Source organism: Hypanus sabinus, chromosome 23 (assembly GCF_030144855.1).
Source record: "Hypanus sabinus isolate sHypSab1 chromosome 23, sHypSab1.hap1, whole genome shotgun sequence".
Lineage (NCBI taxonomy): Eukaryota > Metazoa > Chordata > Chondrichthyes > Myliobatiformes > Dasyatidae > Hypanus > Hypanus sabinus.
Genome location: NC_082728.1, coordinates 65465072 through 65537160, shown reverse-complemented (window position 1 = coordinate 65537160; position 72089 = coordinate 65465072). Strand labels below are relative to the sequence as shown.

The following is a 72089-nucleotide window of genomic DNA, read 5'->3' as shown; positions in this document are numbered from 1 at the left end:
CCAACCCTAACGCTAACCCTAACCCCAGCCCTAACCCTAGCCCTAACCCTAGCCCTGGCCCTAACCCTAACGCTAATCCTAATCCTAACCCCAGCCCTCAGCCGAGCCCTGGCCCCATCCCGAACGCTAACCCTAACCCTAAACCTGGCCCGAACCCAATCCCCGGGCGGGCAATCGGGTTGCCCGACCGGGCCCTGGCAAATCGGTAACCAACGTCGACGAGACAAATCGTTAACCAGCCCGGCCGGGACAAGTCGTTAACCAACCCTAATGCGGCGGGACTTGGAATAATTTCGACGTCTGCCGAGGACTGCGATGGGCGGTGCGACCTCCTGTAGTCCCGACGGAGGAGCCGCCCCTCGGCCGGCACGACCCTCGGAAGACGTCCCCTCGCAGCAAGCCAGCCGAGGTATGACGCGTGCGGACCTGCCAGGAGCACAACCCAAACCTTAAAACTAACCCTGGCCATAGCACGAGCCCTAGCCCTGACCCTAGCCCCAACCCTAACCCTAACCCCAGCCCTAACCCTAACCCCAACCCCAACCCTAACCCTAACCCTAACCCTAACCCTAATGCGGTTAACCCTCCAGATACCGATGCGGCCCCACTGCCTTTGCCGCAGAGACGGAGAAGGGACCGAGGGCGCCCTTCCCCACCCACGAGCCCCTCCGAGGGGACGCGATCCAACCTAGCGGCGCAGGAGCCCCAACCTGCCACCCCCACAACTTCCCTGACCCGGGACTCCGGAGAAGCGGCGCCCCATCCCACACCCGTTCGAAGGGGAGGAGAGACAAGGGAGACGAGGGGAGCCGGGGCACAAGGACCGAGCAGGTCTCCCACCCCAGCCCGAGAGTCGCAGGACAGGGGACAGGTACACCCCATTTGCAACAACCAGGGGGGTCAAATAACGAGGCATCCTAACTCTAAACAGAAAAATGTAACTTGGCAACTAAGGCCCGTTAAACCTGTACTAATCATAGGGGACTCTAACATTTCCAGGGTTAAAAGACGCCCTAACAAGGATATTCAATTAGACAGCTTTCCGGGGGCCAAATTCGTCCATGCCACTGCTATCCTGGAAAAGTTAGAGCCACAGCCAGAGACTAAGAAGGTCATCCTTTCCTTTGGAATAAACAATAGGTCCCACAAACCAACAACAGCTACTAAACAGCTTCAACAACTACTGAGAATGGCCAGCATTAAATTTCCCCACGCCAGTATCTGGGTGCCCGAATTAAACTTTAGTTGCAATTTGACAGAGGCAGAACGGGCGACCCTGGACCAACTGAACGAGGTTATTAGAACTAAGAATCATATCCCTGCAATCCCGGCGAGGCAGTTTAAGGTAGACACAGACCATATCCATTGGACTGAGGGCACAGCCCAGACAATAGTCAAGAGATGGATGCAGTCTTTAAACTAGGGTGGGGGCAAAGCCAAGAGAGGCAGGGTCCACGACTGGGAGAGACCATCGTGAACCTCTCCCGCACGTTCACCCCTACAGAAACCCAGCAAAAGGTTCTGAACAGGGGCCTGACTTTTGTACCGACTGCAAAACTCCATAAGGAGCAGATTGAGAGGGACATGAATAGGTTCTATAGGGGACTGGTACTCGCCGACTACTTCGGTGACTCAGTAAGTACAAAGACCCCTTTCACCCCTCCCTCAGAGTGGATGCCCAAGAGAAGGTATAGGTCGGAAGCTATTCTAGAATTTAAGAGCACACTGGGGGAGATTATAGAGAGGGAGAGGGAAGTACAGGATAAGCCCAATCTAACCAGGAAGGAGAGAGAAGCCCTAAATGAACTGAGGCAAAACATGGACATTGTTATCAAACCAGCGGATAAGGGGAGCAGCATAGTGATCATGGACAAACAACAATACCTATTTGAGGCACACAGACAATTAAACAACACGGAGCACTACACGAAACTAAAGGAACCCATATACTGGGAAACACACACGGAAATTAGTAACATTTTGCGAGAACTGAAAAGGGCTCGGTACCTCAAAGGGAAGCAAGTGGAGTACCTGACAGGGACACAGCCACGAGCAAGACAGTTTTATATCCTTCCCAAAATACACAAGAACCCAGACTCATGGACTGTTCCGGGAGAAATCCCTCCCGGCAGACCCATCGTGTCAGACTGCAGCAGTGAGTCATACAGGATAGCGGAGTTTATTGATGCCAGCCTTAATCCACTCTCGCAGAAACACCCCAGCTACATCAAGGACACATATCACTTTGTCCAGACAGTCAATTCCATGTCAGTGCCCCCTGAGGCCATACTCTTCACCATGGACGTTGAAAGCCTGTACACCAATATTGAAACGGACAGGGGCATGGAGGCAGTGAGGGATGTCCTACGGAAGAACCCCCAGCCAGGGAGAGCAGACGAGGCCTTGCTAGAACTCCTCCACCTCAGCCTGACTAAAAATGACTTTGAATTCGATGGTAAATTCTACCTACAGGTCAAGGGCACAGCGATGGGAAAGAGGTTTGCTCCAGCCTATGCCAATATATACATGGCTGGGTGGGAGGAAACAGTCTATCCAAAGTGTCCTAAAAAACCCATGTGTCTCTACCGATACCTGGATGACATCTGGGGAGTGTGGACACACTCAGAGGGGGAGCTAGAGGAATTTATTCAAATCCTAAACACTCACCATCCATCCATTAAGGTTAAAGCCACAACCAATAGAGAGGGAATTGACTTCCTGGACACTACAGTATTTAAATTAGCACCGGAAAATGGCAATCAGAAACTAGCTACCAAGGTATTCTTTAAAACCACAGACACACACACCCTCCTACACACAGGGAGCCACCATCCTAAACACACCTTCAGAGGCATTGTCAAGGGACAGCTGACCCGGTTTCACCGCATTTGCACGAGGGAGGGGGACTTCCAGCAGGCCACAACCATCCTCTTCTCTGCACTTAGACACAGGGGCTACAGCAGAAGGAGACTTAGGCACATTAAATCTGACTTTCTGAAAAGTATCACAAATCCCCGACCGCAGAACATCACGACACGGAAGCTACCCTTAATAACGGGATACAGTGGTATGGCAGTGAATATTCACAGGACGGTCAAAACACGCTTTGAGGAACTGAAAGCGGAAGCGGGGACACTGGGACAATACACCATTGTCTCAGCCTACAAGAGGGGTAGGAACCTGAAAGACATACTAGTCAGTACCAAAGTACGAGCAGCGCCAAACTGTGAGGTGGGAAATTGCAGGGCATGCATATACCTGAGAATTTCAAAAAGCATACACAACAGAGCCACAGGAAAGTGGGCCGAAATAGAGCAGAGGATAACCTGCGAACAAAAGAATGTAGTCTATGCAATCCAGTGCACACTATGCCATATTATATACGTAGGGGAGACGGGCAACAGCCTGAGAACCAGACTCACGGGACACCTCAGTAACATCAGAAGGGGTATCCAAAGCAGACCGGTTAGCAGACACTTCCAGGAGCATGGGGGGTACTTCTTAAAAATATTAGGCCTGGAAACTAACATAAACTGGACAAACGCCCAAAGAAAAAGAGCAGAGAGGAGATGGATTGAAACACTGCACACTTATTCTCCGCACGGCCTGAACGAGGCCTAAAGAACTAGGCTGCCCTGGAATTAAACCCTTAGAAGTAGCATGACCCGCACAGTTCCATGCCTTTCATTGTCTGTCCAGGGGTAATACACACGCCAAGCTTGATCGCCTTGGCGGAGCCGTCCCGGGTAGGGTGTCTAATGTAAAGGCTCGAAACACCTGACGATCCGAGAGTGCATTACTGATGATGTGTCCTGGGACATGATAATAAAGGTTTTGACCAGATTAACCTGATTTCCCGATACAAGCCTAGCTGGCTTAGCAGCTCAGACTTTAAACTCTGCAGACTAACCTCTGCCAGCTAAACATATAGATCCACCAGCCCTACACTCATACCTAACCCTAAAGTCCAAAAGGGGCACACACCCCCACAAACCTTAGGCAAATTCCAAGAGGGGCACACACCCCCACAAACCCTAGGCATTCCCCGATCTCATACTTCAAATTCTGCAGGCTGACCTTTGCCAGCCAAACATATACATCCACCAGCCCTACACTCAAACCTAACCTTAAAGTCCAAAAGGGGCACACACCCCCACAAACCCTAGGCAAATTCCAAAAGGGGCGGACACCCCCACAAACCCTAGGCAACTTCCAAAAGGGGCACACACCCCCACAAACCCTAGGCACTCCCCGATTAACCCTTGCTAAACCCCCACAAACCGGATATCCTATGTCGAGAGGGGTAAGATTCAACAAGGGCAAGCGTGGGACCTGGTTAATGAAGGCGTGGGCCAGATCAAAGTGGCAGGGTGATGTGAAACAGAATCTCAAGTGAGGAGATCAGAAATCACAAGAGGGCTGTTTAGCCCACTGCCCGCATAATCTCAACCTAACCTAACGCGGACCCTAACCCTAAACCTAACCCTAACGCAGACCCTAACCCTAACCCTAACCCTAACGCGGTCCCTAACCCTAACCCTAACCCTAACGCGGACCCTAACCCTAACCCTAACCCTAACGCGGACCCTAACCCTAACCCTAACGCGGACCCTAACCCTAACCCTAATGCGGCCCTGCGGGGGGGAGGAGGGTGAGGGACGTTTTAACTGGACAGCAGCACAGTCGGGGTTTAGAGACTCCACAGAAGACCCGAGTGTCGGAGGAGAGTCGAGTTGGATCTCCCGGTCGGGAATCACGCTTTCTTGAAGGCAATCCGCTGGAGTCGAAATCGCAGACGCAAGACAAGCAGTAGGAACATTATTCTCTTACTTACTGTCTTACTTACATGATTGTCTTAACGATGTGGAAAGGCACTACTGAGAATGGCCAGCATTAAATTTCCCCACGCCAGTATCTGGGTGCCCGAATTAAACTTTAGCCGCAATTTGACAGAGGCAGAACGGGCGACCCTGGACCAACTGAACGAGGTTATTAGAACTAAGAATCATATCCCTGCAATCCCGGCGAGGCAGTTTAAGGTAGACACAGACCATATCCATTGGACTGAGGGCACAGCCCAGACAATAGTCAAGAGATGGATGCAGTCTTTAAACTAGGGTGGGGGCAAAGCCAAGAGAGGCAGGGTCCACGACTGGGAGAGACCATCGTGAACCTCTCCCGTACGTTCACCCCTACAGAAACCCAGCAAAAGGTTCTGAACAGGGGCCTGACTTTTGTACCGACTGCAAAACTCCATAAGGAGCAGATTGAGAGGGACATGAATAGGTTCTATAGGGGACTGGTACTCGCCGACTACTTCGGTGACTCAGTAAGTACAAAGACCCCTTTCACCCCTCCCTCAGAGTGGATGCCCAAGAGAAGGTATAGGTCGGAAGCTATTCTAGAATTTAAGAGCACACTGGGTGAGATTATAGAGAGGGAGAGGGAAGTACAGGATAAGCCCAATCTAACCAGGAAGGAGAGAGAAGCCCTAAATGAACTGAGGCAAAACATGGACATTGTTATCAAACCAGCGGATAAGGGGAGCAGCATAGTGATCCCTGGACAAACAACAATACCTATTTGAGGCACACAGACAATTAAACAACACGGAGCACTACACGAAACTAAAGGAACCCATATACTGGGAAACACACACGGAAATTAGTAACATTTTGCGAGAACTGAAAAGGGCTCGGTACCTCAAAGGGAAGCAAGTGGAGTACCTGACAGGGACACAGCCACGAGCAAGACAGTTTTATATCCTTCCCAAAATACACAAGAACCCAGACTCATGGACTGTTCCGGGAGAAATCCCTCCCGGCAGACCCATCGTGTCAGACTGCAGCAGTGAGTCATACAGGATAGCGGAGTTTATTGATGCCAGCCTTAATCCACTCTCGCAGAAACACCCCAGCTACATCAAGGACACATATCACTTTGTCCAGACAGTCAATTCCATGTCAGTGCCCCCTGAGGCCATACTCTTCACCATGGACGTTGAAAGCCTGTACACCAATATTGAAACGGACAGGGGCATGGAGGCAGTGAGGGATGTCCTACAGAAGAACCCCCAGCCAGGGAGAGCAGACGAGGCCTTGCTAGAACTCCTCCACCTCAGCCTGACTAAAAATGACTTTGAATTCGATGGTAAATTCTACCTACAGGTCAAGGGCACAGCGATGGGAAAGAGGTTTGCTCCAGCCTATGCCAATATATACATGGCTGGGTGGGAGGAAACAGTCTATCCAAAGTGTCCTAAAAAACCCATGTGTCTCTACCGATACCTGGATGACATCTGGGGAGTGTGGACACACTCAGAGGGGGAGCTAGAGGAATTTATTCAAATCCTAAACACTCACCATCCATCCATTAAGGTTAAAGCCACAACCAATAGAGAGGGGATTGACTTCCTGGACACTACAGTATTTAAATTAGCACCAGAAAATGGCAATCAGAAACTAGCTACCAAGGTATTCTTTAAAACCACGGACACACACACCCTCCTACACACAGGGAGCCACCATCCTAAACACACCTTCAGAGGCATTGTCAAGGGACAGCTGACCCGGTTTCACCGCATTTGCACGAGGGAGGGGGACTTCCAGCAGGCCACAACCATCCTCTTCTCTGCACTTAGACACAGAGGCTACAGCAGAAGGAGACTTAGGCACATTAAATCTGACTTTCTGAAAAGTATCACAAATCCCCGACCGCAGAACATCACGACATGGAAGCTACCCTTAATAACGGGATACAGTGGTATGGCAGTGAATATTCACAGGACGGTCAAAACACGCTTTGAGGAACTGAAAGCGGAAGCGGGGACACTGGGACAATACACCATTGTCTCAGCCTACAAGAGGGGTAGGAACCTGAAAGACATACTAGTCAGTACCAAAGTACGAGCAGCGCCAAACTGTGAGGTGGGAAATTGCAGGGCATGCATATACCTGAGAATTTCAAAAAGCATACACAACAGAGCCACAGGAAAGTGGGCCGAGATAGAGCAGAGGATAACCTGCGAACAAAAGAATGTAGTCTATGCAATCCAGTGCACACTATGCCATATTATATACGTAGGGGAGACGGGCAACAGCCTGAGAACCAGACTCACGGGACACCTCAGTAACATCAGAAGGGGTATCCAAAACAGACCGGTTAGCAGACACTTCCAGGAGCATGGGGGGTACTTCTTAAAAATATTAGGCCTGGAAACTAACATAAACTGGACAAACGCCCAAAGAAAAAGAGCAGAGAGGAGATGGATTGAAACACTGCACACTTATTCTCCGCACGGCCTGAACGAGGCCTAAAGAACTAGGCTGCCCTGGAATTAAACCCTTAGAAGTAGCATGACCCGCACAGTTCCATGCCTTTCATTATCTGGTCTAGGGGTAATACACACGCCAAGCTTGATCGCCTTGGCGGAGCCGTCCCGGGGAGGGTGTCTAATGTAAAGGCTCGAAACACCTGACGATCCGAGAGTGCATTACTGATGATGTGTCCTGGGACATGATAATAAAGGTTTTGACCAGATTAACCTGATTTCCCCATACAAGCCTAGCTGGCTTAGCAGCTCAGACTTTAAACTCTGCAGACTAACCTCTGCCAGCTAAACATATAGATCCACCAGCCCTACACTCAAACCTAATCCTAAAGTCCAAAAGGGGCACACACCCCCACAAACCCTAGGCAACTTCCAAAAGGGGCACACACCCCCACAAACCCTAGGCACTCCCCGATTAACCCTTGCTAAACCCCCACAAACCGGATATCCTATGTCGAGAGGGGCAAGATTCAACAAGGGCAAGTGTGGGACCTGGTTAATGAAGGCGTGGGCCAGATCAAAGTGGCAGGGTGATGTGAAACGGAATCTCAAGTGAGGAGATCAAAAATCACAAGAGGGCTTTTTAGCCCACTGCCCGCATAATCTCAACCTAACCTATCAGTGACACGCTCTTCATTCTCCCGGCCCAAGAAAGGCCAATAAGAAAACCCAGATATTTTAACTTAAAAATTGACATAGAAGTTGGAGATTAAGACCAACCCCTGACATAATTAATTAAGTAATTGATAAATCACCAGCAGAGGTGACGAATTTATCTAGGTTATATAACCCCATCATGCCCATAGAACAATGAAGTAATGGGTTGAACCCTACAGTCATAATAAACCAATATAATCTAAAAAGAGGAATAATTTGAGATGTCACCTACTAGGGGTTATGAAATTAGAAATGAAAAATTCAGAGTTAAAAGAATGGAGGGGTCCACCAACCCTGAGGGACAATTAGCAGCTAATGTACCTTTAAGGGCTGAGCAAACAAGGTGAGCCGGTTTCCTAGCAACAGCCAGGTTTGCAGCAGGTGGACAATTAGGTTTTAGTATAACATTAGTTAAAAGAGGCCCTGCGGGGGGAGGAAGGTGAGGGACGTTTTAACTGGACAGCAGTACTGTCTGGGTTTAGAGACTCCACAGAAGACCCGAGTGACGGACGAGAGTCGAGTTGGACCTCCCGGTCGGGAATCACGCTTTTTTGAAGGCAATCCGTTGGAGTCGAAATCGCAGACGCAAGACAAGCAGTAGGAACATTATGCTTTTATTTATTGTCTTACTTACATTATTGTCTTAATGATGTGGAAAGGCAAAGATAGGAGAGGTTGTGTGGATCGATACCTGCCAGGTGGGCGAGTGGATAACTCCGGTTACTACCGGGACCCCAGTGCCCCTGGGGATTCCTTCTTAACCACGGTCAGGTTAAAAATAGTCCAGAACCTTCATCATATGAAAATTCTGGAAAAATAGTCCCAACTACCAAAGGGAATCATGAAGCAGGCCCACAGATTCTCCGCATGGCCTGAATGAGGCCCAAGGAGCTAGGCCGCCCTGGAATTAAATCCTTAGAATAAGTATGACCTGCACAATTTTATGCCTTTCGTTGTCTGGTCCAGGGGTAATACACATGCCAAGCTTGATCGCCTTGGCTGAGCCGTCTCGGGGAGGGTGTCGCCTTTCATTGTCTGGTCCAGGGGTAATACACACGCCAAGCTTGATCGACTTGACGGAGCCGTCTCGAGGAGGGTGTCTAATGTAAAGGCTCGAAACACCCGACGATCCGAGAGTGCATTACTGATGATGTGTCCTGGGACATGATAATGAAAGGTTTCGATTTTCCCATACAAGCCTAGCTGGCTTAGCAGCTCAGACTTCAAACTCTGCAGACTAACCTCTGCCAGCTAAACATATAGATCCACCAGCCCTACACTTAAACCTAATCCTAAAGTCCAAAAGGGGCACACACCCCCACAAACCTTAGGCAAATTCCAAGAGGGGTAGACACCCCCACAAACTCTAGGCAACTTCCAAGGGGGGCACACACCCCCACAAACCCTAGGCACTCCCCAATTAACCCTTGCTAAATCCCCATAAACCCGATATCCTATGTCGAGAGGGGCAAGATTCAACAAAGGCAAGTGTGGGACCTGGTTAATGAAGGCGTGGGCCAGATCAAAGTTGCAGGGTCACGTGAAACAGAATCTCAAGTGGCAAGATCAAAAATCACAAGGGGGCTAATTAGCCCACTGCCCGCATAATCGCTACCTAACCCTAATGCACACCCCGATTAACCCCTACTAGACTCCCACAAACCGGATCAAACATATACATCCACCAGCCCTACAATCAAACCTAATCCTAAGGTCCAAAAGGGGCACACACCACCACAAACCTTAGGCACCTCCCGATCTACCCTGACTTCAGCCCCATAAACCGTAAGCACACTCCGATTAACCCTTTCTAAACCCCACAAACCGGACATATATACATCCACCAGCCCAACACACAAACCTAACCTAAAGTCCAAAAGGGGCACACACCCCCACAAACCCTTGGCACTCCCTGATTAACCCTGGCTTTTGCCCCACAAACATTAAACACACCCCTATTAAACCTTGCTAAACCCCCACAAACTGGATATCCTATGTCAAGGGGAACAAGATTCAACAAAGGCAAGTATTGGACCTGGTTAATGAAAGCGTGGGCCAGATCAAAGTGGCAGGGTCACGTGAAACTGAATCTCAAGTGCCGAGATCAAAAATCACAAGTGGGCTCATTAGCCCACTGCCCGCATAATCCCAGCTAACACTAATCCCAGGCATACAGATGTATACAGGTAATGATGTTTAAAAATAGCATTACCCTTAGAATTACATGCCTTTCATTGTCTGGTCCATGGGAAATACACAAGACAAGTCTGATCAACTTTGGCTGGGCCATCTCGGGGAGGGTGTCTAGTGATAAAAGGCCCGAAACACCTGATGATCCAAGGATGCATTACTGACGATGTGCCCCAGGGCGCACCCGGTTTGCTGAACCAAGTGGGGTCGGACCACGATAATGAAAGGCATGGACCAGATTAACCTGACTTCCCTATACAAGCCTAGCCGCCATAACAGCTCATACTCTAAACTCTGCAGCCTAACCTCTCCCAACCAAACATATACATCCACCAGCCCTACACTCAAACCTAATCCTAAAGTCCAAAAGGGGCACACACCCCCACAAACCCTAGGCAACTTCCAAAAGGGGCACACACCCCCACAAACCCTAGGCACACCCCGATTAACCCTTGCTAAACCCCCACAAACCCGATATCCTATGTCGAGATGGGCAAGATTCAACAAAGGCAAGTGTTGGACCTGGTTAATGAAGGCGTGGGCCAGATCAAAGTTGCAGGGTCACGTGAAACGGAATCTCAAGTGAGGAGATCAAAAATAACAAGAGGGCTTTTTAGCCCACTCCCCGCATAATCTCAACCTAATCTTACAGTGATATGCTCTTCATTCTCCTGGTCCAGGAAAGGCCAATAAGAAAGCCCAGGTACACACAAGGCAAGAGAGAACCAGTAAATTAAACCCAAGATGGGATGACAGACAGGTCAGTGCTAAACTCAGGTGCAGTTCTGCTGAATGCCCAGTAAACACTGTCAATTTAACCCATGCAATCCCAGGCATACAGATGTATACAGGTAATGATGTTTAAAAATAGCATTACCCTTAGAATTACATGTCTTTCATTGTCTGGTCCATGGGAATTACACAAGACAAGTCTGATCAACTTTGGCTAGGCCATCTCAGGGAGGGTGTATAGTGATTAAAGGCCCGAAACACCTGATGATCCAAGGATGCATTACTGACGATGTGCCCCAGTGCGCACCCGGTTCGTTGAACCAAGTGGTGTCGGATCACGATAATGAAAGGTATGGGCCAGATTAACCTGGCTTCACCATACTAGCCCATCCGCCATCGCAGGGCATACATCATCACTCAAAACTCTGCAGCCTAACATCTCCCAGCCAAACATATACATCCACCAGCCCTACACGCAAACATAATCCTAAAGTCCAAAAGGGGCACACACCCCCACAAACCCTAGGCAACTTCCAAAAGGGGCACACACCCCCACAAACCCTAGGCACACCCCGATTAGCCCTGGCTTCAGCCCCACAAACACTAAGCACACCCCGAGTAACCCTTGCTAAACCCCCACAAACCCGAAATATACATCCACCAGCCCAACATTCAAACCTAATCTTCAAGTCCAAAAGGGAAACACAGCCCCACAAACCGTAGGCACGTCCTGATTAACCCTGGCTTCGGCCCCACAAACCCTAAGCGCACCCCGATTAACCCTTGCTAAACTCCCACAAACCAGATATCTTATGTCAAGGGGGGCAAGATTCAACAAAGGCAAGTGTTGGACCTGGTTAATGAAAGCGTGGGCCAGATCAAAGTGACAGGGTCGCGTGAAACTGAATCTCAAGTGACGAGATCAAAAAGCACAAGAGGGCTGATTTGCTCACTGCCCACATAATCTCAAACTAACCTTACAGTGACACGCTCTTCATTCTCCTGGCCCACGAAAGGCCAAAAAGAAAGCCCAGATAAACACAAGGCGAGAGAGAACCAGTAAATTAAACTGAAGATGGAGCTCAGAAAACAGGTGCAGTTCTGCTGAATGCCCAGTAAACACTGTCAATTTAACCCATGCAATCCCAGGCATACAGATGCCAGGTAATGATGTTTTAAAAATATCATTACCCTCAGAATTACATGCCTCTCATGACCCTAACCCTAACCCTAACCCGATGTCCTCTGTCAAGAGGGGCAAGATTCAACAAAGGCAGTGTCTGTGTCGGACACTGTTGGGCCACCTCGGGGAGGTTAATTGGTGTTTAAAGGCCCAAAACACCTGGTGATCCGAGGATACATTACTGACCATGTGTCCCAGTGCAAACCTGGTTCCTTGAACCAAGTGCTGTCAGACCACGATAATGAATGGCATGGGCCAGATTAACCTGGCTTCACCATATAAGCCTATCCGCCATAGCAGTTCATACATCACCACTCAAAGCTCTGCAGCCCAGCCTCTCCCAGCCAAACATATACATCCACCAGCCCAACATTCAAACCTAATCCTAAAGTTCAAATGGGACACACACCCCCACAAACCCTAGGCATTTCCGGATTAACCCTGGCTTCAGCTGCACAAACCCTAAGCACACCCCGATTAACCCTTGCTAAGCCCCCACAAACCTGATGTCCTATGTTAAGAGGGGCAAGATTCAACAAAGGCAAGTGTTGGACCTGGTTAATGAAGGCGTGGGCCAGATCAAAGTGGCAGGGTCGCGTGAAACTGAATCTCAAGTGACGAGATCAAATAGCACAAGAGGGCTGATTCGCCCACTGCCTGCATAATTTCAACCTAATCTTACAGTGACACGCTCTTCAATCTCCTGGCCCACGAAATGCCAATAAGAAAGCCCAGATATTCAAACCCAAGCTGGGGCTCATAAAACAATTCAGTACTAAACTCAGGTACAGCTCTGCTGAATGCCCAGTAAAGACTGCCAATTTAACCCATGCAATCCCAGGCACAGAGATGCCAGGTAATGATGTTTAAAAATATCATTACCCTCAGAATTACATGCTTCTCATTATCTTGGTCCCTGGGAAAAACACAAGCAGTGTCTGAGCCGGACACTGTTGGGCCACCTCGGGAATGGTGTATAGTGATTAAAAAGGCCCAAAACACCTGGTGATACGAGGATGCATTACTGACGATGTGCTCCAGTGCACACCCGGTTCGCTGAACCAAGTGGTGTCGGACCACGATAATGAAAGGCATGGGTCAGATTAACTTGGTTTTACCACACAAGCCTTTCTGCCATTGCACCTCATACTTTATCGCTCTAAACTCCGCAGCCTTACCTCTCCCAGCCACACATATACACCCACTAGCCCAACATTCAATCGGACTCGTAAGGCCCTAGGGGGCAGACACCCACAAACCTTTGGCATATCCCAATTAACCCTGGCCAAACCCCCACACACCCAATCACCTGTGTCAGGAGGGGCAAGATCCAAGAAAGGAAAGTATTGGATCTGGCTAATGAAGGCGTGGGCCAGATCCAAGTGGAAGGGTTGCGTGACACTGAACCTCAAGGGATGAGATCAAAAAGCACAAGTGGGCTGATTTGCCTACTGCCCAAATACTCTCAATCTAACCCTAACCCTAATGTGAGGAGTGCCTGAGGGAGGCTGTCTAATCATTAAAGACTTGAAGTACTTGATGATCCAAGGATGCACTACTGACAATGTGTCCCAGTGCACACCCGGTTCGTTGAAACAAGTGGTGTCAGACCACAATGATGAAAGGCATGGGCCAGATTAACCTAACTTCACCATATGAGCCTATCCGCCATAGCACTGCATACCCGAGCAAGTCAAGTCAAGTTTATTGTCATTTCTACCATAAACTGCTAATATAGTTCACAGTAAAAATGAAATAATGTTCCTCCAGGAATTTGGTGCTGTATGAAACAACACAATACTGCACTAGACTATGTGAGACAGCACAAGGCTACACTAGACTACATAAAGCAGTAGTAAAACTGCACTAGACTACTGACCTGCACAGGACTACATTAATAGCAGAAAACTGTGCAGGGCAGTACAATAATTAATAAACAAGACAATAGGCACAGTAGAGGACAAACTACAAATTTATAATAATAAATGATGTAGATGTCAGTCCAGACTGATTATTGAGGTGTCTGTTGGCTTGGGGGAAGAAACTGCTGCACAGTCTAGTTGTGAGAGCCCAAATGTTTCAGTACCTTTTGCCAGATGGCAGGAGGGTGAAGAATTTGTGTGAGGGGTGCATGGGGTCCTTCACAATACTGTTAACTTTGTGGGTGCAGCGTGTGGTATAAATGTCAGTAATAGCAGGAAGAGAGACCACGAAGATCTTCTCAGCTGACATCACTATCCGATGCATGGTCTTGCAATCTGAGATGGTGCAATTCCCAAACCAGGCAGTGATGCAGCTGCTCAGGATGCTCTCGATACATCTTCTGTAGAATGTGATGAGGATGGGGGGTGGGAGATGGACTTTTCTCAGCCTTCACAGAAAGTAAAGACACTGCTGGACTTTCTTGGCTATGGAGCTGGTGTTGAAGGACCAGGTGAGATTCTCCGCCTGGTGAACACCAAGAAATTTGGGTGCTCTTAATAATCTCAATAAAGGAAGTGTCAGTGTTAACTGTAGAGTGGTCACTCTGTGCTCTCCTGAAGTCAACAATTATCTCTTTTGTTTGGTTCACTTTCGAAGACAGGTTGTTGGCTTCTGCACCAGTCTGTTAGACGCTGCACCTCCTCTCTATATGCTGACTCGTTGTTCTTACTGATGAAACACACTACAGTTTTGCCATTGGCGAACTTGATGATGTGATTCGAGCTGTGTGTTGCAGCACAGTCATGGGTCAGCAGAGTGAACAGCAGTGGACCGAGCACACAGCCCTAGGGGGCTCCCATGCTCAGTGTGATGGTGTTGGAGATGCTGCTTCTGATCCGGACTTACTGAGGTCTCCCAGTCAGGAAGTCTAGGATCCAGTTGCAGAGGGAAGTGTTCAGGCCCAGTAGGCTCAGCTTTTCAATCAGTTTCTGAGGGATGATGGTGTTGAATGCTGAACCGAAGTCTATGAACAGCATTCGAACATATGTGTCTTTTTTGTCCAGGTGGGTTAGGGCCAGGTGGAGGGTGGAGGCAATGGCGTCGTCTGTTGAGTGGTTGGGACGATACATGAACTGCAGACTGTCCAGTGAGGGGCGGCAAAAGGGTGTTTATGTGCTTCATGATGAGCTTCTCGAAACACTTCATGATGATGGCTGTGAGAGCAATGGGATGGTAGTCGTTGAGGCAGGACACTGAAGACTTCTTCAGACAGGGACGATGGTAGTGGGGCCTTGAAACACCTTGGAATGACAGCGCTGCTCAGGGAGATGTTGAACATGTCAGTGAGAACATCTGCCAGCTGGTCTGCACACCCCTGAGCACTCTACCAGGAATATTGTCTGGTTCAGCAGCTTTCTATGGGTTGACCCTGCATAGAGTTTTCCTCACATCATTCATGCTAAGACACAGCACCTGGTCATTGGGAGGAGGAGTGGTCTACCTTGCCATCATGTCAATTTCCATCTCGAAACCAGCGTAGAAGTTGTTCAATGCATCTGGGAGGGAGACATCACCAGCACAGACAGGTGACATTGTCCTGTAGTTGATCATGTCCTGACCGCTCTTCCACTCAAAACTCCGCAGCATTACCTCCCCCAGCCACACATATACATCCACCAGCCCAACACTCAAACCTATTTCAAGGGTCCAAGGGGGCACCCCCCCCAGAAACCCTAGTCACTTTCCAATTAATGCTGGGCACACCCCCACAAATCCTAGTGTAGTGTTCTCACACAGGTGTAAAAACTCTGAACTATACACCAAGTATAAACCATAGTCAATGAAGCACTATCCCAGTAATATTAACCATTTACTGTTCACTCTTCCACATTAACGTATGGTGAAAACTGTTGATAAAACAATACAAAATATATACAGTATTTGTTTCCTTCTTGGCATCACATTTACATCATAAATACTTGTAAAAGTAAAAGTACAAGAAACGATATTACATTGAAGTACAGCATCCACCTATGCATCCCCATAAACCCGACCCCTCTCCCCACCAGGGAGCCAAATTCACCCCACATCACCAGGTTAACACTGCCACGCATGTCACAAACACCCCCAACCCTACCCTTCACCCTAATCCTAACTTCCAATGGACCGTGCACCCTAAATCAACTTGACAGCACCCCAAATAACCCAAGCCACACCCCACAAAGGGGCTTACATAATACCAGCCCCAACTATCCCCTCTTGCATCACCAGTCTTTTGCCCTACCTTAAAATTTAATATCTCCAACCCTCCTACACACTCCTAGAAATGCAAGCCCTCACCCCACCAAGGGGCCAAGTTCACCCAAGATCACCAGCAGTTCAGTTCCTCTTTCAGCCCTTCCCCCGCAATGCCAGTTGCCAGCCACCTCCCTTCGCCGTGAAACCTTCACCTTATTACCTAACTCTACCCCCCGGTCCTGGCCCTCTTCACAACACCCCTCAAGTAGTTACAGCACCCATCACAGCACCCATTCGCAGTAACAAACCCGTCTGAAACAATAACCCTGACAATAACTCTGCCATTGTAACTTAAACTCCAGAACAGAAGTTAACAAGGAGGAAGATCCCAATAAAGGCAAGTTGGGGACTTAGATGATGACAATGTGGGCCAAAAACAAAGCGGCAGGGTGAGGTGATACTGCATCTCCAGTATAAGATCTACAAACACTAGAGAGATATTTTGTTCACTGCCCGTGTAATCACATCCTAACCCTAATGCTAAGTCAAGGGGTGTCGGACCACAATAATGAGAGGCAAGGGCCAGATTAATGTGGCTCCACAACACTACCCTATATGCCGTAGCACGTCATACCTCACTATACAACCTTATCTCTCGCAGGCCCACATATACATCCACCTGTCCTACCATCAAACCTAATTAATCCTAAGGTCCAACGGGGCACACAACCTCACAAAACCGAGACACAGCCCGATTAACCATGGCCACACTCCCATAAGCCCAATGACTTGTGCAAGGAGGGGCAGGATCCAACAAAGGCAAGTGTTGGACCTGGTAAATGAAGGTGTGGTCTAGTGGCAGGGTTGCATGACACTGAATGTCAAGTAATGAGATCAAGAAGCAAAAGGTACAAGAAGTACAAGAGGGCTGCCCGCGTAATCTCAACTGAATCTTAGAGTGATGCGTTTTTCATCCTCCTGGTCCACGAAGTGCCAACAAGACAGCTGAGATGCCCACAAGGTGAGGGAGAACCAGTAAGTTAAACCCAAACCGGGTCCGCAGAAAACGGGTCACCACTAAACTCAGTCACAGTGTGGAATGATACTGGATCTTCAGTAAACACTGTCCGTTTAACCCTGGCAATCCCAGGCATACAAGTGCCAGGTAATGAGGCTTAAAAATATCATTACGCTCAGAATTACATGCCTCTCATTAACTTGGTCCAAGGGATAAACTCAAGCCAGGCCTGACCAACCCTGGCTGGGTCGCCTTGGAGAGTTGTTTTATGATTAAAGACCCGAAACTCCCAGTGACCCCAGTTGCAATACTGATGCTGTGTCCCAGTGCACACCCGGTTCATTAAAGCAAGGGTGTCAGACCACGATAATGAAAGACATGGGCCAGATTAAACTGGAACCATGACACTACCCTATCCACCACAGAACCTCATACCTCACAGCATGAACTCCACAACCTTATAGTGGCAGGGTTGCGTGACACTGGATATCAAGTAACGAGATCAAGAAGCAAAAGAGGGCTGATTCACCCACTGCCCGGATACTCTCAACCTACCCTAATCCTCAGCCCTACCCCTAAACCTTAACAACCTCACGCATTCTACACACGCCCACAAACAAAGCCATCTCTCCACCAGGGGGCCAAGTTCACCCCACTGCACCATCAGATCGGGTCCTTTATCAACCCCATCCTACACTGCTAGATCCCACAGCCCCATCTCCCAGCCATACCCCTAAACCTAACATCTCCAACCCTCCTACATTCCCAGATAAACCCAAGCCCTCTCCCCACCAGGGAGTCAATTCACCCCATATCACCAGTTTAAAACTACCCGCACCACCCCACAAACATCCCCAACCCTACCCTTCACCCTAAATCTGAACTCCAATGGACTGCGCGCCCCAACGAAACTGGACAGCACCACAAATAACCCAAGCCACAGCCCAAAAATGAGTTACGTAACACCACCCCCACCATCTCTCGCATCCCCAGTCCTCAGTCCTACCCCTAAGCCTAATATCTCCAACACTCCTGTGCACCCCCATAAACCCAAGTCCTCTCCCCACCAGGGGGCCAGATTCATCTAACATCACAAGTAGTTTGTTTGTTCTTTCAGTCCTCCCCCCACTCCTGCAAGGTCCCACATTACCCCTCTCCCTGCACTGCCAGTTCTCACCCCACCTCTCTTCAATGTGAAACCTCCATCCCTATTACCTAATTCTACCCCCTGTCTTGGCCTCCTACTGCCACCCTGTGGACATCCCTCAACCCTGCCCCTCACCCTAAGCCTAACATACAAAGGACTACACACCCCAACGAAACCAGACAGCACTTCATATAGCTCTGGCCACACCCTCACAAAGGGGCCTACTGAATGTCAGGCCCCGTGCTCATCTCCCTCCCCACTGGGAGGCCTGCATCCACATTCCTCAGCCCTACCCCCAAACCTAACAAGTTCACCTGTCCTACACATCCTCATAAACCAAAGCCCTCCAGGAGGCCAAGTTCACCCCACTTCACCATCAGTTTGGGTCCTCTTTCAATCCCTTCCCTCTCCCAACTGCAAGGTCCCACAGCCCCACCTCCCAGCTCTACCCCAAACCTAACATCTCCAACCCTCCTACACTCCCCATAAACCCAAGCCCTCTCCACAACAGGGAGCCAAGTTCACCCTACATCACCAGTTGAACACTACCCCTGCCACCCCAGAGACACCCCCAACCCTACCCTTCAATCTAATCCTAAATTCCAATGGACTGCATACCCCAACTAAACTGGGTAACCCCCTAAATACCCTCCCCACTGCACTGCCAGTTCCTATCCTACCTCCCTTTGGCGTGAAACCTCCACCCCCATTACCTAACTCTACCCCGGTCTTCGCCCTTTCACGATACACCTCAAATAGCTACTGCACAAGCCCAGATCACAGCACCCATGCCCTGTAACCCCCCCCCCCGCCCCCACAACACTATCCATAGGCGACAACTCCACCATCGTAACTTAAACTCCAAATCGGAGGTTAACGAGGAGGAAAATCCCACTGAAGGCAAGCCAGGGTCCTAGATGATGACAACGTGTGCCAAAAACAAAGTGGCAGGGTGAAGGATGCCTTCATCTCCAGCAGGAGATCTACAAGCACTGCAGGGATATTTTGCCCACTGACCAAGTAATCGCATCCTTGAGAGTGGGCCAGATCAAAGTGGCAGGGTTGCGTGACACTGAATCTCAAGTGACGAGATCAAAAAGCACAAGAGGGTTGATTCACCCACTGCTCGAAAAATCTCAACCTAACCTCACAGTGACACTCTTTTCATTCTCCCAGTCCACGAAATGCCAATAAAAAAGCCTAGATACCCAATAGGTGAGAGAGAACCAGTAAATTAAACCCAAGCTGGGCCCACATGAAAACAAGTCACCACTAAACTCAGTCACAGGGTGGAGTGATACTGAATCTCCAGTAAACACTGTCAATTTACCCCATGCAATCCCAGGCATACGGATGCCAGGTAATGAGGTTTAAAATATCATTACCCTCAGGATTACATGCCTCTCATTATCTTAGTTCATGGAACAATAACAAGCCAGGCCTCATCAACCCTGGCTTGGTCGCCTTGGAGAGGATGTCTAATGATTAAAGACCCGAAACGCCCAATGACCCCAGATTATATTACTGATAATGTGTCCCAGTGCACACCCAGTTCATTAAGCTAAATGGTTTCAGACCACGATAATGAAAGGCATGGGCCAAATTAAAGTGGCTCCACCATGCTACCCTATTCACAATTGCACCTCATACCTCACCACACAACCTCATCTCTCCCAGGCCCATATATACATCCGCCAGTCTTGCCCTCAACCTTAATCTGAATGTCCAAGGGGGCAGACATCCCCACTAATCTGAGGCACACAGTGATTACCCCTGGCGCCACCCTCACAAACCTGATGACATGTAAGGAAAGGCAAGGTCCAGGAAAAGCAAGTGTTGGACTTGGTTAATGAAGGCGTGGGCCAGATCAAAGTGGCAGGGTTGCATGACACTGAATGTTAAGTGACGAGATCAAAAAGCACAAGAGGGCTGATTTGCCCACTGCCCGCATACTCTCAACAATACCCTAATACCTAAACTCTATAACATTATCTCTCCCAACCCCACATGTACATCCACAGTTCTACCCTCAAACCTGATGCTAAGGTCCAAGGGGGCATACCCCCCCCCACTAACTCTTGGCCAACCCTGATTAACCCTGGCAACACCCCACAAACCTGATGACTTTTGGAGCCAAATCCAATAAAGGCAAGTGTTGGACCTGGTTATTGAAGGCATGGGCCAGATCAAAGTGGCAGGATTGTGTGACACTGAATGTTGAGTGACGAGATCAAGAACCACAAGAAGGATGATTCTCCCACTGCCTGCAATCTCCACCAAACCTCGATGCCAGAGACCCAGATTCAATCCTGATCTCAGTGTGGAGTTTGTAATTGCTTTGATTCTTTGGGGTGTTCTCATTTCCTTCCACATCTCAAAAGATGCTGTTCAACCACATTAATGAAAGGCATGGGCCAGATTAAAGTGACCCTATCCGCCACAGCCCCACAGACCTCCAGCACGAGATCACTAAACTCAGTGTCAGGATGGAGTAACACTGAATCTCCAGTATACCCAGTTAGTTTAACCCATACAATCACAGGCATACAGATGCAAAATAAATACCAGTGTAAATTTAAAGTAGGGATGTTGATCCTCCCCTTGAGATAAAGCCTCATAACTCAACCTCAAAACATTCTACTTCCAAAATGGTCAAATTAAAGCCAAGTAACAAGGTCTAAAATACGAAAGCCCTCAGAATTACATGCCTCTCATTATCCTGGTCCATGGGAAAAACAGAAGCCAGGTCTGATCAACCCTGATTGGGTCACCTCAGCGAGGATGAATAATAATTAAAGACCCGAAACACCCAGTAACCCTAGGTTGCATTACTGATGATGCGTCTCAGTGCACACCCGGTTCATTAAACCAAGTGGTGTCGGACCAGTTTAATCAAAGTCATGGGCCAGATTAAAGTGGCTCCACTACCCTATCTGCCACAGCCCCACATACCTCACCACACTAAACTCCACCATCCTTTCTCTTCCAGCCACACATATACATCCCCCAACTCTACTCTCAAACCTAATCCTAGTGTCCAAGGGAGCACCAACCCCCACTAACCCTAGGCGCATTGTGATTAATCCTGGTCATACATCCACAAAACAGATGACTTGTATAAGGGAAAGAAGAACCCAATACAGGCAAGTGTTGGACCTGGTTAATGAAGGTGTGCGCCAAATCAAAGTGGCAGGGTTGGGTGGCACTGATTCTCAAGTGACAAAATCAAGAAGCACAAGAAGGATGATTTTCCCACGGCCCACATAATCTCAACCTAACACATGTCCTATATTAAAACTTCTCTAATACTGTCCATAAACAATAACCCTACCACTGTAACTTAAACTTCAAAATGGAAGTTACCAAGGAGGAAGATCCCAATAAAGGCAAATCAGGGACCTGGACGATGACAACGTGGGCAAAAACAAAGTGGCAGACTGAAGTGATACTGCATCTCTAGTACAAGATCTACAGATACTAGAGGGATATTTTGCCCACACCCCACGTAATTGCATCATCATCCAAACCCTCTCTCTTCCCCACTCCCCTCCCCAGCACTCTGCTCACCAGCCCTTCTCTCTCTCTCCAGCCATCCCCCCCACTCTCCAGGCACCCCCTCTCCAGCCCTCCAAACCCTCCAGCCTACCCCACCCCTCTCCAGCAACCCCACCTACAGCACCCTCCAGCCCTATCATTCTCTCTCCAGACCCCTCTCTCTCCAGCCTCTCTCTCTCCCCTACTTGCACCTATTTCCTTCTTTCTCCTCAATTCTCTTCCCACCTGCCCCTCTCTCTCCCACTTTCTCCCCCCTTTCTCTCCATCTCTCCCCCTCTCTCCCCATCACCACACTCCCCCCTTTCTCTCTCTCACCCTATTCACCTCTGCCCCCCTCTCTCCTCCCGTACTATCTCCCCCCTCACCACTCTCTCCCTTCTCACCCTCACTCTCCACTTCTCTCCCCTCTCTCTAAACCCTGTCTACCCCACCCAACCACTCCCACCCCACTCCATCCCTCCCTCTCCCCTTCCCAGATCTTAGCTCCTCTCACACCTCTTTCTACCCATCTCTTTTCCCCACTTTCTCTCCCCCACCCCCTCTCCCCATCCCCTCTCTCCATTATTTCAACCCCTGTCTCCCCTCTCTTCACCCCACCCTCCCCACTTCTTTTCCCCCTCTCCCCTCTCTCTATTCTCTTCCTCTCTCCCAATCCCTCTCCTCTCTCTATAGGCTCACCCCTACCTCTCCCCTTTCTCTCTACCCCTCCCCTCACTCACCAGCACCTCTCTCCCTCTAAACCCCCTCTCTCCAGCAAACCCCTTTTCAGTCTCTCTTCAGCCCACCCCCCTCCAGCTCCTCATCTCACTCCAGCCTCTTTTTCTCTAGCCCCGTCTCTCTCCAACCTCTCCCTCTCTCACTCCTATCTCTCTCAATGCCCTCCAGCCCCTATTTCTCTCTCTAGTCCCCCTCTCCCTCCAGCTCCCCTCTCTCACTCGCTGCAGCCACCCCTCTATCTCTCTCCAGTCACTCTCTCTCCAGCCCCTTGCACTCCCTCCAGCTCCCCTCTCTCTCTCCAGCCCCTCTCTTTCTCTCTCCAACCCCCACTCTCTCAATACAGCCCTCTCTCTCTCCAGCACCCCTCTCACCAGCCCCACCCCTCTCTCTCTCCAGCCCCCAACTCTCTCTTCCAGCCTCTCTCCCTCTCTAGCCCCCTCTCTCAAGGTCCTTCCCCCTGTAGTCTGTTTTCAGGCCCTCCTGCATTTTTCCTGCCTATGTCATTGTTACCAATATGTACCACAACTTCTGGCTGTTCACCTTCCCACTTCAGGATGTCGTGGACGCGATCAGAAACACCTTAAACCTTGGCACTTGGGAGGCAAACTATCATAGAAGCATAGAAAATAGGTGCAGGAGTAGGCCATTCGGCCCTTTGAGCCTGCACCGCCATTCAGTATGATCATGGCTGATCATCCAACTCAGAACCCTGTACCTGCTTTCTCTCCATACCCCCTGATCCCTTTAGCCACAAGGGCCATATCTAACTTCCTCTTAAATATAGCCAATGAACTAACCCTAACCACTGACCTGTGGTAGAGAATTCCATGGATTCACCACTCTCTGTGTGAAGTTTTTCCTCATCTCGGACCTAAAAGGCTTCCCCTTTATCCTTAAACTGTGACCCCTCGTTCTGGACTTCCTCAACATCGGAAACAATCTTCCTGCATCTAGCCTGTCCAATCCCTTTAGAATTTTATACGTTTCAATAAGTTCCCCCCTCAATCTTCTAAATTCTAGTGAGTATAAGCCTAGTCGATCCAGTCTTTCTTCATATGAAAGTCCTGGCATCCCAGGAATTGGTCTGGTGAACCTTCTCTGTACTCCCTCTATGGCAAGAATGTCTTTCCTCAGATTAGGGGACCAAAACTGCACACAATATTCTAGGTGCGGTCTCACCAAGGCCTTGTACAACTGCAGTAGAACCTCCCTGCTCCTGTACTCAAATCCTTTTGCTATGAATGCCAATGTACCATTTGCCTTTTCCACTGCCTGCTGTACCTGCATGCCCACCTTCAATGACTGGTGTACAATGACACCCAGGTCTCGTTGCATCTCCCCTTTTCCTAATCAGCCACCGTTCAGATAATAATCTGTATTCCTATTCTTGCAACCAAAGTAGATAACCTCGCATTTATCCACACTAAATTGCATCTGCCATGAATTTGCCCACTCACCTAACCTATCCAAGTCACCCTGCATCCTCTTAGCATCCTCCTCACAGCTAACACTGCCGCCCAGCTTCGTATCATCCGCAAACTTGGAGATGCTGCATTTAATTCCCTCACCTAAATCATTAATATATATTGTAAACAACTGGGGTCCCAGCACTGAGCCTTGCGGTACCCCGCTAGTCACAGTGGGGTACCGTATAATCACAGTATCATCAGCATTTCTTTCCTGGGTCCACAGAATCGCCTGTCTGACCCCCTAACTATAGAGTCCCCTACCACTGCTGCCATTGTCTTCCTTCCCCGACCCTTCTGAGCCACAGGGCCAGACTCTGTGCCAGAGGCACGGCCGCTGTTGCTTCCCCTGGGTAAGTCGTCCCCACTAACAGTACTCAAACAGGAGTATTTATTGTCAAGGGGGCAGCCACAGGGGTATTCTCTAGTATCTGACTCTTGCCCTTCCCTCTCCTGACTGTTACCTACTTATCTGTCTCTCGAGGCCCTGGTGTGACTACTTGCCTATAGCTCCTCTCCATCACCTCCTCACTTTCCCTGACCAGGCGAAGGTCATCAAGCTGCAGCTCCAGTTCCCTAACCCGGTTCCTAAGGACCTGCAGCTCAACGCACCTGGAGCAGACGTGGCCGTCCAGGAAGCTGGGAGTCTCCCGGAATCCCACATCTGACACCCAGTACAGAACACCAGCCTCACAGACATATTTCCTATTCCAATCCTTCACAAGTAACTTACCTCGCCTTGACCCATTATCACCAAAGCCCTGAAGCCCTGTTGAGCCAATGCCCTTCTACTATGCCTCCCTCTACACCATCGCCTGCTCCTCTGATGCCTACTCTATAAAGCTGTCTTCTTTTTAAACTCTTCCCACCGGTCCAACTCGCTGACGTCCATGCACCTGCGCAGTTGTTCCTTGATCAAAACCCTCCATCAAATCAGGATGGTAGAATACATAAAATAAAAATGTTTACAACAACTTACTACATAGCATTTCTCTGGAAAGGAGCAATGTATGACCCTTGCTCTGTTAATGCTTGTATCGCTTCTGTGCAATTTTCCATACAGCTGAATGTAACTTCCATAGTTTTGGCAGCACATATAATAATGCTTGCAAATCACTATACATCATAGACTAGGTAAAATAAAAATGTTTACAAGATACCCCTTAGTAATTTTGAAAAAAATTACATGTATGCTTTTTGGTCTGGAAGCACTACTTTTTATCATGTGTATTTTTTGATATATAAGTGCATATAACTTTTAAGTCTGAAGTGCCACTGTGTTCCAAGTGCTTGTATAGTGATCAGGATGATAGAATAAATCAAATAAAATTGTTTACATCTACTTATCATGTAACATTTCTCTGGGAAGTGGCAATGTATGCCTTTTGCTGTGTTAACGCTTGTAATCTTTCAGTTCAATTTGTCCATTAGACCATAAGACAAAGGAGCAGAATTGGACCTAGTGGCCCATCAAGTCTGCTCCACCATTCAATCATAGCTGATCCTTTTCTCCTCTCCTCAGCCCCACTACCCAGTTTTCTTCTCATAACAATAGACAATAGACAATAGGTGCAGAAGTAGACCATTTGGCCCTTCGAACCTGCACCGCCATTTTGAGATCATGGCTGATCATCTACTATCAATTCCCGGTTCCTGCCTTGTCCCCATATCCCTTGATTCCCCTATCCATAAGATACCTATCTAGCTCTTTCTTGAAAGCATCCAGAGAATTGGCCTCCACTACCTTCCGAGGCAGCGCATTCCAGACCCCCACAACTCTCTGGGAGAAGAAGTTTTTCCTTAACTCTGTCCTAAATGACCTACCCCTTATTCTGAAACCATGCCCTCTGGTACTGGACTCTCCCAGCATCTGGAACATATTTCCTGCCTCTATCTTGTCCAATCCCTTAATAATCTTATATGTTGCAATCAGATCCCCTCTCAATCTCCTTAATTCCAGCATGTACAAGCCCAGTCTCTCTAACCTCTCTGCATAAGACAGTCCTGACATCCCAGGAATTAACCTTGTGAATCTACGCTGCACTTCCTCTACAGCCAGGATGTCCTTCCTTAACCCTGGAGACCAAAACTGTACACAATACTCCAGGTGTGGTCTCACCAGGGCTCTGTACAAATGCAAGAGGATTTCCTTGCTCTGGTACTCAATTCCCTTTGTAATAAAGGCCAACATTCCATTAGCCTTCTTCACTGCCTGCTGCACTTGCTCATTCACCTTCAGTGACTGATGAACAATGACTCCTAGATCTCTTTGTATTTCTCCCTTACCTAACTTTACACCGTTCAGATAATAATCTGCCTTCCTGTTCTTACTCCCAAAGTGGATAACCTCACACTTATTCACATTAAACGCCATCTGCCAAGTATCTGCCCACTCACCCAGCCTTTCCAAGTCACCCTGAATTCTCCTAACATCCTCATCACACGTCACACTGCCACCCAGCTTAGTATCATCAGCAAACTTGCTGATGTTATTCTCAATGCCTTCATCTAAATCGTTGACGTAAATCGTAAACAGCTGTGGTCCCAATACCGAGTCCTGTGGCACCCCACTAGTCACCACCTGCCATTCCGAGAAACACCCATTCACCGCTACCCTTTGCTTTCTATCTGCCAACCAGTTTTCTATCCATGTCAATGTCTTCCCCCCGATGCCATGAGCTTTGATCTTACCCACCAATCTGCTATGTGGGACCTTATCAAATGCCTTCTGAAAATTGAGGTACACTACTTCCTTTGATGACCTGCTCAATCAAGAACTGATCAAGCTCTGCCTTAAATATACCCAATAATATGGTCTCCACAGATGCCTGTGGTAATAAATTCCACAAGTGCACCACCATCTAGCTAAAGAAATTTCTCTGCATATCTGTTTTAAATGGATGCCCTTCTATTCTGAGGATCTTCCCTCTTGTCCTAGACTCTCCCACCATGGGAAACATCCTTTCCCCACTTACTCAGTCTAGACCTTTCAACATTCAAAAGGTTTCAATGACATCCCTGTTCATCCTTCTAAATTCCAGCGAATACATACCCAGAACTATCAAACATTCCTTGTAAGATAACCCTTTCATTTCTAGAATCATCCTTGTGAGCCTGGTCTGAATCGTCTCCAATGCCAGCATATCTTTTTGTAGATAAGGAGACCAAATCTGTGCACAACACTCAAGGTGAGACCTCACTAGTGCCTTATAAAGCCTCAGCATCACATCCCTGCTCTTGTATCCTAAGCATCTTGAAATGAATGCTAACATTGCATTTTCCTTCCTCACCGTTGATTCAACCTGCAAGTTAACCTTTAGGGTTTTCTGCACAAGGAGCCCAAGTCCCTTTGCATCTCATATTTTTGGATTTTCTCCCCTTTTAGAAAATAGTCTAAATGTTTATTTCTACTACCAAAGTGCAAGATCATGCATTTGTCCAAAAACTGTATTTCACTTGCCACTCTCTTGCCCACTCTCCTAATCTATCTAACTCCTTTTGCACCCTACCTGTTTTCTCAACACTACCTGCCATCCACCAACCTTTGTATCATCTGCAAATTTGGCAACATCTAAATCATTGATATACAGCATAAAAAGAAGTGGTCCCAACACCAACCCCTGCAGAACACCACTGGTCACTGGCAGCCAATTAGAAAAAGGATCCTTTTATTCCCACTCGGTCTCCTACCAATCAGTCAATGCTCTACCCATGCAGTAACTTTCATGTAATGCCATGGGTTCTTAATTTAGTAAGCAGCTTCATGAATGGCACCTTGTCAAAGGCCTTCTGAAAGTCCAAATATGCAACATCCACTACATCCCCTTTATCTACCATACATTTAATTTCAAAGAATTCCAACAGGTTCATAAGGCAAGATTTTCCCTTAAGGAAACCATGCTGACTTTACCCTGTCTTCTCCTGTGTCACCAAGTACTCCATAACTTCATCCTTAACTATTGACTCCAACATCTTTCCAAAAAATGAGGTCCAGCTAACTTGTCTAAAATTTCCTTTCTGCTGCCTCTTTTCTTAAAGGGTAGAATGACATATGCAATTTTCCATCCTCTGGCACTATGCCAGACTCCAATGATTTTTAAAAGATCATTACTAACGCCTCCACGATCTTTACCACAATCTCTTTCAGAACCTTAGGGTGCAGTTCATCTGGCCCGGGTTACTTATGTACCCTTCGGTCTTCCAGCTTTTTGAGCACCGTTTCCCTTGTAATAGTAACTTCACTCACATTCCTTCCCTCACGCGCCTCAACATCTGCACACTGCTAGTCCTCCACAGTGACAACTGATGCACAATACTCATTTCATTTATCTGCCATCTGCTTGCCTCCTCTGGCTTCATTTTCTAGTGGTCCTATATCCATTCTAGTTCTCTTTTATTTTTACATGATTGATAAAGCTTTTACTATACACTTTGATATTGCTTGCCAGCTTGCTTTCATATTTCATCTTTTCCCTCCTAATGATTCTTTTAGTTGCTCTCTGTAGGGTTTTAAAAGCTGCCCAATCCTTTGTCTTCCTGCTAATTTTTTCTTTGTTGTATGCCCCCTCTTTTACTTCTACATTGTTACGTAACCCCATAACTGGGTCACTTACCAGCAAAGATAGAGAGGTCCATTGAAGTCTGATGGTACTATTTTTTAAAAGTATTTATTGAAAAAGGGGCACAAAAGTAAGATTAATGCAAACATACAGATAATATACGTTGTCAATACTAAATCTAAAAGTGCGGGTATAATAATAACCAATAAGAAATAGCTCTATCGTTGTCTAGGGGATAATGTATTGTCCAATGGAAATATAAAAGTCACTGTTAGTTCGTTCAAGCTGCAGTGTTTTGGGTTTAAGAGAGAGACGGGTTAAACTTGCTCAGGTCTTTTATGATGCCAATCCTTTGAGTCGTGGGAGTTGGTTTCCCCGTTGTTAGCTAAAAGCCAGTCTCCCGTGAGAAGAGCCACCGGCTCTGTGACGAATGGAACCAAACGCACGTGGCTTCCTCCCTACTGGCTCCTGCTATTATGGATCGCTAGTGTTTCTTCTGGTGCGTCTGAGGGGCTGTTCCCACAGACCCTCTTTTATCCTGACTCGCAGGGTCACAGATGTCAATCAGGTTGGGATGATGCAATCCCTCCCTCAACCAGCCCACTTTGCCTGAGGGCTTCCACGTAGCACAGTATTTCCAATCCACAAGTTTGTCTCCAAGAGACAATGACCATGTCCCGTAGCTTTATATCGCCGGGGGAACGAGGCATTCCGCACGTTTCTCTCTCATTTCCTGGGTCTCCTGACCCAACCCAACAGTGATCTTGCGATTCTCACAAAGGAGAAAGGAAAAAGGAGGGGGCTGCAGGCGTAACACCCCCTTTCTTCAACGCGTTTTCACCAGCGGTTAAAACGAAGTAGTACAGAGTCTTACAGGATTTTAGAATCTAACACAAGACAAATCTTTTCCTTTTCACTACAGAGTAATACAGTTATACATTCAATTCAGCATCCAAACAGTTAACGATTACAGTGTCACTTCCTTTAACATCTTAACATCTTGTACCTTACTAAAGTCTTGTAGCATCGGACTTCAATTTAATAACCACCTATTTTTATTTCTTCCCTGCAGCAACAAAACTAAGGAGTTGTGATCTTAGCTGACGTGCATCTACAAAAGTTTATGCAAATACTAATCTTTCGGTTGTTTTCAAACTTAATAGGCAGGCTTTCATGAGGTTGCCTTTATTATTCACATGCTTTGTCGAAATCCCGTACAACCAGCTTTTGCTATTTAAAAATGGCGTCCCCATTAACCATCGCCTCTTTTCCGGTTAGTTCCCATGAGGGCAGCTTGGGTACCTTGGTGAGGTAAACTCTCGCCCGCCTCTTTCATAGGGGTTATTTTATCAACACCGTGTCCCAAACTTAGACCACCTTCTGAATTTCCACCCAATTCTTCAATTTTACACAGGTGGCTAGCCCTCTCTTCAGGACCTTTCAGGCTGTGAGTTTTCAGTTCGAACTCTTTGTTCAGGCAGCATTGCAAAATCTGCCTTTTCACACCACACTCTGGAATAACAATAGCACGGGGGCCCCTGTCATCTCCCAGCTTAATCTGTAAGCGATACGCAGGGTTTAAAATTTCTTCATTTGATTTGGGAACTACATATTTCCCATTTCATTCAATAATAATATTTATCTCCCCATTTTTGAACTCCGCATTAAATTTGAACACACCTTCGAGCACAAACACTTGGGAACTCTCACTTCCCACTATTACCAAGGTTAACCCTTTCTTCACTGAACCAAGTCTATCTGACCCACAAGGATGGCCATCTCGTTCAACTGAATCAAATACCTCAGACTTTTTCTGAGCTCCGTTACTAGGTTCAGTACCACGTGCATCCCCATCTTGGACACACTCAAACGGGACATTGGCCTCTTCCAAGCTTTCAATACCCATACCCTTTTCAAATTCTAAGTTCCCCCGATCCTCCCAGGTACTCTCTGGGCAACTCCCTTCTGAAGTAAACTCAACCCCGCAGGCTGAAACAACCTCATCTGCCAACCCAGCAGACTTCTTCAAGGCAAGGGCACCCTTTTCATCTAGGACTGCCCTCATTTCATTATCAGGAACACCTTTAGAATTTTCAACTTCTTTAAACAGTTCTGCCAAACCAGACAGATCATCCCTGTCCAACTCTGGACATCTTAACCGCTCTATCAGTTCCTCATCTTTATTTTCTGCCTCTAGGACCTTTCTCCTCGCTAAGGGCAGATCTACCTCCTCTCCCTTACCCTCTTTTACTTTACTACTCTTCGTTTTACCACCCTCTAAACCCTCGTGGTACAGGGTCGGTAGAAACGTCTCAGCCAAATCGAAACTGGCCGGATTTAAACTGCTCTCATTCTCAGCCGCCTCTCTCGACATGCTGCGAGTGACCGTGCATGTGGGATAGATCTTGGACTCTAGGGACTCTTGTCAGCATCGTTGCTGCCCAAACCTCACCACCGGCTAAATCGTTACCGAGAAGGACGTCCGCGTCAGTTTTTGGGAAGTCTGATCGCACCCCTATTTCAACTGGTCCAGACACCAGCTCACAATCCATAATGACCTCATGTAAAGGCACCATTTCTGTCCCTTTACTTATTCCCTTCACAGCTCCCATTCTTGTCTTGTGACCAAACTTTAGTACCTTACTGGTGATCAACGACAGCTCAGCCCCCGTGTCTCTCCAGATCCGTACGGGAACTGGTTTGTCTCCCTCCCTCACAGACACGGTTCCGTGTGACAGACAAGTCTCAGACCCTTCTCGTACTCTGTCTACCCGGGGCTCTCTTGTCGATTTACTGACTGCCACGGCACATCCGATATGGACTGCTGCTTTCCCTTTTCCTGTCTCTTTCCTCGGAGCCAAGCACCGAGATGCAATATGCCCCCCCTTTCTACAATTAAAACAGGTCAAGCCCGGAAATCTCTGGCCATCTGGCCTTTCCCCCTCAACCTTACCACTAGCTCCCGGCGGGACCTCTGCCTCGGCCGGCGGACTTTCTTGATGGTTCCCACGGTCTCTCTGGGAACTTTTATTCGAGGAGAACTTTGTCTTGTGGGTTAGGGCATATTCATCTGCGATTCTAGCAAATTCTGAGATGGACTTATTTGGCTTCTCATTCAAATACATCTGGATATCCTCCGAAACACAACCTTTAAATTCCTCAATCAGAATTAACTCCCTGATATGCCAATAATCCTCTTCCACTGTCTCTGCTGTGCACCAACGGTCCAAGAGCACACCCTTCTCATAGGCAAACTCGGTGTATGTCTGATTCCATCCTTTCTTTAAATTTCTAAACTTTTGTCTATACGCCTCAGGTACTAGCTCACAACTCCGGAGAATGGCCGCCTTTACGTTGTCATAACTCTCCTCCTCTTCCTCCTCCATGGCCAATGCCGTATACGCCCGCTGTGCCTTCCCTTTTAACACACTTTGTAACAGCGCCACCCACTGACCTCTGGGCCACTTCTGATTCACTGCCACCTTTTCAAAAAGCAAGAAATAACTATCAATATCGGTCTCCTCGAACGGAGGTACTAACCTCAACTCTCGACTAACATTGAACTGCTCCTCTCGGTCTGACCCTTGAACTCATGGCTCTTGCCGTAACTTCTCCATCTCCAAGTCATGTTTCCTCTGTTTCTCTTTCTCAGCTGCTTCCAGCTGTTTTAACCGCATTTCCTGCTCTCGTTTCACCTCTAACTCCTTTAGCTGGAGCACGTACTCCCTCTCTTTCTCTCTCTCGGGCCTTTCCCTCTCTTTCTCTCTTTTGGCTCGTTCATTCTCCTTCTCAGCTGCCTCCAGCTGCTTTAACTGAATTGCATGTTCCAACTTTAATTTCTCCAACTCTAACTGAGCCGTCCCACTAGCTGGTACCTGTTCAGGGATATTTTCCAATACCTCAGCTGTAAACACATTCTTCCCAATATAATACTGAGTTATGGCCCTTCGCACCTCCCGCTTTTTCATTGACAACCTCACCTCTACGAGGTTTAACCCCTTCGCCAAACTTATCAAGTCTGATTTGGTGGCCACCTCTAGCACCTCTAGGGTCGGGTTTTCTATAAATTCACCCACGTCCATCTTTGCTGATTTCCCGTCTGGCTACCCGCGTAACCAGATCCAAGTTTTGGACTTACAAGCCCGATTCACTGGCCTCCCAATTTGGTGTCAAATCCCGAGACAAGAACTCCACTTGTTACGTAACCCCGTAACTGGGTCACTTACCAGCAAAGATAGAGAGGTCCGTTGAAGTCTGATGGTACTATTTTTTAAAAGTATTTATTGAAAAAGGGGCACAAAAGTAAGATTAATGCAAACATACAGATAATATACGTTGTCAATACTAAATCTAAAAGCGTGGGTATAATAATAACCAATAAGAAATAGCTCTATCGTTGTCTAGGGGATAATGTATTGTCCAATGGAAATATAAAAGTCACTGTTAGTTCGTTCAAGCTGCAGCGTTTTGGGTTTAAGAGAGAGGGGTTAAACTTGCTCAGGTCTTTTACGATGCCAATCCTTTGAGTCGTGGGAGTTGGTTTCCCCGTTGTTAGCTAAAAGCCAGTCTCCCGTGAGAAGAGCCACCGGCTCTGTGACGAATGGAACCAAACGCATGTGGCTTCCTCTCTACTGGCTCCCGCTATTATGGATCGCTAGCGTTTCTTCTGGTGCGTCTGAGGGGCTGTTCCCACAGACCCTCTTTTATCCTGACTCACAGGGTCGCAGATGTCAATCAGGTTGGGATGATGCAATCCCTCCCTCAACCAGCCCACTTTGCCTGAGGGCTTCCACGTAGCACAGTATTTCCAATCCACAAGTTCGTCTCCAAGAGACAATGGCCATGTCCCGTAGCTTTATATCGCCGGGGGAACGAGGCATTCCGCACGTTTCTCTCTCATTTCCTGGGTCTCCTGACCCAACCCAACAGTGATCTTGTGATTCTCACAAAGGTGGGGGCTGCAGGTGTAACAACATTAACTTTGACTTTCCTTGTCACCCACGGTTGTACTACTTTGCCATTTGAGTATTTATTTGTTTTTGGAATACATCTATCTTGCACCTTCCTCATTCTTCCCAGAAATTCACTCCATTGCTGCTCTACTGTCATTTCTGTCAGCAGCTCCTTCCATTTTACTTTGGCCAGCTCCTCTCTCATACCACTGTAATTTCCCGTACTCCACTGAAATACTGCTATGTCAGACTTTACTTTCTCCCTATCAAATTTCAAGTTGAACTCAGTCATATTGTGATCACTGCCTCCTAAGGGTTCCCTTAAGCACCCTAATCACCTCTGGTTTATTTCATAACACCCAATCCAGTATAACTGATCCCCTAGCAAGTTCAATGACAAACTGCAGGTTTCCTCGTGTTTGCTCTAAGAGGTTACCACTTTGTAGGCATTCAACAAACTCACTCTCCTGAGATAATTTCCAACCTGATTTTCCCAATCAATGTGCACATTGAAATCTTTCATGACTACCATAACATTGCCTTTTTAACAAGCCTTTTCTATTTCCTGTTGTAATCTATGGTTCACATCCCAGCTACAGTTGGGAGGCTTGCATATAACTGCCAGCAGGATTATTTTACCCTTGCAGTTTCTTCACTCAACCCACAAGGATTCAATGTCTTCCAATGCTATGTCACACCTTTCTAACTATTTGATGCCATTCTTTAACAGCAGAGCCACACCACCCCTTCTGTCAATCTTCGCATCCCTCCAATACAACGTATTACCTTGGACATTCAGCTCCCAACTACAACCATCCTTCAGCTACAATTCAGTGATGGCCACAAGATCATACCAATTATCTGTAAAAGTGCGAGATGAGCCCCACCTTATTTCTTCTACTCCATGCATTGAGATATAACACTTTGCTACCCTTTTTGATTCTGCATCTGTAATGCACTGATACTCACCACGCTGGCTGCAATTATGTCCTAACTTCTTCTTGTCCTTACTGACAGTCTGATTGCACGCTATCTTTGCTTTTTTTAATCATCTGACCTATCCTGAATCCCTACACTCCAGTTCCCACACTGCTACCAAATTAGTTTAAACCCTTCCCAACAGCTCTAGCAACCTGCCTGTGAAAATATTGGTTCTCCTCCCCCACCCCAGGTGCAGGTGCAACCCATCACATTTGAACAGGATATACCTCCTCCTGGAAGAGATCCAAAGGATCCAAGCACCTGAAGCTCTGCCCCTGCACCAGCTTCTTAGCCACACATTTATTTGCTAAATCAGCCAGTTTCTACCCTTACTGGCACATGGCACAGGCAGCAATCAAGAAATTACTACCTGGGAGGTCCTGTTTCTTGCTACTTAGCTCTCTAAATTCTCTTTTCAGGACCTCTTTGTATTTCCTTCCTGTGTCATTGGTACCAATATGTACCAAGAAATCTGGCTGATCACCCCTCTCCAAAATGTGGATGTGATCTGAGACGTCCCATACCCTGGCACCTGTGAGGCAACGTACTATTTGGGTGTCTGTAGAATCTCCTGTCTGTTCCACTGACTATTGAGTCCCTTATCGCTACCACTATTCTCTTCTTTCTCTTTCCCTTTTGCATCATGGGCCCATGCTCAGTGTCAATAACCTGGTCTCTGCGGCATCCCCCTGGGATGCCCTACAAGAGTATCCAAAGCATATACTTATTTTTTAGGGGAATGGCCACAGGGGGAGCTCTGTTCTATCTGCCTATTCACATTTCCACTTCTCCTGACAGTCACCCAGGTACTCGCTTCCTGAAACTTCAGGATGAATCCTTCCCTGTAACTCTGATCAATTATCTCTTCATTCTCTTGTATAAGCGGAAGGTCATCCAGCTGCTGCTCCCGATCCCTAACACAGTCTTGAAGGAACTGCAGTTGGATGCACATCACACAGCTGTAGTGCCCTAGGAGACTCTGAATCTCCCAGGACTTCAACATCTGGCATGAAGAACACACAACAACCATTTACTACACTAGGCAGAGTAAGAGAGAAAAAAGGAACCTTAACAGAACTTTTACCCAGAGCCAATGCCTCGTTTGAGCCGAAGAATCCACCAAAGTCTGACTGTGTTGCCTTTATGGCAGGTATTTAGTTTATAATATTTTCGCTTAATAATTTGTTTGTTAGCGTTCTAGTTAAAGTTAGGATTGTATAAAGTAAATTCATTGTGAGATATCGTGGCATGTGATGACGTCACATCCAGTTTTGCCGCGTCCTGTGGGAAAATACCGGTTTGGAGAAACGGGAAGGTGGGGGTCGAGACATGTGCGAGCGCGAGCAGCAGCAAAGTTTTCTCTCTACGCACCAGGAACATTGTGAACGCAACGCTGTGAGTTATGAGATAATCGTTATGTTGAATTAAAATGTTAACGCCGATCCTGTTAAAAGTAACGACGGTCGATAATGTTTATGTTTTCGTTAGTTAAAGAGTTGCGGATAGTTTGCGTTGAAGTGTATTTAAAGCAGTCAATGGCGTAGGTAGATTCTGACTGTATGCTGCACTTTAATGTAATGTAGTAGTTGTAGTTTTACTTTTGCAAGTATTTACGATGTAAATGTAATATCAAGAAGGAAACAAATGCTGTACAAATCTTGTATTGTTTTATCAACAGTTTTCACCATACATTAATGTGGAAGAGTGAACAGTAAATGGTTAATCTTACTGGGATCCTGTCATCATTGACAAAGGTTTAACTCGGTGTTTAGCTCAGCGTTATCTTACACGCCGAGCGAGAACACTACACTGACACTCCGACTCTCAACAATGGCCATCCCCCGCACCTCCCCCCCATCCCTGTTGAGCAAGTGTCACCAACCTGTGAGAAACCTTGTCACTGTGCCCTCCTCCTGCCACACCTTGGACCGTCGTATAACCCAAATGCCCATGAAGTCCTCCATTTGAACAGGTGTTTCAGACCTGTGAGAAACCTTGTCACTGTGCCCTCCTCCTGCCGCAGATTGGACGGTCGGATGCTGATTGTCATTCAACTTAATGAAACTTCTATAGTTTAGGCAGCATGGTTCCAAATCATTCTATATCATTAGACACATAAAGTAAAAATGCCTAAAACAAGTTACCCAAAAGTACTTTTGAGCAAAATAGAATGTATGGTTTTTGGTCTAGAAGCATTACTTTCTAGTCTGTGTATTTTTTGTTATGCAAGTGCATATGACCTTTCAGCCTAAAGTGGCTTCTGTACATTTTGTCATATAGCTAGACACATAAAATAAAAATGTTTTCAACAAGTTGCCATCAGTATTTTTGGGAAAAAAAGAAATGTACGTGTTTTGGCCTAGAAGCATTACTATATGTTCTGTATATTTTTTTGTTATGCATGTGCATATAACCTTTCATCCTAGAGTGCCTTTGTAATCCAAATCCTTGTACAGTTATCAGGACAATAGACTACATTAAATAAAATTGTTTACAACAACTTAACACAGACTATTTCTATGGAAAGTGGCAATATATGCCTTTTTCTCTGTTAACACTTGTATTGCTTCTGTGCAATTTGTCATACAACTGGATGTAACTTCTATAGTTTAGGCAGTACTCACATAATACTGGTTCCAAGCCACTCTCCGTCATAGGATATGTAAAATAAAAGTGTTTAAAATAAGATACCCTTTTGCATTTTTTGAGCAAAATAGAAATATATGGTTTTGGTCTGGAAGCATTATTTTCTATTTTGCATATATTTTTATTATACACTTGCATATAAGCTTTCAGCCTAAAGTGCTGCTGTGATCCAAATGATTGCATAGTGAACAGGACAATAGAATACTTAAAATAAAATTGTTTGCATTTCTCTGGAAAGTGTCAATATATGGTTTTTGCTTTGTTGACGCTTGCATTGTTTCCGTGCAGTTTGTCATACAACTTAATTTAGCTTCTATAGTTTAGGCAGCACATACATCAGACTAGTTCCAAACTGATCTCAATCACAGGACATGTAAAATAAAAATATTTGCAACAACATACCCATTCATATTTCTGAGCAAAATGAAATATATGATTTTTGGTCTGGAAGTATTACTTTACATTTTGTGTCTTTTGTTATGCAAGTGCATATAACCTTTCAGTGTTCAGTGCCACTGTTATCAAAATGCTTGTATAGTGATCAGGGCGATAGAAAGCACAAAATAAAATTGTTTACAACAACTTACCACATAATATTCCTCTGGGAAGTGTCAATATATGCCTTTTGTTCTTTTTACATTTGTATTGTCTCTGTGCAATTTGTCATATAACTGAATGTAACTTCTACAGTTTAGGCAGAACACACATAATACTGATTCCAAACCACTATCCATCATAGGATACGTAAAATAGAAAGGTTTACAACATGTTACCCTTCAGTATTTTTGAGCAAACTAGAAATCTATGATTTTTGGTAAGAAAGCATTACTTTCTATTCTCTGCATTTTTTGTTATGCAAGTACATATAACCTTTCAGCCTCAAGTGTCACTGTGAATCAAATCTTTGTATGGTGATCAGGATGATGGAATACATAATATAAACTTGTTTACAGCAACTTACCACATAATATCTCTTTGGAAAGTAGCAATGTATGCCTTTTGCACTATTAAAACTTGTAGTACCTCTGTGCAATTTGTCATACAACTAGTTTAGGCAGAGCACATATAATACTGGTACCAAACTGCTCTAGAACATCTGATACATAAGATTAAAATATCTGGAATAAGTTACTGCTGAGTATCTTTGAGCAAAACAGAAACATATGCTTTTTGGCCCGAAAGCATTACTTTTTATTCTGTGCAATTTTTGTTATGTAATTGCACATAACCTTTCAGTCTTAAGTGCCACTGTGATCCAAAATGCTTGCATGGTGATCAGGAAGACAGAATACATAAAATAAAATTATTTCAATTATTAAAATCACAACCACTTACTACACAACATTTTTCAGGAATGCTTCAATGTAGGCCTTTTGCTCTGTTAACACTTGTAATGCTTTTGTGAAATTTGTAATAAAACTGAAAGTAACGTCTATGGCAGAAGGTGTACATGAAAATAACTGGTTCCAAAGCATTCTACCCCATAGGATAAAATATTTAGTAGAAAAAATGTTCGACAATAAAAATATTTAGAAGGAATTACCACATTGTATTTTGGAGTAAATTAGAAATGTATGCATTTTGCTCTGGAAGAATTACTTTGTATTGTGTGCACTTTCTATGAAGCAAGTGGATATAACTTTTCAGACTTAACTGTACAGTCACCAGGACCATAAAATACTCTTCCACATTGACTCCTCTCCATTTCCAGGAGCAATATGAAATCCATCCATGAACCTGGTGGCTTAAACAAGTTGTGCCTAGCAATGCCCCTGCATTACTCATCCTCCAAACCAACCTTGCCTCTGCCTGTCTCCTCACTGTCTGCGGCAATAGTTCACCACAATACTGTCAAAGAATATCGTGCAATATAGATCAGTTGCAGATATGGGCAGAGAAATGACAGATGGAGCTTAACCCAGATAAACGTAAGGTTTTGCACCTTGGCAGGGCAAATGTGACGATACAGTACACTGTTAAAGGCAAGAAACTTAACAGATCAGAGATATCTTAGCATCCAAGTTCATAGCTCCTTGAAAGTAGCTACACAGGTCAATAGGGTGGTTAAGAAAACTATATGGAGTGCTTGCTTTAATTAGTCAAGGCATTCAGTTCAAAAACCAAGAGGTCATGTTGCAACTTTATAAAACTCTGGTTAGGCCACATCTGAGAGTATTGCATACCATCTGGTCATCCCACTGTAGGAAGGAGGTTGAGACTTTGGAGAAGGTGGAGAAGAGGTTTACCACGATACTGTCTGGTTTAGAGAGCACATGCTATCATGAGAGGCTAGATGAACTTTCATTGTTTTCTGTGCAGAGGAGGCTGGGGGAAGATCTGATAAGAGTTTTATAAGATTATGAGAGGCATAGATACAGTAGACAGGGTAGAAATATCTCATACCAGAGGGCATGCGTTGAAGTTGAGAGGGAATAGGTTCAAAGGGGATGTGAGGGGTAACTTTTTTAATCATTGTCATGGATGTCTGGAATGCACTGTCTGTTAGAGGCAAATAGAGACTTTTAAGGGATTAGTTTATGGGTTTTTTGATTTACTTTTTAGCTGATCTGGCACAACATTGTGGGCCAAAGGGCCTGTTCCTGTGCTGCATTGCTCTGTTCATAAACTTCTTCAAAGCCTTCCTAGAAATGCAATACTCCAGATCCTTTCCAAGTAGTTTAATAAAGCTGCAGAGTATTTCCTTGATTCTTTAACATTTTAATACTTGCTTTGATATACTTTCTTTGCTACCCAATTGAATTATGCAGCCGCTTTCAGAGGACTTGGACCCCAAGATCCCGATGTACATAAAACCACATCCTTCCTATTATGATGAAATCAGAAATTAATGCAATACTTCTGTATGTGAGGAAAAGCCTGCTGGGCTCTTCCAGTACTTTGTGTGTTGCTCCAGATTCCAGCATCTGCAGTTTCATGTTCTCCAAGGTTGTAGAGATCATTAAGAGCACCAAATTTCTTGGTGTTCACTTGGCAGAGAATCTCACCTGGTCCCTCAACACCAGCTCCACAGCCAAGAAAGTCCAGAAGTGTCTCCACTTTCTGCGAAGGCTGAGAAAAGTCCATCTCCCACCCCCCATCCTCATCACATTCTACAGAGGTTGTATTGAGAGCATCCTGAGCAGCTGCATCACTGCCTGGTTTGGAAATTGAATTGCCTCGGATCATAAGACCCTGCAGCGGATAGTGAGGTCAGCTGAAGGGATCATCAGGGTCTCTCTTCCCGCCATTACAGACGTTTACACCACACGCTGCATCTGCAGAGCCAACAGCATTGTGAAGGACCTTACGCACCCCTCATACAAACTCTTCTCCCTCCTGCCATCTGGCAAAAGGTACTGAAGCATTTGGGCTCTTAAGACCAGACTGTAACAGTTTCTTCCCCCAAGCCATCAAACACCCCAATTCCCTGAGTCTATTCAGACACCAACCTACACACTGAAGTCTAATGTAGTTTTGTGTTGTTTCATGTAGTCTAGTGTAGTTTTGTGTTGTTTCAGGTAGTATCATGGTCCTGGAGGAACGTGGTTTCGTTTTTACTGTGTTATGCAGTTATGGTTGAAATGACAATAAAAAGCGACTTGACTTGATGGCCTACAAAGGGAGCAAGGAAGTGTCAGGGGCAGGGATTACTAGACTTGACTTTCCCGATCCAGGGGAAAGTTGCGACATCCGGAGGAATACAGTAATCTGACCGAAATGGTTCTCTGACTAGGATGTTCTACGTGTTATCTGCTCCAGGATCACCTACAGCATCTGGCTGGCTGCTAACCGTTTTGGCTTTGGTATTAAGAGAATTATCTGAGTAACTCGGTTCCCGGTGGCTGTGGTTAATAGCTCCCGGTGAAATATAGGTCAATTCCCACCCCTCGTTCAGCCCCTCCAGCTGTCCGTCGTTCACCACAGCAGCGAACTCAGGACCGGCGGACGGCCAAAGCAGATAAATCATGTGATCGATCGCTGGATGCAATAGTGCGCATGCCCAGTGCGTCCTCAGCGAGCCCAGCCGGTAACGCGCAGGCGCGCAGGCCCGCGGGGCTGAAGTCAGGGCTGGCGGGTGGCGTGCTGAGGCGCTGCTGGAGCCGCAGGGAGGGCAAGGGAAGGGAAGGGAAGGGTGGGCGGGTGATCGATCGGCCGTGCAGTCGCGCCGTTGGAGACAGAGGCTGAGGGTGGTGGGTGCGAGATCGCTGATGGAAGAGGCGAAGGGGCCAAACGGGTCGTTGATGGCGGGTCACGGCCCGGAGAGCTGGCTTTCCCGTTGGGAACGGCAGTGCCTGGAGGAGGACGAACGACAGGGGCTCGAGAACGGGGCCGGGGGCACGGAAACAGACGCTCAGAGGCAGCGGCTGTGGCTGTCATTCCAGAACTCGGCGAGCGCCATCGCCCAGCTTTATAAAGGTGGGGAGAGAAGAAGGGGGAAGGGCGGTGGTGGGGAGGGGATGGGGGAAGGGCGGTGATGGAGGGGATGGCGGGAGGGGGTAGGGCGGAGATAGAGTTGGGGAGGAGCGGGAGGCTGGGGAGGGGGAGGGCCGAGATGGGGTTGAGGTGGAAGGGAGGTGGGGTGTTGGAGGGATGAAGAGGGAGCATGCAGGAAGGGGAAGGGAGAAGAGGGGTAAAGGGGGTGGTTTGGGGTGAAAAGGGGAGTGAATGTAGGAGCAGGAATGAGAATGGTTGCAAGTGGTTCGAGAGGGGAGGAGGAGGAAGAGAAGACGAGTGTAGAAGAGGATGGGAGTGGTATGAGGAGTGTGATGGTATGAATGGGGGTGAAAGGAATAATAGCAGGTTAGGGATTGTGAGGAAATGTGACAAGGAGAGGTGGGAGTGGAGAATAGATAGGACAGGCACGGGTGGGGTGTGGTGAGGGATGGGGCAAAGGGAGGTGACTGAGAAAGAAGGGAAACAACTGAGACCAAAATAATTGAAAAATTAGTCCATTCAGACGATTGAATCTATTATGACATTCAATCACTTTTGATGTTTTTTTTCAAACCCATTCTTCCCGTAGCCTTAACACCTCACCAATCAAGAACCTATTAATTCAAACTAAATTTATCATTGAAGTACATATATGTCACCATGTACTACTCTTAAGATTCAATTTCTTGCAGGCATTCACAGTAGGACAAAGAAATACATTAGAGTCAATGAAAAGCTACACACCAACACTGCCATACAACCAATGTACAAAGGAAGACAAACTGCAAATACAAAAAAAACCCCAAGTATTAATAAATAAATAATACTGAAAACATGAGTTGTAGTGTTCTTGAAAGTGAGTCCATAGGCTGTGGAGACAGTTCTGTGTTGAGGTTAATGATGTTATCCATTCCTGTTCAAAAGCCTGGTGGTTGAAGGGTAATACTATTCCTGAATTTGTGGTATGGGACCTAAGGCTCCTGTACCTCCATCTCAGGAAGAGAGCATGGACTAGATAAGATCATAAGACATAGGAGCAGAACTAGGCCATTCAGCCCTTTGAGTCTGCTCTGCCATTCCATCATGGCTGATCCTAGATCCCACTCATCTCTATACATCTGCTTTCTCACCATATCCTTTGATATCCTAACCAATCAAGAAACTATCAACTCCACTTTAAGTATACCCACGGACTTGGTCTGCACCACATCCTGTGGCAGAGCATTCTATAGACTCACTACTCTGTGGCTAAAAAAAAATACCAACTTACCTCTGTTCTAAAGGTTCACCACTCAGTTTTGAGGTTGTGCCCTCTAGTTCTGAATCCTCCCCAAATAGGAAACATCCTCGCTACATCCATCCTATCTAGTCCTTTCAACAGTTTCAATGAGATCTTCCCTGCATTCTTCTAAATTCCAGCGAGTACAGGTCCAAAGCTGCCAAATGCTCTTCACATGTTAACCCTTTCATTCTTGTTAACCTTCTCTGGACTTTGTCCATTGACAACACATTCTTTCTGAGACACGGGGTGCAAAACTGTTAACAATACTCCTACTCCAAGTGCAGCCTGACTAATGTCTCAGAAAGCCTCAGCATTATTGCCTTGCTTTTATATTCTATTCTCCTTGAAATAAATACCAACATTACATTCGCCTCCTTTACCACAGATTCAATCTGTAAATTAACCTTCTGGGAGTATTGCATGAGGACTCCTACATCCCTATGCACCTCTAATGTTTGAGTTTTCTCCCCATTTAGATAATAGTCTGGGCTAACAATCCTTTAACCAATATACATTATCATACATTTCCCAACATCTGCCTCTTTTTTGCCCATTCACCCAATTTGTCTAAGTTGTGCTGCAATCGCATTGCTTCCTCAGCACTACCTACCCCTCGACCTTTCTTCATATCATCTGCAAACTTTGCCACAAAGCTATCATTTCTATTATCTAAATCACTGACAAACAATGTGCAAAGTAGCAGTCCCAGTACTCTCCTTTGAGGAACACCACTAGTCACTGGAGGCCTCCCAGAAAAGACCCCCTTTATTCTCACTCGTTGCTTCCTGTCTGTCAGCCATTCCTCTATCCATGCCAGTATCTTGCCTGTAGCACATAGGATTTTATCTGGTTATGCAGCCTCTTGTGGGGCACCTTATCAAATGCCTTTTGAAAATTTAAATGTGACATCCACTGCCTCCCCTTTGTCCACCCTGCTTGTTACTTCCTTGAAGAACTCTTAACTAGTTTGTTAGGCAAGATTGCCCTTTACAGAAACGAGGCTGACTTTGACTTATTTTATCATTAGTCTCCAAATACCCTGAAGCCTATCCTTACTCATAGATTCCAACGCTTTCCTAACCATTGAAGTTCGGCTAACTGGCCTATAATTTCCTTTGTTTTGTCTTCCTCCCTTCTTATAGAGTGGAGTGACATTTGTAATCTTAGCTCTGGGACTATGCCAGAGTCAAGTGATTCTTGGAATATCATGACTAATGCATCTATTATCTCTCCAGCAACCTCTCTCAGGAATCTGGCAAGTAGTCCATATGGTCCAGGATACTTATCCACTTTAAGACCTTTGAGTTTGCAAGGCATAATATTAGCAATCCTGCTTCTTGACGCTCACAGACCTCGGGCACACTGTTTGTGTCTTCCACAGTAAGGACAGATGCAGAGTACCCTTTAAGTTCATCTGCCATTTCTCGTCCACTATTAGAATGCAAAACTGGGCTGAGAAGTGGCAAATGGAGTTCAACGCAGATAAGTGTGAAGTGGTTCACTATGATGGCAAATATGATGGCAGAATATAGTACTAATGGTAAAACTCTTGGCAGTGTGGAGGATCAGAGGGATCTTGGGGCCGCTCAAAGCAGCTGCGCAGGTTGACTCTGTGGTTAAGAAGGCGTATGGTGTATTGGCCTTCATCAATCATGGAATTGAATTTAGGAGCTGAGAGGTAATGTTGCAGCTATATAGGACCCTGGTCAGACCCCACTTGGAATACTGTGCTCAGTTCTGGTCGCCTCACTACAGGAGGGATGTGGAAGCCATAGAAAGGGTGCAGAGGAGATTTACAAGGATGTTGCCTGGATTGGGGAGCATGCCTTATGAGAATAGGTTGAGTGAAATCGGCCTTTTCTCCTTGGAGCAACGAAAGATGAGAGGTGACCTGATAGAGGTGTATAAGATGATGAGAGGCATTGATCGTGTGGATAGTCAGAGGCTTTTTCCCAGGGCTGAAATGGTTGCCACAAGAGGACACAGGTTTAAAGTGCTGGGGAGTAGGTACAGAGGAGATGTCGGGTAAGTTTATTACTCAGAGAGTGGTGAGTGCGTGGAATGGGCTGCCGGCAATGGTGGGGGAGGTGGATACGACAGGGTCTTTTAAGAGACTTTTGGATAGGTACATGGAACTTAGAAAAATAGAGGGCTATAGGTAAGCCTAGCAACTTCTAAGTAAGAACATGTTCAGCACAACTTTATGGGCTGAAGGGCCTGTACTGTGCTGCAGGTTTTCTATGTTTCTATTACTACCCCTCCAGCATCATTTTCCAGTGGTCCAATATCACCTCTCACCTCCCTTTTACTCTCTATATATCTGGAAAAACTTTTGGTAGTCTACTTTATATTATTGGCTAGTTTGCCCTCACATTTATAGCTTTTTTTAGTTGCCTTTTGTTGGATTTTAAAGTCTTCCCAATCATCCAATTTCCCACTCTCTTTTGCTATGTATATGCAGTCCTTAACTCGCTGTCAACCATGTTTGTCTCCCCCTACCATTTGAGAACTACTTTTTCTGTGGGACATATCTATCCTGTGTCTTGTGAACTATCACCAGAAACTTCTGCCGTCATCTCTGGCAGTATCATCCTCTAATCCACCTGGGCAAACTCCTCTCTCATGCCTCTGTAATTCCTTTTATTCCATTGCGTTATTGATATTTATGAGTTATGCTTCTCTCTCTCCAATTGCTGTATGAATTCAGTCATATGATCACTGTCGCCTAAGGGTTCCTTTATGTTAAGCTCCCTAATAAGATCTGAGTTATTATACAACACCCAATCTAAGATCGCCTTTCCCTGAGTAGGCTCAAGCACAAGCTGCTCTAAAAAGTGATCAGGGAGGCATTCAAATTCCCTCTTGCAATCCAACATCAACCTGATTTTCCCAATCCCCTTGCATATTGAAATCTCCTATTACATTACCCTTCTTACATGCCTTTTCTAGCTCCCTTAGCAATCTCAGTCCCACAGTTTGGCTTCTATTTGGAGGCCTGTATATGATTCCCATAATGTTTTTTAACTGTTGCATTTTCTTAACTCCACCCACAAAGATTCAACATTCTCTGACCCTGTCACCTTTCTAAAGGTGTAATTCCATCTCTTACCAACAGAAACACACCACTGCCTATGCCTTCCTGCCTGTCCTTTTGATACAAAGTATATCCTTTGATGTTAAGCTCCGAACTATGGCCTTCTTTCAGCACGACTCATTGATGCCCAAAACATCATACTGACCAATCTCTTATTGTGCCACAATTTTGTACACCTCATTCTGAATGCTGCCCACATTTAAATACAGCACCTTCAGTCCTGCATTATTTGCCCTTTTGAATTTTGCCTCTAGTAGAATTTAATTCTTTCCTCTAGCTGCATTTGTACCCAATCATTGGCTTGTCCTTCCCCATATTCATGTTATATCCATCATCTACTTGCAAACTTGTTGGCTCATCCTCAACTCTATTATACTGGTTCCTATCCCCTTGGTGGGAGTCCATGATGCTTTCCTGTTTCTGTGATGTCAGTGTGTTCAGTGGTGTGGAGGGTTTTTCCTGTGACATATTGCACTATGTCTACGACTTTCTGTAGGCTTTTCCTACAAAGAATAGGCTATTGCTGTTCCTATACCAGGCTGTCTTGGAACAGGTCATGATCTGCTCTTCATCTATAGAAGCTTGTCAAAGTTTAGATGGCATGCTGAATGTACACAAACTTTTAAGAAAGTAGGGGTGCTGGTGTGCCTTCTTTGAAATGGCACTTACATGCTGGTCCCAGAACAGGTCCTCCAAAACGATAAAACCAAGGATTTAAAGGTAATGATACTTTCTACCTTGGACTCCTAAAGAAAATTAGCTCAGTGGCTGCTGGTTTCTTCCTCCTTATAATAATAATCAGCTCTTGGTTTGGCTGACATTGAGTGAGAGGTAGTTGAATTCAACCAGATTTTCATTTTCCCTCTTGTACACAGCACCACTTTATAGGTACATCTGTTCATTGATGCAAATATCTAATCATCTAATCGTGGCAGCAACTCAATGCATAGTAGTATGTAGACATGGTCAAGAGGTTCAGTTGTTTTCCAGACCAAACATTAGAATAGGGAGGAAATGTTATCTAAGTGACTTTAACTGTAGAATGCTGGTGTCAGATGGGGTGGTTTGAGTATCTCAGCAATTCTTTAGAGTTTACGGAGAATAGTGCGAAAATGAAAAAAAAGCATCTAGTGAGTGGCAATTTTGAGGACCAAAATGGCTTGTTAATTGGAGTGGTCAGAGGAGAATGACCAGATTTTAAGACAATAGTAACTCTGTGTTAGACCATAAGACATAGAGACAGAATTAGGCCATTCAGTCCAATGAGTCTGCTTTGCCATTTCATCATGGCTGATTCCAGATCCCACTCAACCCCATAAATCTGCCTTCTTGCCATATCCTTTGATGCCCTGACGAACCAGAAAACTATCAACTTCCGCTTTAAATAGACCCATGGACTTGGCCTCCATTGCAGTGTGTGGCAGAGCATTCCACAGATTCACTACTCTCTGGCTAAAAAAAATCTTTCTTACCTCTGTTCTAAAAGGTCACCCCTCAATTTTGAGGCTGTGCCCTGTAGTTACATAGAACATAGAATAGTACAGCACAGTACAGACCCTTCGGCCCAAAATGTTGTCCCAACCCTTAAACCCTGCCTCCCACATAACACCTCATCTAGTAGTCTCTTAAACTTCACTAGTGTATCTGCCTCCACCACAGATTCCATGCACCAACCACTCTGAGTAAAAAACCTTTCTCTAATATCCCCCTTGAACTTCCCACCCCTTACCTTAAAGCCATGTCCTCTTGTATTGAGCAGTGGTGCCTTGGGGAAGAGGCGCTGGCTGTCCACTCTGTCTATTCCTCTTAATATCTTGTACACCTCTATCATATCTCCTCTTATCCTCCTCTCCAAAGAGTAAAGCCCTAGCTCCATTAATCTCTGATCATAATGCATACTCTGTAAACCAGGCAGTGTCCTGGTAAATCTCTGTACCCTTTCCAATGCTTCCACATCCTTCCTATAGTGAGGCGACCAAAACTGGACACAGTACTCCAAGTGTGGCCTAACCAGAGTTTTATAGAGCTGCATCATTATCTCGTGTCTCGTAAACTCTGTCCCTCTACTTATGAAAGCTAACACCCCATAAGTTTTCTTAACTACCCTATATACCTGTGAGGCAACTTCCAGGGATCTGTGGACATGTACTCCCTAATCCCTCTGCTCCTCCACACTACCAACTATCCTGCCATTTACTTTGTATTCTGCCTTGGAGTTTTTCCTTCCAAAGTGTACCATCTGATACTTCTCCGGGTTGAACTCCATCTGCCACTTCTCAGCCCACTTCTGCATCCTATCAATATATTTCTGCAATCTTTGACAATCCTCTACACTATCCACAACACCACCAACCTTAGTGTTGTCTGCAAACTTGCCAACCCACCTTTCTACCCCCACATCCAGGTCGTTAATAAAAATCATGAAAAGTACAGGTCCCAGAACTGATCCCTGTGGGACACCACTAGTCACAACCCTCCAATCTGAATGTACTCCCTCCACCATGACCCTCTGCCTTCTGCAGGCAAGCCAATTCTGAATCCACCTGGCCAAATTTCCCTGGGTCCCATGCCTTCTGACTTTCTGAATAAGCCTACTGTGTGGAAACTTGTCAAATGCCTTACTAAAATCCATGTAGATCACATCCACTGTACTACCCTCATCTATATGCCTGGTCACCTCCTCAAAGAACTCTTATCAGGCTTGTTAGACGCGATCTGCCCTTCACAAAGCCATGCTGACTGTCTCTGATCAGACCATGATTCTCTAAATGCCCATAGATTCTATCTCTAAGAATCTTTTCCAACAGCTTTCCCACCACAGACGTAAGGCTCACTGGTCTATAATTACCCGGACTATCCCTACTACCTTTTTTGAACAAGGGGACAACATTTGCCTCCCTCCAATCCTCCGGTACCATTCGCGTGGACAACGTGGACATAAAGATCCTAGCCAGAGGCTCAGCAATCTCTTCCCTTGCCTTGTGGAGCAGCCTGGGGAATGTTCTGTCAGGCCCTGAGGACTTATCTGTCCTAATGTATTATAGCAACTCCAAAATCTCCTCTCCTTTCATATCAACATGCTGCAGAACAACAAACTCACTTTTGTTGTCCTCACCATCATCAAGTTCCCTCTCATTGGTGAATATCGAAGAGAAGTATTTATTGAGGACCTTGCTCACTTCTGCAGCCTCCAGGCACATCTTCCCACCTTTATCTCTAATTGGTCTGACCTTCATTCCTGTCATCCTTTTGTTCTTCACATAATTGAAGAATGCCTTTACCCTACTCGCCAAGGCCTTCTCATGCTCCCTTCTTGCTCTCCTCAGCCCCTTCTTAAGCTCCTTTCTTGCTACCCTATATTCCTCAATAGACCCATCTGATCTTTGCTTCCTAAACCTCATGTAGTTTGGGATCTCCTCCCACCATAGGATACATCCTCTTTGCATCCACCTTATCTAGTCCTTTCAACATTTGGTAGGTTTCAATAATATCCCCTTGCATTGTTGCAGTAGTGGTGTGCAGAAAAGCATCTCTGAATGCATTACATATCAAATCTTTTAGTGGATAGGGTACAGCAGCAAACATACACTCAGTGGCCATTTTATTACCTACAGAGGTATCTATTAAAATGTCCACTGAGTATATGCTGATTCATCACCACCTTTGATTTGGCCAATGGTGAAGTTGTCAGCAAACCTAAATATGTCATTGGAGTTGTAATTAGCCTCACAGTCATAAGTATAAAGTATGGTGATTGTGGAGGAGATGTTGCCAATCCAAACTGACTGGGTCTACAAATGTGGGAAGTGAGGACTATTTGCATGCAGAGATATTGAGGCCAAGATCTTGAAGCTTATTGATTAGTTTAGAGGGGCTGATAGTGTTGATTGTTCAGCTGTATTCAATGAAGAGCATCACAATGCATGCATCTTCACTGTACAGATGTTCCAGGCTGATTGACGAGCTAATGAAATGGCATCTACTGTTGGCCTGTTGTAACGTTAGGCAAATTGGAGTGGATCTAAGTCACTCCTCAGGCAGGTTGATATGGTTCATGACCAATGTCTCAAAGTATTTCATCACAGTGGATGTAAGTGTTACTAGATGATAATCATTTCGGTATGTTATCATGCTTTGGGCACTGGTGGATTGCAGCCTGCTTAAAGAGGTGGGTACCTTAGGCTGCCAAAGTGAGGTTGAAGATGTCAGTGAACATTCCAGCCAGTTGATCAGCACAATTCCTTAGTACTTGACCAAATACACTGTCTATGCCAGATATTTTCCATGGTTTACCCACAAATACCCTGTGTTTCTTGGCCTCCATGGATTCATCATCCTCTGGCTAACGAATTTTATCCTCATATCAGTTCCAAAGGGAAGCCCTTTATCATGAGGCTTGCTCTCTAGTCGGAGACTTCCCTACACTGGAACTAGCCTCTCTACATCCACTCTATTGAGACCTCACAATATTCAATAGATTTCAATGAGATTCCCCCTTATACTTCTGAACTCCAGCATGTACAAAATGGTTAGCCCTATGATCTGCAGGATCGTTCTTGTAAATCTCTGGACTCTCACCAACGAAAGCATGTCCATCCTTAGATATGGGGCTTAAAACTACTCATAATACTCCAAATGTAGTCTGGCCATCACCTTATAAAGTTTCAGCATTGCTTCTCCTCTCAAAACGAATGCTAACATTACTTATGCCTTTCTTGCTCTCAACTCAGCCTGCAAGTTAACCTTTAATCCATTCTGCATCAGGACCCCAAGTCCCTTTCCACCCAAGATTTATGAATTCCTCATTTAGTAAATAGCGTGCACCTTTACTTCCACTCAAGTGCATGACAATACACTTCCCTATGCTGTAATTCAACTGCCACTTCTTTTCATATTCTCTCAACCTACCCAAGTCCTCCATCAGATTCCCTGCTTCCTCAACACTACCTGCTCCTTCACCTATCTTTATGTCATTTGCGAATTTGGCTACAAGATCATCAATTTTTCTCATCAAATCTTTAAAATACAGTGCGAAAGTAGTAGACCCAATGCTGAACAATACTAAACACTGGCTGACATCTGGGAAAGGCCATCTTTATTCCCACTCTTGGCCTTCTGCCAGTCAGCCAGTCTTCTGATCATCCTAGTATCTTGCCTGTGATACCATGGGCTCCTACCCTTTTTAGCAGCCTCATGTGAGGTACCTTGTCAGAAGCCTGAAAGTTCAAGTGAACAACATTCACTAGCTCTCCTTTGTCTATCCTGCTTGTTACTTTCCTCAGAAAATACTAACAGATTTGTCAGGCAAGGTCTTCATTGTGTTTGTGCATTTTAAACCACGCTGATTTTATCATAAACACCAAAATCCCAGCCTTGGACTGCAAACACAAGAAAGTCTGCAGATGCTGGAAATCCAAAGCAACACACATAAAATGCTGGAGGAACTCAGCAGGCCAGGCAGCATCTGTGGAAAAGAGTAAACAGTTGATGCTTCTGGCCAAGACCCTTAATCAGGACTAGAAAAAAGGATGAGGCCAGAGTAAAGGGGGGAGGGAGGAAGAACTAAGAGGTGATAGGTGAAACTGGGAGAGGGGGAGGGGTGAAGTAAAGAGCTGGGACATTGGTGAATGAGATGAAGGGCTTGAGAAGGGGGAAATCTGATAAGAGGGGAGGGCAGAAGACCATGGAAGAAAGTGAAGGAAGAGCACCAGAGAGAGGATGATAAGCAGATAAAGTGAGAGAGAGAAACCGGAATGGGAAATGGTGAATGAGAGGGGAAGGGCCATTACCGGCAATTCAAGAAATCGATGTTCATGCCATCAGATTGCAGGCTACCCAGATGGAATATAAGGCGTTGCTCCTCCAACCTGAGTGTGGCCTCATTGCAGCAGTAGAGAAGGCCTTGGACTGACCTATGGGAATGGGAAGTAGAATTGAAATGGGTGGCTACCGGGAGAACCCACTTTTTTCTGGCTGACTCAGCGGAGTGGTCTCATCAATATACGGGAGGCCACACTGGGAGTGTCGGATACAGTAGATGACTCTAACAGACTCACAGGTGAAGTGTTGCCTCACCTGGAAGGGCTATTTGGGGCCCTGAATGGTAGTGAGGAAGGAGGGGTAGGGACAAGTTTGGCACTTGATCCACTTACAAGGATAAGTTCCAGGAGGGAGATCAGTGGGGACGGATGAGTGGACACGGGAGTCGTGAAGGGTGCAGTCCCTGCGGAAAGTTTGGGGGGGAGGGGGAAGAAGGTGTGTTTGGTGCTGCAATCCCATTGGAGATACTGGAGGATATGGAGAATTATGTGTTGGACGTGGAGGCTGGTGGGGTGATAGGTGAGGAGAAGAAGAACCCTATCCCTGGTGTAGTGGTGGGAGGATGGGGTGAGGAGTGACGTGCGTTAAATGGAGGAAATGCAGGTGAGGGAAGCATTGATGGAGGAAGGAAGCCCTCTTTCTTTGAAGTAAGAGGACATCTCGTTAGTTCTCGGATGAAAAGCTTCATCCTGAGAGCAGATACGGTGGAGACAGAGGAACTGAGAGAAGGGGATGGCATTTTTACAAGTGACAAGATGGGAAGAAGTATAGTCCCAAGTAACTGTGAGAATCAGTGGGTTTATAAAAGATATCAGTCTCCATAGGTAGAGGCAGAGAGATCGAGAAAGGAGAGGGAGGTGTTGGAAATGGTAAATTTGAGGGCAGGGTGGAAGTTGGAGACAAAGTTGATTAAGTCGATGAGCTCAGCATGGGTGTGAGAAGCAGTACCAATGCACTCATTAATGTAGCATAGGAAAGTTTGGGAGCAATACCAGTGTAGGGTTGGAACGTGGACTGTTCAATGTAGCTAACAAAAAACGTGCAGCTGGGACCTATGTGAGTGCTCAATGAGGAAGTGGGAAGAGCAGAAGGAAAAATTATTGAGAGTGGCGATTAGTTCCACCAGATGGAAGATAGTGGTGGTGGAGGGGAACTGGTTGTGTTCTCCTCATGGGGAATTAAGGTGTATAGGGATGGACATCCATAGAGAAAATGAGACGATCGGGGCTAGGGAACTTGAAATAATTGAAAAGATCAAGAGCATTTAAAGTGTCACGGATGTAGGTAGGAAGGAGGGGAATAAACCAGGAGGGATAAAACAGAGTCAAGGAACAACCAGAAACATTGGGTCTACCTGGACAGGCAGTTTTATGAATCTTGAGTACGAGATAGAAACAGGAGATGCAGGGTAAGGGAACTATGATGTTGGTGGCAGTGAATGAGAGATCCCCAGGGTTAATAAGGTCAGTGATAGTTGCAGAGACAATGTCCTGTTTGAAGTGTAAGTAAGAGAGTTGTCACCTGTCCTCAGCAAGGTAGAGGTAGACTACCATAGCATCCCCCTTATCTGCAGGTTTCATGGTGAGGTATGGATTAGTGTGGAGAGCAGTGTGTTTGGAAGGAGTGAAGTTATAATTGGAGAAAGGAGTACTTAATAGTGGACTCTAAAGTCTTATTAAACACTTATGTCAGGCTAACCAGCTGATAATTTCCTCCCTTCCCACCCTTCTTAAAAAATGGAGTGATATTTGTGATTTTCCAGTTCTCAGCCAACTCCTACCTTTCAGAGTTTTGGGGTGTAGCCCATCCAGTCCATCTGAGTTAAGCGCTTATTCACCTTCAGACTTTTCAGTTTCCTCAGCACCTTCTCCTTAGTATTAACAATTGCACTCACTTCCGCTCCTGACTCCTGAATTTCTGGCATGTTGCTGGTTCTTCCACAGTGAAGTCTGATGTAAACTAATCTGTTTATCTGTCATTTGCTTGTTTTAAGAGACTACTAGACAGGTATATGGAGGAATTTAAGGTGGGGGGTTATATGGGACGCAGGGTTTGAGGGTTGGCACAACACTGTGGGCCGAAGGGCCTGTAATGTGCTGTACTATTCTATGTTCTATTACTACTTATTATTACATCATTACTTATTATTATCATTATTACTTATTACATCATTATCCAGTTGTCTTGTATTCATTCTTGCCTCTTTTATGCTCTATATATCTAAAAAATAAAACTGTCTTACTTGATCTTATTGCTTAGCTTATCTTAATATCTGATATTTTCTCCCCTTGTTGTTTATGTAGTTAACTTCTGTCAGTGCTTAAAATCTTCCCAATTGTCTAGTTTCCGACTAATTTTTGCAATATTGTACGTTGTCTTTCACTTTCCTCGTCAGTCATCCTTCCTTTAGAATGCTGCTGCTTCTTTGTGATGAAATGATTCAGTGTCTTCCGAATTACTCCCACAAACTCCTGCCATTGCTGTCCGTTTGTCATCCCTGCTAGGGTCTTATTACTAGAATCACCCCTTGTAATAATGATCAGTGAAGCACAGAGAATCTGTAGTTACCGACAAGTAACTTACTGTTTCAACTAAAAGCACATGGATTCACAAATTGTCTCTGTGTGCACTCTACTGGAATTCCCTGACAATCCATCAACAGTCAATGAAGAGAAAAGTATATTCCCCTGGAAATATACAGAGTCTACACTGGCCAGGCGTAGTTGCCCTTATCCACGATGGGTGGTCTCCGGCTGCTGGAGAGTTATCGCCCCTTCGTATTTGGAACTCCTGAGTCTTATACAGTTCCTCACCAATTGAACCATTGGATCTCCACCCCATTGGCTCAGGGTCACCTGACCTACCTGGGTCACCTTCTTACCGGTCATTGTACAGGGCTACAGCCAACATTGTTCCATGGCTCTGCCCACCCCAGTCTTGTGTGTTTGTGTCTTTACACTCTGACTGGTCCAAACCAGTTAAATGAGGCAACCCAGACAGTCTAACGAGATTACCGATTGCAGGTCTGGCATTTTACACAACAAGAACCTACTCCTCTGAGGCTACATCCACACTATGCTGGATAAATCCATAACCAAAGCTTTTTCTCTTCATTTTTACCCTCCGTCCACACTAAAACGGCGTTTTCGTCCCCCAAAACCAGAGCTTTTCAGAAACGCTCTTCAAAGTGTGTAATTTGGGGTTAGGGTTACAGGTAACTGGAGAAATCTGAAAACGCTGTCGGACGGCAGTGCGCCATTTCATTGTTTTCTTGAACACAACCTAACAATTTCAGAACAAATGGCAACGAGACTGACGCCAGAAGAGTTAGAAATGTACTCACCAAAAACTTTGACCCATAACTTACTGAATAAATAAGTATATTCACTTTGCCCTGTTTTCTGTCCTTGCTTATATGAAGGTGGTTTTACCTATTTATGCAAGTACTTCTCTGACAATAGATGTGTAACAGCCTAATGTAACATTGTATGTAAATTCAAGATAACACTGATGCAGACATGTTTTATACATTTAACAAGATGCTTTACTAATGCAACAGAGTTGGTCAGTTTTTCAATGTTCGTCGTCAGCCGGGCCAATCTGTCCATGAACTCCCTGTCGGTTGCCTCTGTACGCTCCAGTATTTGTTTTTTTATATACTTTTAAGTTCTCCTGTGTGAGTGCCAATAGCTGTCTGTCATTTTAAGTTTTTCTAGTCTGTAACTACACAAACACGCACTTTCATGGCGAGATTCGACACCAAACATGTCACTTGTTTTCAGTAGATGTGTCCTGCGCATGCGCAGTAGGAGGAGATTCGCTGAAATCTCCGTTTCAATGTGGACAGAGATATGTTAAAAACACATAGTGTGGAAGCCTATCGTTTTTACGTGAAACTGGTATTTTCAAAATTATCTGGTCTAGTGTGGACTTAGCCTGAGAATGGTTGCAGGTACATTGCTCTGATTAGATTGTCCCAGAACAAGGATCAGTTCACAGTCCATGCCCTTTACATAACAAATAGCTATTTGTTTGAGAATGGTCTCAGGTTTAGCAGATCATTACCTGAAGCTTCCTGTGTCCACATTCAATTGCTCTGATTAGATTATCCAAGAGCAAGAAAGTGTTCAGGTTCCACAAAGTGGGGGAAACAAAGTAACTTGTCTGCTTCCCTGTCGTTGATCAGCCAATGGCCGGAGGAAACTGCAGTCTGATTAACACAAATGAGTATCTGCAGGACTATATTGTTAATGAATTGTTGCCATCAATTTCTCACTCAACCGCAGACTGGATATGTGTTGTGGAGGAGGCAAGGGAGATACAGCAATCCATCAATAGACTAAACACACTAAACTAATTAAAACTCACACTGGTAAGGCAAATGAACTATTGAGTGACCCAGGCTTTAGGAGTAAATTTTGGAATTGGGGAGAAATATTCAAATACATCCATGGGTAAAAATAGTATCACATGCTGCTGTAATGCTAATTTTATGTACCCTGATAATTGTATTGCTACAATGCTTTCATGAAACAGCAGAGACAATTGTCAGTATAAAGTTGGTGAATTTAGATAGTAAATGTTAATATTTTTTATAAAGTATAAGTGTTGCACAGCTGCTGGGTTCCATGGCAGTCCTATGGGCAGCCAACTGAATGAGAGGAGGATAATGATCCTAAGACAAATATCTTTGCATCAAGAGGAGGGAGATGTTGGCCAGAAGAAACTGCAGTCTGATCAAGGTCAGGGGAAGCAGACAAGTTACTTTGTTTCCCCCATTTTGTGGACTCTGAACAGTTTCTTGCTCTGGATAATCTAATCAGAGCAACTGAATGTGGACACAACCTGAGACCATTCTTAAACAAAGTGGCAGCGCGACGCAGCTTGCAGCGGCCACTCCAGAGCTGATTATCTGTTATTTGTGAAGCTGCGCAATCATAATCAGATGAAAACCGGACGTGGGAGCACAGAGGAACATCTGAAAATCTCCAGGAAGACCTTCTTCGTTGCCGCTGCTGCTGTGAGGTCCGGGTCTCCGCTGGGAAGAACAGACTCCCAGTCCTCGGGGTCGAGTTGCCGATGGCTGTTGGCGGGGCCGTCTTAATACGCTCGGCAGAGGATGGTGCTTGGAGAAGCTGTGCCAGAGGGGATGGTCGGAGGTTCGACAGACTCGGAGTCTGCTGTGGGTCAGGTCGCTTTCAGCATGTGCTGCGTCTGTGAGGCTGAGTCGGGCAGTGTCGTGGAAGTCCATAGCGGGGGTATTCCCTTCTGCCGCCGGTGTGGGATGGCGAGTCAGTTGGGGACCCTGAGGACGTCTGGAAACTGGTGGTTTCTGTTCAAACTTACAGTCTTTTAACATCTTTGGACTATTTTTACTGAGCCCATGGTCTGTTTTTTTTTATCAATTATGCTATTTGCACTGTTTTGTGCAGGTCTTGTAGCTTTAGATTTTGGTCTTGTTTGTCTGGTGGGATTGGAGCTCCGTTCTGGGGAACGCGCTAAGATGGTAGCACAATATTAATATGCAGCAGCCTCTCCGGACTCTGGATTGGGGATTAGCAAACATTTTGTGGATTTTCTGGTGTAGCCTGTTTTGTCATGTGTTTTAGTGATAACATTCTGGAGGAACGTTGTCTCATTTTTAAACTGCATTGTGTTTGTGGTTTCTAAATGACAATAAACTGAATCAGAATCTGAAACAAATAGCCATCTGTTATGTAAAGGGCATGGACTCTGAGCTGATCCTTGTTCTGGGACAATCTAATCAGAGCAATATACTGCGACCATTCTCAGAGGAGTAGGTTCTTGTTATGTAAAATGCCAGACCTGCAATCGGTAATCTCGTTAGACTCTGTCTGGGTTGCCTCATTTAACTGGTTCACAAGATCACAACACAAAGGAGAAGTAGGCCAATCAGCCCGTCGAGTCTGCTTCGCCACTCCACCATGAGCTAAACTACTCTCCCATCTTGTTCCAATTTCTGGCTTTTTCCCCATGTCCCTTGATAACCCTGACTAATTAGATATCTATCAATCTCTTTCTTAAACACCCTCAATGATTGGGCCTCCACAGCTGTATGTGGCAATGAATTCCATAAATCCACAACTCTCTGGCTAAAAAAGTTTAGCCTCATCTCTGTTTTAAATGGGTACCCTCTAATTCTAAGACTGTGACCTCTTGTCCTGGACTCACCCACCAAGGGAAACAGCCTTTCCACATCTACTCTGTCCAACCCCTTCAACATACGAAATGTTTCTATGAGATCCCCTCTCATTCCTCTATACTCTAATGAATACAATCCAAGAGCCAACAAACGCTCCTCATATGTTAGTTCCTGCATTCCAGGAATCATCCTCGTGAATCTTCTCTGAACGCTCTCCAACATCAGCACATCCTTTCTAAGATAGGGGACCCAAAACTGCACACAGTATTCCAAATGGGATCTCACCAGTGCCCCATAGAGCCTCATCTATGGTTTGGACCAGTCAGAGTGTAAAGACACAAACACACAAGGCTGGGGTGGGCAGAGCCATGGAACAATGTTGGCTGTAGCCCTGTACAATGACCGGTAAGAAGGTGACCCGGGTAGGTCAGGTGACCCTGAGCCAATGGGGTGGAGATCCAATGGTTCAATTGGTGAGGAACTGTATAAGACTCAGGAGTTCCAAATACGAAGGGACGATAACTCTCCAGCAGCCAGAGACCACCCATCGTGGATAAGGAGGACCCCGCGGACACGTGGAGATCGGGACCACGAGGTATTCCTGACCAGCGTAGACTCCTTTCCGGGTTAATATCCTTTTCTCTTCATTGATTGTTGATGTCAGGCAATTCCAGTTGATTGTCAGGCAATTCCAGTAGAGTGCACACAGACAGTTTGTGAATCCACGTGCTTTTAGTTGAAACAATAAGTTACTTGTCGGTAACTACAGATTCTCTGTGCCTCACTAATCATTATTACAAGGGGTGATTCTTGTAACAACCTCTTCCAATGAACTTTGGCTAGCTCTTCCCTCATACCACTGTAGTTACCATTACTTACTGTAATAATTGATATCTCAGTATTAATTTCCCTCTCTTATACTATTATATTATGGTCACTGCCTGCTCGAGGTACCAAATCAAATCTCATTCATTGTACAACACTAAATCCAGGATTGCCTTTATCCTAGTAGACTCAACCATAAGTTGCTCTAAAAAGCCAGACATAGGCATCCTACTAATTCCTTCTCTTAAAGTCCAACACAAAACTAATTTTCCTAATTTGTCTGCATGCTGAAGTCCCCCATGACCATTATAATACTCCCTCAATTATGTGCCTTTTCATCTTGTAATTTGTATCCAAAACCTGACTACTACTTGGAGGCCACCATATACAGGTGTCCCCCGCTTTACGAATGTTTGCTTTATGCCACTTCGCTTTTGCTAAAGACCTACATTAGTAACCTGTTTTCACATCACAAAGAGCATTTTCGCTTTTACGAAAATTATTCCCATATAAATTAATGCTTCTTTGCTTTACGCCATTTCAGCTTAAGAAAGGTTTCATAGGAACGCTCTACCTTTGTAAAGTGGTGAGGGGGAATCTGTCATAGACAATAGACAATAGGTGTAGAAGTAGACCATTCGGCTCCTCGAGTCTGCACCGCCATTCTGAGATCATGGCTGATCATTCTCTATCAATACCCAGTCCCTGCCTTTTCCACATATCCCTTGTTTCCCCTATCCATCAGATATCTATCTAGCTCCTTCTTGAAAGCATCCAGAGAATTGGCCTCCACCGTCTTCCGAGGCAGTGCATTCCACACTTCCACAACTCTCTGGGAGAAGAAGTTTTTCCTCAACTCTGTTTTAAATAACTGACCTCTTATTCTCAATCCATGCCCTCTGGTACTGGACTCTCCCAACATCTGGAACATATTTCCTGCCTCAATCCTATCAAATCCTTTAATTATCTTAAACATTTCAATCAGATCCCCTCTCAATCTCCTCAATTCCAGTGTGTGCAAGCCCAATCTCTCCAATCTCTCTGTGTAAGACAGCCCTGCCATCCCAGGAATCAACCTAGTGAATCTACGCTGCACTTCCTCAATTGCCAGAATGTCCTTCCTCAAACCTGGAGACCAAAACTGTACACAATATTCCAGGTGTGGTCTCACCAGGGCCCTGTACAAATGCAAAAGGACATCCTTGCTCTTGTACTTAATTCCCCTTGTAATAAAGGCCAACATTCCATTTGCCCTCTTCACTGCCTGTTGCACTTGCTCATTCACCTTCATTGACTGATGAACTAGGACTCCTAGGTCTCTTTGCATTTCTCCCTTACCTAACTCTACACCATTCAGACAATTCTCTGCCCTCTTGTTCCTGCTTCCAAAGTGGATAACTTCACATTTATTCACATTGAATGACATCTGCCAAATATCTGCCCACTCACCCAGCCTATCCAAGTCTCCCTGTATTCTCTTAACATCCTCTTCGCATGTCACACTGCCACCCAGTTTAGTATCGTCAGCAAACTTGCTGATATAGTTTTCTATGCCCTCATCTAAATCTTTGACATAAATCGTAAAGAGCTGTGGTCCCAATACAGAGCCCTGTGGTATCCCACCTCCAGCCAGTCCGAGAAACACCCATTCACTGCTACCCTTTGCTTTCTATCTGCCAACCAGTTTTCTATCCATGTTGAAACCCTGCCCCCAATGCCATGAGCTCTGATTTTACTCACCAATCTCCTATGTGGCACCTTATCGAATGCCTTCTGAAAATCTAGGTACACAACATCCACTGGCTTACCCCCGTCTAACATCCTTGTTACACCCTCAAAAAACTCCAACAGATTAGTCAAGCATGATTTGCCCTTAGTAAATCCATGCTGGCTCGGCCTAATCCTATTACTGCCATCAAGATATGCCACTATTTCGTCCTTAATAATGGACTCAAGCATCTTCCCCACGACTGACGTTAGGCTAACAGGGTGATAGTTCTCCGTTTTCTCCTTCCTTCCCTTCTTGAAAAGTGGGATAACATTAGCCACTCTCCAATCATCAAGAACTGATCCTGAATCTAAGGAACATTGGAAAATGATTACCAATGCATCCGCAATTTCCTGAGCCACTTCTTTTAGAACCCTCGGATGCAGACCATCTGGACCCGGGGATTTATTATCCTTCAGTCCTATCAGTCTACTCATCACAGTTTCTTTCCTAATGTCAATCTCTCTCAATTCCTCTGATATCTTATGACCCTGGCCCATCCATACATCTGGGAGATTGCTTGTGTCCTCCCTGGTGAAGACAGATCTAAACTATGCATTAAATTCTGTTGCCATTTCCCTGTTTCCCATAACAATTTCTCCCAATTCATTCTTCAAGGGGCCAACATTGTTCTTAACTATCTTCTTTCTCTTCACATAGCTAAAAAAGCTTTTGCTATCCCCTTTTATATTCCTGGCTAGACTGAGCTCATACCTGATTTTTTCTCTCCATATTGCTTTTTTAGTTAAGATCTGCTGTTCCTTAAAACTTTCCCAATCATCTGTATTCCCACTCATCTTAGCCCTGTCATACTTCTTTTTCTTTAATGCTATACAATCTCTGACTTCCTTTGTCAACCACTGTGGCCCCTTTCCCCTCTTTGAATCCTTCCTTCTCATTGGAATGAACTGCTTTTGCATCTTTTGTATTATCCCCAAGAGTATCTGCTACTGCTGATCCACTGTCTTTCCTGCCAGGGCATCCGCCCATTTAACTTTGGCCAGCTCTTCCCTCATGGCTCTGTAGTCTCCTTTATTTAATTGCAACACTGACACCTCTGATCTGCCCTTATCCCTCTCAAATTGTAGATAAAAACTTATCATGTTATGATCACTACCTAATGGCTCCTTTACTTCAAGATCACTTATCAATTCCTGTTCATTACACATCACCAAGTCCAAAATAGCCTCGTTCCTGGTTGGCTCAAGCACAAGCTGTTCCAAAAATACATCCCTTAGACACTCCACAAACTCCCTATCCTGGGGTCCAGCTCCTACCTGATTCTCCCAGTTCACCTGCGTGTTGAAATCTCCCATAACGACTGCATTACCTTTAGCACATGCCAATGTTAACTCCCTAATCAACTTGTACCCAATATCCACGCTACTGTTTGGGGGCCTGTACACAACACCCATTAGGGTTTTTTTACCCTTACTGTTCCTCAGCTCAATCCACACAGACTCTACTTCCCCTGTTCCTAAGTCACCCCTTGTTAAGGACTGAATCTCATTCCTCACCAACCGGGCCACCCCACCCCCTCTTCCCATATTTCTGTCTCTACGATAGCACGTATACCCTGGTACACTCAATTCCCAGGCCTGATCCCCTTACAGCCATGTCTCTGTTATCCCAACAATATCGTAGTTCCCCATTTTCATCTGAGCTTCAAGCTCATCTGTCTTATTTCTGACACTACGCGCATTCAAGTATAGAATTCTTAGCCCATTCCTCCTCTCTTTGCTTAAAACACTGTCTATTGTACCTAACCCAGCTTCTTGAACTTCCATCGGGCTAATTGCACCTTGAATTTTGATGACCTTCTCAAGATCACCCAAACCTTCTACACATTTAACCCCATGCTCCTTCTGACCAACGCTCTGTACATGTAACTTTTCCAACACATGTTCTGTCTCACCTTTCTCCTTTACACAATTAATATTTGGGAGACGTGTATTCCCCACCTGTCCCTTATCCTTCATCATATCATCTTCTCTCGTATTCTGGATCCCTGCCCCCTGCACATCTAGTTTAAACCCCCCCGAGCGGCACTGGCAAACATTCCTGCAAGAATGTTAGTACCCCTCCAGTTCAGATGTAGACCGTCCCTTCGAAACAGATCCCAATGTCCCTGGAACAAAGACCAATTATCCAAAAACCTGAACCCTTCCTTCCTGCACCATGCTCTCAGCCTCGTATTAATGTGCATAATCATTCTATTCTTTGCCTCACTCGCACGTGGCACAGGCAGCAATCCCGAGATTGTCACCCTGGAGGTCCTGCCTTTCAGCTTCACTCCTAACTCCCTGAACTCTCTAAGCAGGACCCCCTCACTCACCTTACCTACATCGTTGATCCCTACATGGACCACTACATCTGGGTTCATGCCCTCGTTCTCAAGAATAGCCTGCACCCGATCTGAGATGTCCTGGACCCTGGCACCAGGGAGGCAACATACCATCCGAGACTCCTGATCTGCCCCACAAAATCTCCTATCTGCCCCCCTGACTATAGAATCCCCTAAAACTATCGCTCTCTTCCCTCCTCCCCTTCCTAGTTGAGGGTTCAACCTCTGTGCCAGAGGCAGGACCACTACAACTCATTCCTGGTAGGTCATCCCCATCAACAGTATCCAGTACCGTATACTTATTGTTAATGGGAATGGTCGCAGGGGTGCTCTGCTCTCTCTGCCTGCTCCCTCTGCCTCTCTGGACCGTCACCCATCTGCCTACTTCTTGGATTTTTGGTGTGACTGCCTCCTGATAACTCCTATCTATCTCTGCCTCTGCCTCCCGAATGATCCGTAGTTCATCCAGCTCCCGCTCCAACTCCCTAACTCGGTCTGATAGGAGCTGCAGCTGGACGCACCTTTTGCAGGTGTGGTCATTAAGGACAACTGTGTTGACCCTGACCTCCCACATACTGCATACGGAGCACACCACTGCTCTGACTGTCTCCCCCATACCTGAACTGGATTGATAGAATAAGTCTAAAAAGCACCTAGCGACCTTACCTTCTTCCCCTCAGTGAGCAATCACACAAGCTTACCGAAGACCCCTTACGCCGAAGCCCCCTTAGCCAAAGCCCAGGACTCTGCTCCCACGGACTCCGCTGCCCGCTCTGAAAAGAAGTCCTGCCTTTTAAAGTGCGCGCTTGACGCTGACGTCACTCGCGCCTGCGCAGTTCCCCCTCCTCCACAGGTATTGACCAGGTGGGCTTAAATCCTACCTACAACGGTCGAATTCTCTGAGACCCCAGCTGAATCACAGGCTGTAACTTCCTCCCGATTCAAATGCCTCTGCAGTTTCTTAACTCTAGCAACAATGCTTTTATATCTGATCCTGTGTCATTTCTTGCTGAGGATTTGGTTTCTTATTTTACCAAAAGAGCAACCTCTGTCCATCTGCCTGTCTGGAAGGCAGGGAGTTGAGATGAGGGGTAGAAGCAGTTTCTGGAGTTCTTGTAGGTGGGACCTGTGGCGTTACCAATCCTAAAGTGAAGGTTACTCTGTAATTAGTTTGTGGGTGAGGAATGGAGGATGAGGGCTGGGTTTCGCACATTTGGATCAGGGTGGGGGCTTGCTTAAACCACGTGCTGTAGAATGTCAACACTTTCATTGCAACTTCTGCTTCTAGAGCGAGTGTGCGAGCAGCCGCTGGGCATCCAGAGTCTGTGGAAACCATTTCAGGCTGCGGCTACCTCTGTCACCTGCCTGTACAAAGGTTAGTGTGTCCACTCATTGTGGCTGTTCCCTCACCCTTCAGCAGCTTGGAGGGGATATCCCACTCCTTTATTTATTTAGTTAGAGTGGAGAATAGGTCCTTCCAGCCACGCTGCCCAGCAACCCACTGATTTAATGACAAATTAACCTACGAACTGATTCATCTTTGGACTGTGGGAGGAAACCTCATGCATAAGGAAAGAAACATACAAGCTTACAGACGTTGTCAGAATTGAACTCTGATGCCCTGAGTTGTAATAGCATTGTACTAACCGCTACTTTAGCATAGCTCTCTTGTTCCATAAATGGTTCCAGACATCTCAGAGGACTGAGAGAAGCCTTGTAATTGCTCACTATTTTTCTTAAGTCTAGCTCAATAAAATTTGCATGAGCAGCCAAAGCTGGGTACATTTACTGCATTACATGATTCTCATCATGGGAGTGAAGCCAAGAAAGATGGAGAAGCAAGGGGATTAGAATGCAGTCTATACATGAGGCATTTATCATCAGTGGATGGTGGGGAGGTGTTCTGTGGGTCTGTAATGAATGCTTGGAGCTAATTGATCTGAGACAGACTGAGGGGATCAGGAAGGGAAGATTCTGAGGTGCGTATGAAGGTGAGAACTGGATAGGAAAGGGGATGAAATGTTCAAACTCTGCATGATTTAACATTAAGCTTTTCTCCCTCAGATGGGCTTGAAATGTACAGAACAAGCTTGGATTTGGGTGTGCAGGGAGGTTATCAAAGGCGAAATAAGGAAATGTTGGCCTGGGCAAAAAAGAGGAGACACATCATCCATCGCGAGGACTTGCTCAGCTTCTTGTGCAGAAAATCACCACCTTCAAGAAGCAGCAGACTGACTCCGCGGCTAAACATTCCTTCTGCAGGACTGGGAGTGCAGGAGGATTCCGGCAGGACTGCTGAGAGTGACTTGCAGGCATTTACTGATGCTATTGCAGTGCATGGTAAATGAAAGATTTTCAGCAACCTTTCCAGTTGACTGACTCAGTGTACCACTGACAGTTAGATCCTTTTGAAGACTGAGTGAATAACTTGGGTCTTGGACAGTTCTGTTTTAATTTGGTTTACTGAGGAATGTGTCCTTACGTCACTGCCTCGCTCCACTGTACCATTGCTTTCCTCCAACACCACAAACATCCTTGCTTGAGCATTCAGAACAGTTTTCAATGATATTCCTAATGAGCATAGAACAATACAACACACTATATGCCCTTCAACCCATAACGTGTTGTCCCTTTTATATACTCTAAAGATCAATCTAACCCTTCCCTCCCACATAGCCCTCCATTTCTCTTTCATTCATGTTCCTATCTTAAGGGTCTCTTAACTGTGTCTAATATCCCTGCCTCTACCACCAACCTAGAAGCTCGTTCCATATACTTATCACTTACTTTGTAAAAAAAAACTACCTGTGATATCTTCCCCCTATATTTTCATCCATACACCTTAAAGTTATGCCATCTGGTATTAACACCTTTGAACAAGCCTGGATGTCCATTCTTTGTAAGCCTTTTAGCAACGTAGACCTCTAAGTCACTGCTCATCCTCATTCGCTCCAAAGGGAATAGCTCTAGAACCCATCTTCATATGACATGATCTCTAATCCAGTCAACATCTTGGTAAATCTCCTCTACACCCTCTCTAAACCATCCACATCCTTCCTGTAATGAGGTGACCAGAACTGAAAATAATATTCGAAGTGTGATCTAACCCGTATTTCATAGAACTGCAAAATTATCTTAAGGATCTTGAAATCAGCCCCCCAAATAATGAAGGCCAGCACACTTATATGCCTTCTTAACCACTCCCAAGTTACATAACTATTTGGAGGAATCTATGGATGTTGATCCCCAAGATCCTTCTGTTCCTCCATACTGCTAAGAATCATGCCATTAACCCTGTATTCTACCTTCAAATTCGACCTTCCAAAGTGAATCACTGGGCACCTCCCCATGTTGAACTCCATCTGCCACTTCTTAGCCCAGCTTTGCATCCTGTCAATGACATGTTGTAATCTACTATCTCAACACTACCAACCTTTGTATCATTTTCATATTTACTAACACACCTTTCCACTTCTTCATCCAAGTCATTTATGAAAATCATGAAGAACAGGGGCTCCAGAATAGATCCCTGTGGAACACCACTGGTCAATATTCTCCAGACAGAATATGTCCATCTGTTGCCATCCTCTGCCTTGGGAGGGCAACCTAGTTCTAGCTCTATGCAGTCAAGTTTCTGTCATTGGCCACCCTACAATCTTCTGGTACAATTCCTGTGGCTAATGAGAATGCAAAGATCATGGCCAAAGGCACAGCAATATCTTCCCTCGCATCCTTTCATTACCTCGCTCTCTCTGGTGTGGCACTGGGGACTTAGCTATCCTAATGTTTTACAAAAGTTCTAGCAAATCCTCTTTCTTAATGTCGGCACATTTTGCCAGATCATCCTGTTGTAGAGCCTGATATTGAAGGGTAATGATTATTCCTGAACTTGGTGGTGTTGCACGTTTTCTCTTTTATCCCTGATTGGTCCCTCCCACTGGTGAATACTGAAACAAAGTGTTCATTAAATACCTCGTCTATCTCCTCCAACACCAAAGTAAATTTATTAATAAAGTACGTACATATATGTCACCATATACAGTCCTGCGATTTGCTTTCTTGTGGGTATACACAGTAAATCCAAAAAAACAATAGAATCAATAGAAAGTCCTCGCCTACCAGTCCTTGAAAGTGACTCCATAGGTTGTGGAAACAGTTCAGTGAAGTTATCCCTTGTTCAAGAGCTTGATGATTGAAGTGTCATAACTGTTCCTCAACCTGGTGCTGTAGTACATGTTTCCTCTTTTATCCATGATTGATTCTACTCTGAACACCTTGGAGTTTTTCTTAATCCTATTCACTACGGTTTTATCATGTCCCCTTCTAACTTTCTAAGTCCATTCTTAAGCTCCTTCCTGGTTACCTTGTAAATCTCAAGAACCCTGTCTGATACTTTCTTCCTAAACCTTATGTATGCTCCTTTCTTAATCTTGATTAGATGTTGCACATTTCTTCTAAACCATGGGTCCTTAAGCCAAATATTTCCCTGCCTCAGTGTGACAAATCTATTCAGAACACCATGCAAGTACTCCCTAAACAATCTCCACGTTTCCATAGTTGTGCATTTCCTTGAGTACATCTGTTTTCAAATTTACACTCTGAAGTTCCTGCCTGATAACATAATTCGCCCTCCCCCAGTTAAATACTTTCCCACACCATATGCTCCTATCCCTGTCAAAACATTTGAGGCATTGAGTTTGAAAGTCAGAAGGTTATGTTGCAATTTATAAAACTCTGGTTAGGTCACATCTGGAGCATGTAGGTATCCCACTATAGGAAGGATGTTGAAATTTTGGAAAGGGTGCAGAAGAAGTTTACCAGAATGGTTTAGAGGACATGTGCTATCACAAGAGGTTGAATAAACGTGGGTTGTTTTCTCTGGAGCATCAGAGGCTGAGGGAAGATCTGATTGAGGTTTACAAGATTGATAGAGACATAGAGTATCTGGTACCCCAGGGCTGAAATGTCTAATACCAGGGGGCATGCATTGGAGGTGAGAGACATTAGGTTCAAGAGGGATGTGGGTGAATTTTTTTACTCAGAATTTTGGATGCCTGGTATGGTGGTAGAGGCAATACATTAGGGGCTTTTAAGGATGTTTGGATAGGCACATGGATGTAAGGAAGTTGAAGGGATATGGAAGTGGTGTAGGTTGGAGGGATTAGTGTTTGGGTGTTTTTCATTTGCTTATTAGCTGGTTTGACACAACATTATGGGCTGAATGGCCTGTTCCTTTGCTGCAGTCTTCTATGTTTTATGTTCCATGAAGACTATGGTAAAGGTCGAGGAGTCTGGGGATTTGGTGAGTCCCCACTCACCTAATCTCCAGATCTTCATCATCCTCAGTTTTTTAGTGTACTTCCTCCCCAACTCTAATACCTTGCTAATTCTCTCTTCATTTAAAGTTTCAAATACTTTATGTTTGCCTGTCTCTACTTCAATAGGATCTCTCCTCCTAACAATACTTCCCATCCCTATAATTTTCAATATTTGGGACAGCACAGTAACATAGCAGTTCGGATAACGCTTTAAGTGCCAGCAATCTGAGTTCAATTCCACAGCTGTCTAAGATTTTGAATGGTCTGTCTGTGACTATGTTGATTTCCTTTGGGTTCCCCAGTTTCCTCCCACATTCCAAAATTGTATGGGTTAGTAGGTTGATTGGTCATCTGGGTGTAATTGGCGATGCAGGTTTGTTGGGCTGGAAGAGCTTGTTACTTTGTTGTATCTCTAAATAAAATAAAAAGTAAATAATGCCTCTTCTTAGAATGTAAACAGAGCAGGATTTGACCATTTAATAAAATCCTGGTAGATCTTATTGCCAACATTCAGTAAACTCTCACCTTCGTTTTATTAAGAATGAATGTATATAACTACTTTTCAAAGCTTGTATTTCCAACATCATTTGTGAGAGTGAAATGTAAAGTTTCAAACCTCAGAGAGAAATTTGGTCTTGCAATCTTTAATAAGAACTCCCTTTTTTTAAACTTTGGCTAAAGCCTCCAGGCCTTTTGCCAGTCAGTGATAATGTTTTCCTAGTGACCTGCTGAATCTGCTGATTCAGCTTGTCTGAATCATACCGTGGGGCACCCATATTCCCATTTAGTTGACATCTCATTTGGTTTACCTACCAAATGGATAAGGTCAGATGGGTTAGAGTTAGGGTCACACGCATGGTTTCCAGATCTTTGCCCACTTACATCTCTATATCTCTTTACCATCCATAAAACTTACTCTGTGTCTGTTTTTTGTATCTTTTTCTCCAAGATATTTAATCAATTCTAAAAAAGTTATGTGGTGTGGAGGTGAATTGAAGGACTATTTGGATCCCTGAGTGGTGAGATTCTCACCGCTGATTCCTGTGGCAAACCATTCATAACATATTGTCAATCAGTAATAGACCAATAGACTGTACTTTTCCATGCAATCTTGGAAAAGTACAGTACAGCCACATCATCAGCTTTTATCTACTGCAGTTACCTTTGAATTATCACTTTATCAACTGCCACCTTGAAATCAAAGTACAGAATCTCCTCTACATGCTCTCATATCCTCCATGAATTACAATGATTTGATCAAATATGATTCCCCTTTCTCAAACCACTGACTTTAGATTAGTTTGAATTTTTCAAAATATTTTGCTACAATAAACATTTTTGACAATTTCTTTCTGCAAATGTCGGGTTTTTACACAGAGTGGTGGTTGTATGGATATGGCAGGGGTGGTATTAGAGCAGATACACTAGAGACTTTTAACCAACTCTTAAAAAGGCACGTTGTTCCTTTATCGTGCCTTGGCACATCGGGCAGCATTTTTGCCATTTCTGTAGCATTTGTTTTTTATACGGGTTGGTCGCTAGCTCGATGCTCAACCCAGCACAGATGGAAAGCGTGTAAGGAGCTGTTCAGATTCAGACTCGGGACCGTTCACCTCAAAGTCTGGTGCTGATGGCACTACACTGCCAGCCGGCAGTAAATAGGCAAATGGATGATTGAAAAATTGAGGGCTATGTGGGGAGGGAAAGAGTTAGGTTGATCTTAGAGTAGGTTAAAGTATCAGCACATCATCGTGGGCCAGAGGGCCTGTTTTATAATGTTCTATGTTCTAAGCTGTCTAGTTTGATTGTGTGTTCCTTTTTTGAATAAAGGAGCTGCATCTGCCATTTTGCAACCCGATGGAAACTGCTCTAAACTCAGGAAATTAAAATTAAAACCGAAGCATCTGTGGTTTAACTAGCTGCAATTCTTTGAGACAGATGGGCTGCCCACTGTTATATGTTACCCCTAATGAAGGCTAAATCACTGCCTCCATAAATAGAGTCATGTAGTTGTATAGCACAGAAACAGGCGTTATGGCCCTGTGTATCCATGCTTATGTTTTCACTCATTGACACTAAACCCACTCTATGCCTCACCTGCTCATTTGTGATTTGTCCAATTTAAACTGCTGGGAAATCTGTTCCTACTCCTTTTTCCTTGGCTTGCTCTTCTCAGCAATGCCTGCTATGAGGTCGCCTGGCTGGGTGCTGTGGAAGGACACACTGATTAGCTAATGGTGTGCAGAGGGAGATACCGTTGCTGACATTAACCCTTTCTGTTTGCTCTTGCTCTTCTCCTGTAGGCCTCAGTGGGGCCATGGCCAACGTCAGCATGCGCTCAGGACCACCTGAGTCCCCATCACATACAGGCAGCAATTCTGCCTCAGCACGTAGGCGCAACAGCCTGCAGGACATGGACCTAAATAGCTTTATTGCTGAAGAGATGGCCCGGCACTTGGAGAGCTCAAGAAAGAGGGCTCCAGCCCAGTGTACCGATGTTATCACCGAGCCACCCAGTCACAAACGAAGCCGGATGCTTTGATGGGACATAAGAGCAAGCTCCCAAATGACTGGAGGTGATTCCGCAGCAGGCACCCAGGCAGGTGGGATGGGCAGAGTAGGAACCAAAACAGCAAGTAAAGCTTTGGCCAAACTGGAGTAAATCTTTATTGAATAAAAGTGTATTATGTCACCACACACTCATACTTGACAATGCAAGTTAAGAGTACATTTTGAAGGGCACCGCCAAGATTTATGTCTGCATATTGCCTGCCTAGTGCATTATACGTCGTTTGTACTTTTCTTTTGGCACTTTATTTAATGGAAGTTTAAAGACTGGCTCATCAGGACCTGACCTTTGATCCTCTGCCTTGGTGCCTGTGCACACCAGGCAATAAGCCAGCCCTTCCTTCCTGATGTTGGTGTTGTGCGTTATTCTGTAAACCAGGAAATTAGACCTTAAATATGAAGGTAAACAATTTTCCGGGTATGTTTTTTATGGTGGCATAGGAATGGTACATGGTTAGATCACTTCCACCCTGAGCTTTGAGACTAAGTGTGCAAAGACTAGCTGTTAAAATTGTTGCACTCTGGCTTATCCCAGAATTGTGTGCCCACTTTCTTGTGTTCCTTCATGTCTCCACTTAAAATGTACATTTTCCTTAAACTTGCATCTCAAAGATTCATAGTCTTAAGGGTGTTGTACACGCGGTATAACAGTGATTCTGGGGAAAGCCGTGCATCAGCGTTCCAACTATTGCAAGGTCAGAGGATTGCGTAATGGTTTAAAAGTGTGAATTGTATTTGTTTGAATTGTGAAATACATCGAATTGCAATGCTGTGGCAAATCACAGTTGTGAATCCATTAAATAATGAAGCAGCAAAACTCAACTTGTTCAGTTTCTCCTTTTCTTCAGTGAAGAAAGAGTTCTTAAGGAACGTGCTTCCAAGATGCATCCCTGCCCTGGTTATTTCACCGTTTTTTTTCCAGCTGGATTGTAAAAGGGTGAATGTTGTTACTGTCAATGGCAGAGGTCTGATGTGAACCCGTTGAATCATATTTGATGTGCACAAAAACCTGCTGGCGTCTACTAGAAAATGGTGACTAGTGAATAGTGGCCAATAATTTTTATTTATTTATTCTGATGCAATGTGGAATAGGCCCTTCAGGTCCTTCAAGCCATGCCACCCAGCAATCCAGTAACCATGGGACAATTAACCTACCAACCGGTACACCTTTGGACTGTG

General features: G+C 45.5%; 1 protein-coding gene across 3 annotated transcripts; it reads left to right on the top strand.

Moving 5' to 3' along the window:
• The first annotated feature begins 41426 nt into the window (after nucleotides 1–41426).
• LOC132380268 (HUWE1-associated protein modifying stress responses-like) lies at nucleotides 41427–71748 on the top strand. 3 transcript variants are annotated; one of them, XM_059949023.1, is made up of 4 exons: nucleotides 41427–41710; nucleotides 64313–64399; nucleotides 65089–65364; nucleotides 70646–71748. In XM_059949023.1, the coding sequence occupies exons 1-4, from the start codon at nucleotides 41503–41505 to the stop codon at nucleotides 70882–70884; spliced, it is 810 nt and encodes a 269-aa protein (XP_059805006.1). In that variant the 5' UTR covers nucleotides 41427–41502; the 3' UTR covers nucleotides 70885–71748. The 3 variants fall into 3 exon arrangements, with proteins under 3 accessions (XP_059805006.1, XP_059805008.1, XP_059805007.1); XM_059949025.1 differs by having other exon boundaries at nucleotides 70173–70789; XM_059949024.1 differs by lacking the exon at nucleotides 64313–64399.
• Nucleotides 71749–72089: the final 341 nt, after the last annotated feature.

Excerpts from the sequence above, each read along its gene's own strand:
- LOC132380268 (XM_059949023.1), top strand. The coding sequence starts at position 41,503 with ATGGAAGAGGCGAAGGGGCCAAACGGGTCGTTGATGGCGGGTCACGGC. Across the intron at positions 41,711-64,312 it reads CATCGCCCAGCTTTATAAAG|AGCGAGTGTGCGAGCAGCCG; the intron begins GTGGGGAGAGAA and ends TTCTGCTTCTAG. Across the intron at positions 65,365-70,645 it reads TGATGCTATTGCAGTGCATG|GCCTCAGTGGGGCCATGGCC; the intron begins GTAAATGAAAGA and ends CTTCTCCTGTAG.